Source organism: Xyrauchen texanus, chromosome 37, assembly GCF_025860055.1.
Source record: "Xyrauchen texanus isolate HMW12.3.18 chromosome 37, RBS_HiC_50CHRs, whole genome shotgun sequence".
Lineage (NCBI taxonomy): Eukaryota > Metazoa > Chordata > Actinopteri > Cypriniformes > Catostomidae > Xyrauchen > Xyrauchen texanus.
This window is the reverse complement of record NC_068312.1, coordinates 15,240,628-15,312,716: the sequence shown is the minus strand read 5'-3', so window position 1 is coordinate 15,312,716 and position 72,089 is coordinate 15,240,628. Positions and strand designations below refer to the sequence as shown.

The following is a 72,089-nucleotide window of genomic DNA, read 5'->3' as shown; positions in this document are numbered from 1 at the left end:
GGAATATAAGGGCTGATTATGACTCGATCTCTATTACTCAAACCCTGCTATTTATATGATATGTATATTTATAATGCATCTTTTGAAAAATGATAAATTGTAATTATTGTACTACAGACCCACCTACATATATATACTTATTCCAACATGATTAACTTAGTGGTAGCTCACCCTCTACAGCGTTGAACTCTGAGTCGGAAGAACACGGTTCAAGACCAGTCATGAACATTGACACAACACATTCATAGAAGCGACACGGAATGACGTTGGTTGATTAAATGTTGGCTTTTCATTTCACTTCAGCATTTTAAAACACTTTTGATTAGGTTTAGGCGTTGATTAGGTAAAGATGTCTTTTTTTTAATGTCTCATTTATATTTAAAAACACTAATGGTTAGGTTTAGCCACTGATTTGGTAAGGATGTCGTTTTTAACCTCTCATTTATATTTTAAAACACTAATGTAACGATTCACTCAGGCCATTGGTTGTGCATTGTTGTTTAGTTGGGCTGGTAGAAATGTTCAAACAAACAGAAACATTTTCTGATAGTGCCAGAGAACCACAGTATTTCTACTATGAAGATAGAGACAGAGGAAAGTATTTAACCCCCAAAACATTACACACATCTCCTTTAATGCAGTTGCATATTAGATGGGCTTAATGAACCACACCTTAAGGAACATCATCTTGTTTTGTCCTTGAGATTACTGTATAAAGCAGCAGTGTCATAAGTAATTGCTTTTCAGAAGACTTCTAGGTCTCATGTATATTTGCTGATTATTGAGACACTACGCTTATAGGAGTTTAGTATGGTTTCTATGCTGGTCAAAAACAAAACAAAAAGAAAAAGAAAAAAAAAATCAATCACATGATTTATGACGCCTCCAGAGGAAGCACTCACATGGACTCTTGAGAGATGGTTAGTCTGCAGACTCTGCTTATTGGCAGGCCAAGGCCTAAGCCTAATCTGATGCTATCTGCCAAAACTTTGCTTAAAGGCGTACAATATAAGAGCATCAGCAACTGTCAGATCAATTTACTGGTTCAATGAGTAGGTTCTAACAAACACTTACAGGCAGAAAATATGGCAGTGCTGGGCCAATGCAGCCTTCAAGCATAAATAATACAAGTGGAGAGCAGAGAACGCTATTGACAAGATTTAAATCAAACCACTGAAGCCCAAATAATAAGCTGTTTTATCTCAAACTGAAACTGTCCATTGAGTGTAGACACCTCTTAAATCTGCACTGTAGCTGTCAGTGTTGAATTCCACTTAGATTTAGTTCACTGTAAACAAATGTTTTATGAATTCTTATGATTTATTTGGTTGTGTGAGCTGAAATGTAATAGATGATTTACCAAAAAAATAAACATATAAGTACATCAAAATGAAACGACAAACATTAATGTCAATAACATTAAAACACATCAAAACTCCACAAAGCAAAAAAACATATTGGAGAGAGCACTCATTAAAAACAGATGGGGACCTGTGTAGCCCAGCGAGTATTGACGCTGACTACCACCCCTGGAGTCGCAAGTTCGAATCAAGGGCATGCTGAGTGACTCCAGCCAGGTCTCCTAAGAAAACAAATTGGTCAGGTTGTTAGGGAGGGAAGAGTCACATGTGGTAACCTCCTCGTGGTCACTACAATGTGGTGCTAGCTCTCGGTGGGGGCGTGGTGAGTTGTGCGTGGATGCCATGGAGAATAGCGTTAAGATTTTACATACACTATGTCTCCACAGTAATGCGCTCAACAAGCCACGTGATAAGGTGAGTGGATTGACGGACTCCGACATGGAAGCAACTGAGATTTGTCCTCCGCCACCGGATCGAGACTAGTCACTATGCCACGATGAGGACTTACAAATTGGGGAGGAAAGGGGAGAAAGATGGAGCACACAACGCTAGTACATTTGAGTGTGTATGGAATATTACATTTTTGACAGAAAATATTGAGACAGCTAGCACTATAACATAATTCTCCACCTTAACACAGGAAGTCAGGTTAACACATATTACGTTATTTAAAAAAAAAAAGACAAGTGGGTCTTTTTATTCATTTAGTGTTAAGAAAATAAATACTCTCTAAAAAAATAAACTCTTTACCTACCTTACAGTACACTGAAGGTGGACAGATGAATAGAGCAGATTAATTCCTTCCTTATGGTCTGAATACCTATTCAATTTGGGAAATTTTAATTTGTTTAATTTAATTTAAATAGTTTAATTTTTCACCATCATCAAACCTTTGACTCTTTTAGTTGGCTACAGTTCATCTCCTGCACCAGCGTAATATGTGTGAGCATCAGTCAAGAGGAAAGATATGATGGGCTAATCCTTTTTCAAGAAAATCGAAAACTAGTCAATGAAAGCATAGGTTTATAGCATGCTCACAATTTACATTTGAATGCCTTACTGAAAGTGTTACTTTCAAAAGACAATTGAGTAAACGCACACCTTAAATTTAGAGGTGTAAATTAATGCATAAATATATGAAGGAATCATATATAGGCTAAAACACAACTCAAAACACTTGAAACGTTGGTCACAACTTGAAACGTTGGTCAATAAATGAGCTCTCATTTTGCAGTTATGCAGTTATTATTTTTCTTATTGAAAGTATAAAATATTTTGATTTTGTTTATAACATTTTGCGTTGTATTTACAGACCTGTGAAAAAAGGAGGTGCTGCAGCACCCCCACTTCCCAAGTCTCTGCTTGAAATCTCTTCCTTGCTCTTTCATGAATGCATGAGAGAAGGCTCAACGAGAACATTTGCTGTTTACGTGAGAACTTGTTCAGTTTTGCTTATACTTATGGCTTATTTTCGGGTATAAATTTTCTGGTGGTTTCTCACCCAATTCTTCAGTACCCATAAAAAGCACCCAAAAGTGTCATAAAAGTAGGCCATGCAACTCATGCATCACATTTCAAGTGTTCTGAAGGCATACTGAAAGTTAGGGTGAGAAACAACTTGAAATGCAAGTAATTTTAAGTAATTGAATATTCCGCCTTAGATCTCCTGTACACGTCCGTGAGTGCATGAAAGAAGCTCGTTGAACAACGCAAAAAGCTTCTTTCACACAGTTGAGATTTTCACTGTAAAATTATACACAAGTAGCATGACACTTTTGGTTGGTTTTGAAGCTTTTAAGTAAGTCACTATCAACGGCCACTTGGGAAATCAGGAATTGTGACATTCTTTAAAATATATCCTTTCATTAGAAGAATGAAAGGCATTCAGATTTGGAATGGCATTAGGGTTGAGTAAATTATGTGAATGTGAAATAAATGTAAACTACTGTATTCCTTTAAAAACAACACAACAGCAAAGGAGTCAACAGTAACATCCAGGGACATGGAATGGATAAGCATATCTGAAATCCACCATTCCAAACAAACAGAACCTGTTTCAGCAGGGGGAACAAACAACCCCACACCCTGAGGCAGGGAGAAAGCCAGCCACAGGACAGTTGAATGCAGCAGCATGCATCTGCACACCAGAAGGAACCAAAAACAATGCATGAAACTTAACTGGGATTGAATCCAATGTCCATTTATTGATGTGTGTTTTAAGATAAAGAAAATTAGTGAAATGGAACAACACAGAGATTGTGAACTGACAGTTGAAATACCTTTATGGTGTGTATTTTTTGTTGTTTTTTCTTAGCTTGACAGCCCCTGGTCCACTAGGAATGTCAAATTTTGGCACTAGCTATCTAATGATTCTTGCAAAAAATTCAACTTTTATGTTCTATTTCGACAAAGAATAGTCAGCATGTGTACTGTAACAATTATTAACCTTTGACAACCAAAATAAAATTGGTTGATTAGGGTTGAAGTTAAAAGGGGAAAGAAATGTTGTTAATTAGTCAGTATGCGATTGACCTCTCTGAAGAACATAATTATACATGGTGCTTTGTCCTGTACTATCCATTGTATTGAAAAGACGACCTGCAATGTCATTCTCATTTTGTGATACAAATAAGAAATAAAGTCACATGTTTGAAACAACTTGAGGGTGAGTAAATGACAGAATTACAGTATATTAAGCTAGCATTGGACAAAGTATTTTAGCATTACACACATTTAATGATTTTAGTCTCTGTATCCAGTCTGTCTGGTCTGTCTTTGCCAGTCAATATCCGTCATGCCTCTAATTTAATTCTTAATCATTCTCTCAAGCTTGTTCCCTCCTTCTGCATAATTCTATGCTTCCTTCCTTGTGTTTGCTTATTCTATTATTCTTCTGTCTGTCTCTTTTCATTCCTGTCTCAAATCCCTCGATGTCCATTTAACACCTCCTTCCTGCTGCTTCAATTCTTCTGTGTTTATTTTATTCCTGTGTTGGTGCTGACACTCTACCTTTGTTGGCCTAGCTCCCTTTCACACACCCACACACCCCAAACACACGCACACACACACACACACACACACACACACACACACACACACACACACACACACACACACACATACACACAGACAGACACTGGCAGGTGGTGCCATGCCTTTTTATTTCCACAAGCAGGTGATTAGATTTACTGTAGTCATCTGGGACTTGTTCACTGTATTGCTGACTGTAATTCAATCAAACTCACTTGGAGCTACCTAGATCGTGAAATTTCAGTTCTTGCCAGTGCAGCCCGAGGGTGAAATCAGCAGCATTTCACAACAACAAGTGGAAGATTTTGCAGTTTATACATTTCAGATAAAGCTGTTTGATACAACCGGACAGATGTTACATTTCTCAAGAGAGACGGACGAGAAATGGAAAGTTGACAGACATGCATTTGTATGTACTGTATTTGAAGTAAATCTCAGGCACCAGAGTTAATTTACAAAATGTGTGATGTATTCTGTTTGATGTTATTACTCTATGTAGCTATGCTTCGCAAGTCAGGGTTATCTCGAGGATGCATTTAGAACAACTGACCATGAGGACCTGTTCTTTGTAAATTGAAAGCTTAAAGGGATAGCTACAATAAAATTATTATAGAATTTTCATTTTGGCTGCACTATGCCTTTAAATTAGCATGAAACGGCATTTGCAACCCATTTTACTTCCGTAATCTGACGTACTTCCAGGTGAAACAGGATATTCAATGAGTAGAAAGTAGCAGAAGATTTCATTTAATACATCAGGAACTGACATCGTAATTGTCATGTTTACTGTTGTAACCTCTGTTCCCTGATGGAGGGAACGAGATGTTGTGTCGAATGTAGTGACACAAGGGGTCTTTCTTGAGAGCCTCGCGTATCTCTGGATTTGAGAAAATGGCAATGAAAAATTGGCAGACAGACTATTAATGTCCCGCCCCTGGACATACGGTTATAAAGGGAAGCGGACATGTGTCTGTCAGTCAGGTTTTTGCACTGAGGAGCCGAGAGTAAGGTTCGTTCATTTACAGTGGTAGGTCTAGTGTCGTGGCAAGGGGGACACAAAGTCTCGCTCCCTCCATCATGGAACGGAGGTTACAACAGTAACCATGACATTCCCCTTCTGTCACTCACTTGACATTGTGTCGAATGTAGTGACACAAGGGGTCCCATTTAAATACGCCATGCACTACACCGTGTTACTTGAACTGCTGACACAGGTGTAAGCAAGCTACTGTGTGCTAGAAGCAACTGTATTGGCTGCACGTAACCCTCCCCAATGCCCCAACAAAGTGTCATATACAGTTCATAGGTTCCCAGCACACCTGAGGGGGGAACAAGCGACATGACTATCATTGGAGCAAGCCGGCTAGCCACGGCCTTTTCTCTCTCTATGTTTCTCGTCATAGAGCAAAAATATTAACGCTATAAAATGCATCACAAAGGCATTCTTTTCTGTTCCTATTCTTTCAGGGGGAAAAGACTCTGCGGAGACCACATCCTGCCCAGGCTGGGGGGAGGTAACATGTGGCCAATACGTCACATGGGTTGTCAAGCCACACGTGGAAGTGGCGCAGTGGTAGGTCCTACCTAGTAAGGGAGGGGCTCTACAAACACAGCGACCGGGGGCAGAGAGACTGCCCAAGGGAGATGCGGGTCCGCCAACAGGGGGACCGTACTGAGGAAAATACATCACAGTTGCCTGAAAAGGGAATTAGGCCTGTGGAGCCCTACCCCAGTACAGAGACTTGAGACTCGTAGTGGGTCTGGTCGCAAATTCCTCTGCTGAATTTGCAGGCCAGAGGGCTAGGGAGGAGTCATCCAGGGAGCCGAGTTAGTGGGATCTCCTGGGGTAAAAGGCATGTTCGGCTAAGTGGAGGGGAAAGGCGCTGAATGCAAGCGGTACACCCGGTCAGTTGTTACACATTAACAAGTTCTACCGGCTCTGACCTGATAAAACATGGGACGAGACCGACTCAACCCTGAGATTATGGAATCTGCTCTGAAGATGTCTGCTAGGGAGGTGCCATTGTCCAGTGCCCACTAGGATGCCACACTTCTTGTTGAGTGTGCTCGAACCTGCAAGGGGGTGGGCACAGACTGGGTCTGGTAGGCCAGGGAGATGGCGTCAACGACCCAGGGGCTAACCTCTGTTTGGAGACAGCGTTCCCTTTCCACCGTCCACCAAAGTAGACAAAGAGCTGCTCAGAACATCTAAAGCTCTGCATGCGGTCCAAATAGATACGCTAAGCACGTACCGGACACAGCAACAAAAAGGCTGGGTCTGCTTCCTCCCGGACCTGGTCCCTGAATGGGGTCATAGGAACCTTGGGCACGTAGCCCGGTCGCGGTCTTAGGATGACGTGGGTATCTGCCGGACCGGCAAGTGCTGCTGACAGAGAATGCTTGCAGGTCCCCAACCCTTTTGATGGAAGCAAGCGCTAGCAGGAGGGCCGTCTTCAAGGAGAGGGCCTTCAGCTCTACTGACTCAAGTGGCTCGAAGGGGGTTCTCTGAAGGCCCGAGAGGACCACTGAGAGATCCCAGGAGGGGAACAGGCTTGGCCTGGTAGGATTCAGTCTCCGGGCACCTCTAAGGAACCTGATAATCAGGTCATGCTTACCCAAGCACTTACCGTCGACTGCATCATGGTGGGCCGAGGTGACTTGTTCCCTGTCCTCCCTGACCTTGCACAGCACCAGTGCAAGAAGGCTCACTGGGGGAAATGCGTACTTGCGCAGCCCCGGGGGCCAGCTGTTTGCCAGCGCGTCTGTCCCCAGAGGGGCCTCCGTTAAGGAGTACCAAAGCGGGCAGTGGGAATTGTCTTGGGAGGCAAAGAGATCTACCTGTGCCGAACCGGTCCCAAATCAGCTGGACCGCCTGGGGGTGGAGCCTCCACTCTCCGCTGAGCAAAACCTGTCGTGACAGCGCGTCCGCTGCCCTCCAAAGGAGGAGATGGCGGGCGAGTTGTGACATATGACGAGAGCGCACTCCGCCTTGGCGATTTATGTACGCTATCATCGCGGTGCTGTCTGAATGGATCAAGACATGCTTTCCCCGAATCAGCGGGAGAAACCTCCACAGGGCAAGGAATACAGCCAGCAATTCTAGGCAGTTGATATGCCAACGCAGCGTGGGCCCTCTCCAGGAGCCAGCGGCTGCGTGCCCGTTGCACACAGTGCCCCAACCAAGTTGAGAGGCGTCTGTGGTGACCACGACACGTCTGGACACCTGCTGTTGGGGGACTCCTTTCCAGAGAAAACAGAGGTTCACGGGTTGAAAGCGTGCCCAAAGCTTGGGTGCTGAGGAGAGACTCAAAGCACTTACCTTGCTCCATGCACCCAGCAGGGGGAGGGTTAGAGACTGAGGAGCAGGTCCTGTTAAGACGTCCTTGGAACTCCTCAGTGCCGGCCCGACTGGTTTTTTGGTGCCAGGGTGCCGTGAGAAAGGCGTGCACCGGCTAGATGACCCAGGAAGTGAGGATATCGCTCTTTTATTGACAATGTGGATACCGCAGCCCGAAGGTATTGCGGCAAAAGAAAATAAGCAAACATGGCAGCACACATCGGTTGAAGATCGCGTTTGATGTATTGACTTTGCATATAAGAGCTGTAATCTTTTTATCATGGTACTTTGGGAACGAGTTGGATGTATGTATTAAAAAATAAAAATATTCTGTGATTTAAAAGACAGTATGAGTAACTGTTTGAGCTAAAATAAATCACAGATGCTTGACCAGTGCAGCCTGTGTCGGCACGAAGGCCGATTTGAATCTGGCAGCTTGTAACGTAACTGGCTGTTGAAGAAATACATATGCGTGATGCTAATTTGCGGGGCCCAGTTATTAATCATCACATATGTGACACTCTGGGCTATAAGTAAAGGGATAAACTTCTGAGACACCGAGCCATGTGACAAAACAAAATGGCACCGATCTCTGTGGAGTTTGTCTTTGGGAGAAACGTCAACAAAACTACATCTGGTAAGAAACCTAATTAAGTTTTTACATTGAAACCTGTGTGAGTCAAAAGAATAGAGTCTGTAGTTTAATCCGATATGCCATTTGAATATTTCTGGGGTTTATCCCGAAACAGCAAGCTGTTAAACACAATTACCATGGATGTGGACTATAGGACTATTTTTCCTTAAAAATACTATATTCACTGTGCATTATCACAGTAAGAATCAATCGATTCATCCAAAATCTGAAAAATGTTGCTTTCAGAGATTTATATATATTTTATTTTGAACTGTTCTGAGAGCAGGGCAGACAGACAGCACACTGGAGGTAAAGTAGTTCACTAAATAGGGAACAAGAGAGCAAGGGAGCATCCTATAGCTTTACTATGCTGCCAAGTGCATTCACACTTAACATCCAGTGAAAAGTTCAGTTTCAGGCTGAAGATGAAGTTTGCCCCACTCAACATAATTAGCAGACATAGGACAATGGTAATCAGTACAAATATTCAGAATTTATAATGCTAAATTTTATTTTAACAGGGTTAATGTATCAGAATTAATTATGCTTATAATTTATCACTGGCTATCATTTGTTTGTTTGACAGTGCAAAACATTGAGAACATTGAGATTTTGTTGCCAAAGAAGAAAAAAAACAAACATTGTTACATAAAAGTGAAATCAAGTAAAATAATTTTTATTTATATAGTTTTTATTTGTGCTTTTCCCAATACACATCAGCTGTAATGTCTATAATGTCTCAAAAACATGTATAACCAACACTTCTGGAAACATAAACAATTTGATAAAAGATAAACTTAGTAACACTGTCCCCGTATGAGGACATATATTTTTAGGAAAACTATGTATAACTATTTATATAAAAAGAGATGCATACATGCATGCTTCATAGCAAGATGAAAATAACATTTCTTATTTTTTTTAATGGTTTAGGTGGTTATTGAGATTAATTTGTGGAAAAGTTCAGAGCAATGAAAACAAAATGCAGATACCTTTTTTTTTTTAAATGCATATATATATATATATATATATATATATATATATATATATATATATATATATATATTTAAAATTTCACAATTTAGTGCTGCTTTCCCAATATGAGGAAATCATTTTATTTTAATTTATTTGATTTCATTTATTTTTTTGCATATTTATTAGGGGCTACTAGTTACAAATAAAAAAAGGAAATGGAAAATGCACACAGCAGACGTGCTTGGGTCTCAGGAGGTCAATTTTGATTTCTTGTTGACTTAAAGTAAAGAGATGGATTAGTGCGTTCTTCATAGAAAGACAAAAAGACAATTTCTCATTTAGACCTTAATGGTATATTGAGATTAATTTGTGGAAAATTTTAGAGTAATGAAACAAAAATGCATATATAAAAGTGCAATTTGTGCTGAAACTGCCTTACTTTCATCAGCAACTATAGCTCAGTTTAGCTCATCGAGTTCCCCCTCTGCATAATGTCTCTAGTGGGAGTCGCTTTCACAGATAAACATTCACTGTTCCCTCTCTTACCGCAAGCTTATTTCATTCAGCCAGATAAGTTTGCTACTTAAATGCAAACCACAATGGCATGCTTGCAGGGACATAGGTCTGCCAATAATGAATAAAATCTTTTGTAGAGTACTCCGGAGGCCTGTAATAGTGTGCGTGTTTGAGAGAGTGAGTTAGAATTACAGTTAGAGTTATGCTGAATAACACATTATGCAGAACAGGGTAAAATCAAAATAGCATAAAAATGCAATATGCAACTGAATGTGAGATACTGTGCACATTACACCAATCAGCTATATAATTAAAACCCCCTGGCACCACCGGGGACTTACACAATATTAAGCAGGTGGATTTATTGTTGTGGCTGATCGATGTATATAAAGTGATAATCAGCATATAGCATGCCAGTCTAGCAGAAGGATAATTTAGTTTCATAATGTATTCTGTAAATGTGTAAATGATCAGTGGAGTGATTTTTTCTTTAAATTGGATATGCATTGATGATATTGCATATTCATATTCTTCCTTCCTTGTGTTGGTAGATAAGACAAAAAATGGTACTAAAGACGATGTTCTCTGTGGTAGTGATTTATAATTCTGTGTCAGAATCCCACATTTTCAACCACCACCTAAAGCTGAGCTACTGTGATGCCTGTTTCGGTGTGGTCTTGAGATCAGTAGACCGAGGAATGTGAAGTAGCTAGCCTTTTCTGCTGTTACATCATATGCAGTGCTATGCAAGTTTCTTATTTCCTCTGTAAGCGTTTTTCTTTTCTGCCAGAAATCATTCCAATTCTTCTGCTGACATTCAGGGACAAGTTGCTGATTTTGTGTCTATTGCTTGTATGTGCTAAACTGTATGTGCTTTTATTATTATTGTAACTGACGGCTATGATGTCATTAGTGAATAAGATGATGTGGGTGTATTGCAGTGCAGTGAGTGCTGGCTTGGGCAGAGGCTGCAGTCTTGAGGGGTGCCAGTGTTCAGACAGTGTGAATGAGTTTCTGTTTTCCATTTCCACTACTGTTGGGAAATCTGGTTTCCAGTTGCAGTGGAACTATCACTTAGCCAGGTTTGAGAGGTTTAATACCAACATGGTTAACTTTTCTTTTTTTTTTTTTTTAAAGAGGGATGTAATATTTGTGATTTAAAGGTAGAGTTAATCATTTACCTACTCTTGTGTTGTTCTAAACCATATGTGTTTCTTCTGTGGAACACAAATATGTTAGAAAAGGCAGATTGTTGGGGACTGATAGCCTCAGTCATCATTCACTTTCATTGCATCTTTTTTCCATACAAATTGGATGGTGACTCAGACTAAATATTCTGCCAAACATCTCCTGTGTTCTACAGACAAAAAAAAAGTAATATTTCTTTGGAACAAAATTTTTTGGTGAACTGTCCCATTAAAAATCTAATTTGTTTTTATAAAATGAAGGCATGCATCTGAACACATACATGACCTTTATAACATCTGCTGTCGCAGCAGATTCCATAATAATTACATTGCAGTGAATAACTTCTTGGAAGAAAAGGGCTTTAGATGCCTTCATCTAATTACTAACCAGCTGCATCTGAAAGTTTTTGACCTGCGGTAAAGCTTCTTTTAACACAATCCACGTAAACAGCAGGTTACTTTTAAAGGCCTCTCCATTTAAAAATCACATATTGTTCACTCTGCAGATGTGCATTGGTATGTTTTCTTTTTTCTTGATTAGTTTAAAAAAAAAAAAAAAACTCACAGAATTAAAGATCAACAGTGCCTCTTAGTGGCCATTTAGAATTTTTCAGCATGTGTTAAACATTTCATGAATATGTATGCCACTCTCTGTGTGATCTAGCAGAAATGTCCCTGTTGCATAGTTTGCAAAAAATATAATTATCAACATTTTTCCCCATCAACATTTTTTTTTTTTTTTTTGTGTACTGACTGGGAAAAAGATACTGATAGCCTTGTTGGAGTACAAGGGAGCTAAAAGGACTACCGAAGTAAAATGCACTTTTGATTTAATTTTCTCCCAAAACACTAAATAGCAACAAAAACTACCACAACACTTTCCTAAAGGTCTGTTGTATATTTTGCACTGCAAAATGTTCTTGCTCCATAAGGTCATTGCGTGCAATATTTTGAATTTGATCTAACATATAATAACTTTTAAAATGCTGGAAATTAATGTAGCTAATGAGAATCACTGAAATTGTCACATTTATTTTTAGAAAAAATATTTATTTGTCATTTCAGTTTTCTTCAAGGAGATTAAATCAAAGGTTGTTTATTACCAGTCCAAGAAGTGAAAAAGACCATTTTTGCTGGGGCTAAAGCTCCCAATAAAAAGACCCATTTTAAAGTAGGTGGACTAGATTAGTGTTTATTTTAAATGTGCATTATATACATTTTTTACACAAAAATACTTTCTGATAACTCATAAACTGCACTACACTGAAAATAAATATTTTTTTTGGAAAAGTAATATAGCAGAAACGTACTTTCTACATTCAATATGTTAAAGAGTAAAGAGTGTTTTGAGCACCAAGTGTTGTATTCTCTGTGTACATGGGTCTGCATTTTGTTTGTATTGACAGTAATGCAAGGTGATGCTGTCTCATAAACTGCATATATTTCACTTTCCCGTGTAAAGCTTCCATATATCATGTGGTACATGATTTAATGTTTATAGAAAATGTGAAATGTTCTAGCAAAGTTTATTCAAGTTCCATTTTACCATTTACATCAGATTTGTAAGTAAAAGTTACAGTTTTAACTGAAATGTTCAACTTAAATTTACTCACTCACTTTAATCAGTACAATGTCATAAAGTTTTAAAGTTACTTAATTTAATAGCGTTACATTTTCCTTCGAAAATCTGTGTGCAAAAACTTGCAAAATAAATCTTACTAGTCTTTTTTTTCTTCAGTGTAACCCGTGTGGGCCTATTACCCCCAAATGTGGGGTGAAATCCCCCCTCTCCACCCTTTAAAGAATTGTAATCAAAACTTCTGTTATTGTTTCTTTTCCCATAAATTATATTGCTCCATCAATATTGAGTACAAAGATACGTTGTTTGTTTTGATTTGTTTTGTTTTGTTTTCAGTCTCGATACACTTTAGGACAAGAAAAAACCTCAGCTGCTGCTGACTCCAAAAAAGGAGATGGCGGCCGAGTTGCTACATGAAATGAGAGCGAACGCCGCCTTGGCGATATATATATACGCAACTGTCGCTGTGTTGTCTGAGCGGATCAACACGTGCTTGCCACGGATCAGTGGCAAAAATCTGAGCAGGGCATGCAATACAGCCAGCAACTCTAGGCAGTTGATGTGCCAACCCAGCCACGGCACTATCCAGGAGCCAGCAGCTGCGTGCCCATTGCACGTGGTGCCCCGGCCTGACTGGGATGTGTCTGAACGGGGGACTCCTGCCCAAGGTCTGTCCAAGGGCTGAATAAGTGACAGCATGAAGGGGTGAGGGTCACACGGATGCATCAACCTGAGTGGCGGGACCATCACTGAAGATGCCATATGCCCCAGGATCCTCTGAAATTGTTTCAGTGGAACCGCTGTGCCCGGTCTGAATGTACTCAGTCAGTTCAGCCCTGAATGTGCGCTCGCTTGTGAGGCACGCTGTCATTGAGACCGAGTCTAACTCCATGCCGAGAAAAGAGATGCTCTGAACCGGGGAGAGCTTGCTCTTTTCCCAGTTGACCCGAAGCCCTAAACGGCTGAGATGCCTGAGCACCAAGTCCCTGTGTGCACAGAGCAACTGTCGAGAGTGTGCTAGCATTAGTCAATCGAGGTAGTTGAGAATGCGAATACCCACTTCCCTTAGTGGAGCTAGAGCTACTGCTGTGACTTTCATGACCTTGTACTGATACACCTGGCTGTCGAAAGCTAGAAAGCGTAGAAAGGGTCTGTGATGGGGTAATATTGAGATGTGAAAGTATGCATCCTTCAGGTCTACCACGCAAACCAATCTTGATGCCGGACGCATGTCTGAATATGTTTCTGCATCAGCATCCTGAATGGGAGTCTGTGTAAGGCCTAGTTCAGAACTTGCAGGTCCAAGATTGGCCGCAACCCACTGCCTTTCTTAGGTACTATGAAGTAAGTGCTTTAGAATCCATTCTCCATCTTGGCTGGAGGGACAGGCTCTAGCAAGTCCTTGAATAGAAGGGTTGCAATCTCCGCACACAGGGTGGAGGCATTTTCACCCTGCACTGAGGTGAATCGGAGCAGGCGCCTGGCGAACTGAATCACGTAGCTGAGTCGAATGCTCCTGGCCAGTCACCACGACGGGTTGGAAAGCCTAAGCCATGCGTCCAAGCTCCAGGCGAGGGTCACTAATGAGACGATCACGTGTGACGTACCTGGAGATGAAGCCTCGTGGCAGGGGGAGCAGGAGATGTCATGTCATGGTGCATTGCTTCGTCCAGAGGTGGATGTGCTGAGGAGATGCTCGAAGCACTTACCTTGCTCCGCGTACCCGGCCTGGGGCAGGTAGGCGACTGAGGAGGAGTTTCTGTAGTGTCAACCTTTAAACTGGTCACCACCTGCTGGCCTAAGGTGTGAGTGTGGTGCAGTTGGGCACATGAAGGTGGGAGGTCCGTATTCATGGGGGCCCGACAGCCAGTTCTCAGTGTCTGATCACTGTGAGAATGCCAGTTGTGGGCACCAGCAAAGTGACCCAGGGAGTGAGGAAACTCCTCTTTTTTTGACAATGTGGGTACTGCAGCCTGTTGGGGGTGTGGCAAACAAAGAAAAGGAAACAAAGGATTCTCCACCTGGCTCTCCACCAGGGGATGGAGTGGTCTGAAAACCAGCTCTGTGGCAGACGTCTCTCTCCCTCAGTTGCCCGTCTCAGGAGCGCTTGGGAGCCTTCCAGGTCTGGGAGGTGGTTCGTGAGACGGGGGCGTCCGTCTCCTGAGGGGAGCTCTAGGCTGGGGCTGAGAACTTGGCACGGGCTGGGGCGGAACTGCCTGGGGTTTTACCACAGCAGTGGGACGCCCTTGGTGAGTAGACGGGACGCAGGATCTTGAGCCTTGGCGGGGCAAGAGGTGTTGAATGGCCTCCATCTGTTTCTTCACCGCCGAGAACTGCTGGGCAAAGTCCTCAATGGTGTCACCGAATAGGCCTATCTGGGAGATGGGGGCATTGAGGAACCGCATCTCGACCAGATTCTGCCAGAGGTGGAGTTTCTGGACTACGAGAGTGGTCATTGCCTGTCCGTGTGCATGCACTGTGACCTTTGTTGCCCAGAAGGTGAGGTTGGTCAACGAGCAGTTGCGCAGATCCTGCAGCACATCAGGATCAGGACTACCCAGGTGCAGATCTTTTAACGCCTTGGCCTGGTGGACTTGCAGGAGGGCCATGGCGTGCAGGGCGGAGGCGGCCTGTCCAGTGACGCTGTATGCCTTGGTCGCTAGAGACGACATCAACCTACAGGCCATGGAGGGGAGTGCCGGTCGATCCAGCCAGGTGGCGGCATTTTGCGGGCACAGGTGCACCACAACCACCTTATCCAACTGGAGGAGCTCTGTGTACCTGTGGACCACCCCGCCGTCAAGGATAGTGAGAGCAGATGAGAGAGGACGTTGGTTTCAGGCAGAGAAAGGTACCCTCCACGACTTTGTTAGCTCGTCATGCACCTCTGGTAACAAAGGGGGGGGTTGATGGCTGTGAGCGCCGCCCAGAACACTGGCACCAATCATCTTGGCCGGCCCAGGGAAGCATAGCGGATTGTATCAACACACAACACATTTAACAAACGTAATGTATTGTCATTGCTCAGACAACTGTTGCATAAATAAACGACAAGCATATTTGATTTCAGAGAGGAGTTGTGTTCCTCCTTACTGAGAGGTTGGTTTTGCTTTAGTTATTCATTGTTATGTGAAAGAATTAGGAATAACAGCACTTAGCAAGATCTGAGGTCAACCATCTGATATGTAAAAGGCTATTTGATAGAAGGCAACATTATTGCATAGAACTACAGCTCTTGCCCCTACATCTACATTATAACCCCATGGTCCTCTTACCCAAAGTGTGGAGGCAAATTCCCCTCACTTTTTCTTTTTTATAATTTTGAATCAAAATGACTGTTCTATATCTTTTCACACAAATGATGTTGCTTCATCAATAATTGATAAAAAACATTTGTTTAATAAAATTGTATTAATTTGTTCAAGCTTGATACAATTTACAACCAGAAAAAGCACATATTCCTTAAGGGGTCATTTAACACTCCGTAAAAATTGTTTAAGTTAATTGCCTTTCTTATATATATACACCACAGTAGAACTATGAATACAAGTGCTGTGGAAAAACATTTGATGATCTGAACACTGCTGAACAGTAATCTGCACATATAACAGATTTCTGGAACTATCAGTTATCGGCATTAATCCACACCGATAGTTTTCCCCTTTGTGTCATGTGTGGCTGGGAATAATCACTTCACTGCTTCCTTGTGGTATTTGTTTAGACACGTGACACTGAATAAAAACAATGTTGTATTTCACTGTTATTATGAAGCTTGAGTCTGGAGTAGTAGGAATCTGTGCAAGTGTAACACCATGTTAACTGTCAATTGAAGCACCCCCTTCATTTTACTTTTGACTTAACATTTGAGAATATTGACTGACTAAAACTTTTAATTTATTTATTTTATGCACATTGGTTGAAATTGAAATGCTCTTTTTTTAACAGCCAGGATAGGACAGGAAAGAACAAAACAATTTCATGGTTCAGTCAGTACTGTTTATTTTGTAATAAAGTTCAGCAATATTTTACTTTGAGCATAATCTTTTCCTTCAGTATCAATTTTAAAAACTATAAGTCGATTAATCAGTTATCGGCAGGTACTGCCTAACTTAGTTAACAGTATCTGTAAAATTTTTCGACCTCTAATCAACAGTGCTGTTGTTGTATTTCAACAGTTTATGCAACTGACTAAAATGAGACATGAGCTATTGTCTTCAAGATGATTTTGTCTTTGATGCTAAGAGGAAGTCAAAGGTATTGGAGGAAATATTATTGTCTTTTGAAATTTGCAAAATACTTGATTTTAGTTCAGGAACTAAAAATCGTATGATAACTTTATGTTGTGTTCAAATACTGTAAAACACAAAAATTATATTACAGTATAATTAAGGGCCAAGCCCGAATATTATTATTATTATTTTATTATTCTTCCTCCCCAATGGGAGTCTATGGAAGCCCATAGAACCATACATAAATGATTAAATTTGGCACAATGATAGGGATGGGCGTGAATATTTGGGGTCTCTTGCGTAGTGAGAATTACACCTCGACATTTGGGGGGTCTCCCAAATGCTTGTGCTTGATGCACGTGCCGAGGCGAAGTTACAGTGAACAGAAGCGGATCTGCTTATACATGCACCAGCTAAGACTCAATTACGGTATCTGAAAAACAGCTTTGTGGGGGTCTCTAGGACACAATCTATAGCACCACCACCAGTTAAAAAATTTGGGTTTTCAAAATTAGGGCTGCAACTAACAATTATTTTGATAATCGATTAATCTTGTGGGTATGTGGGTTTGTCTCAGTCTACTTTTTCACATCTGCAAGTAGTCCAAAATGCAGAAGCTAGACTTCTAATGGGTGCTAAGATAAGATATCATGTTACCCCTGTTCTCGCTTCCCTACAACAGTTAGTTAGAGAGTTAAATATAAGGTTCTGCTGTATGTAAATAAGGCCTTGCATGGTCTAGCCCCTCAGTACATTGCTGATCTACTTCAACCACATTCTGCACTTAGGTCTCTTCGATCATCAAATCAGTTACTCCTCTCTGTTCCTCATTCCCGTTTAAAAATCAAAGGTGATTGAGCATTTGTAGTTGCGGCCCCCAAGTTGTGGAATCCACTTCCATTTGTTGTTAGATGTTCTTCCTCATTGGCCATATTAAAATCTAGATTGAAGACACATTTTTGAGTCTTCAAAAATGTGATGTTGTTTGTTAAGTATAGGGGTTTTTATTTGTATGTTTTACAATGGTTTATTAGTTTGTTCTTATAACACTTTGAATATTCTATTTAATTCTGGTATACATTTTTGTATTATTATTATTGCAAGCACTTTGTGGTAGAGAGAAAATATAAGTATTTATAAAGTCATAATCAGCCATTTAAGTCATGATTTGAGTGAATAAAACACACAGTTGTTGTTAATTTATCTTGGAAATTGCAGGGAATTGTATCTGGAGACACGTTTAATAAGTTTTGCAAAAATCTTCAAAGAGTCCCATAAGACCAGGTTTCTTTTCAACCATTTGTCCTAGAAACCAAGTTATTTTTGAATATGATTACACTCCTCCTGATGATTCAAATGGACCACTTGCATTACAACTCTGCTCATTATAGTGACCGCCAACTTGGATTATGTTATTTGAAGTTTAAACATTTCTCATCGTTCAAACTTCAGCTCATTTCCCCGAACAAATGCTCAAAATAATCTCTAGACTGTATCGCACAGAACTGACTAAACATAATTTTGATTTGTTCTATATTTCAACTAATATGCCAAGGCAAAATTAATTAGATAGATATGAAACAGGATGTGAGGCTATCTCAGCATCGCTTTGTCCTATCAAAATGAACCTTGGTATGCTTCATCAGGACCATGATCTGAGAGTACATGCAAAGTTTGTTGATTGCGCCACCGATGGGTTAAGAAATGTTAACAATTGGTATTTTTTGCCTGTATCTTTTGAACTGTATGTCCTAAAATCATAAGGTTTGTGTCAGTATCGTTTCATGGGTCATGAGGATTCCAGTGATATCACATTTTTGAGCACTGGCCATTTTGCATCTCCGCTATATTACATTTTATTACAAAGTGATAAATTTTTCAAAAACATTGTCGGATTTAAAAGAAAATTGGTATGCATCATCGACATCATGAGCAGTTTGGAGACAGCGCCACCTGTAGTTCTAAAGATAACCCACACTTGTTTATGACTCTAACCTCAGCAAGTCTCTTTATCACTCATGTCAACCGAGTGGTACAGTGTGTTTATAAGCACTGTATTATAATTCCAGAGGTTGTGGGTTTGATTCCCACTTAGGCCAGTATTGCAGTGGGTTTTATATTGCACTCGAGGTCTTTGTATTGTGCTTAATAAATAGTTGCAGTGCTTATCCCAGATCTTTTCTGCTTGCAGGTATTTTTGTTTCTCTTTGTCTTATTATTGTTCATCTGATATACACAGTTGTTATAAATATATACAGTATATCTTTTGAATGCACTGTCAAATGTTTAAGAGTGTGTTAAGACAAGGGCTGTAGTTCCAAAGGTCACGGGTTTGAATCCCCACCTAGGCAGGTCATCCGGGTTGATTTCTCTTGTACTGGAGCTCTTTGTATTGTGCTTACGGAATGGTTGCAGGGATAATTTTATTTTAATTAGGGCTGAAACGATTATCTGAAATGATTATTGTTATCAACAGTGTCGACAAAAAAGTTTAGAATTTTTTTTAGACTTATTGAATCATAATATTTGTCACTGCATTTCTTATTGTGAAGAAAATTGGCAATAATTGGCAATACATAGCTTTATTAATAAGAGGGAGTTTGTTTTTTTTTTTAGTTAAAGATGGATTGAAGTGAACAGAAAGGTGAGAGAGGAAGTCTTCGCCCCATTATAAACTGCAACAAAATAAGTTTATGATTTGTTTTTGTTTTGGCTTATTTTCCTATATAAATATCTAAAACTTCTTTAAAACAACATACATTTTCTTTAGCAGCTTTACTGCAGAAGAAGAAATAGTTTTTTGAGAATGTTGCATATAATATTAAAAATAAAAATATTTTAAAATAGATATTGAATATAAGTATATTTTGTCGTTACTGCACTCGCAGAGTTATAACCAAGTGAAAAAAATACACTTATATACAAAATACACTTACTGTATATTTAAGATACATTCTCTTAAAGCAAGTCTAAATATCTAAAATGTTGCTTATCAAGTAAATGTATCTTGTTTTTAAGATTTTTAAACAATTTTAAATAGAAAACAAGACAAAACGCTTGATAACAATAGATTTTGTTTTGCAGTGAATTTCTTTACTGAATTAATCTTAATAAAAAAGTTTTTTTTTTCCTCTTTAATTCAGTGAATGTCATTTAGAGGTATTTTTTAAATATGATTTTGTCCTCTTTATTGTTTAGTAAGCATGTTAAATACAACCTTTTAAGTTGTTGCACAAGCTGAATAATCAGTTAAGAGCTAATGATTAATCGTTCCAATAATCGCAGAATAGTCGATTAATCTTTCTAATAATCGTTAGATTAATAAATTATCAAAATAATTGTTAATAGCAGCCCTAATTTTGATTTTCATAATTGTTGAAAAGTTACATCAATATGAAGAAATGTACATCATAGCAACTATCTGGGTCCTATGGGTCTTGTATGGTGCTTGGCCCCGTAATTGCTGCTTGCATCTATATTATTATTATTTTTATTTTATTATTATTGCACTATACATTTAAAGGTTTATTTTCAGTATGTAAATAACTGGGGGGACAAAAAATAATGTTATTAAGTGTCAGTGCATATGAGTTTGTCTAAAGTATTTTTGTTTAGACTTATATTTATTTAACTAAAGATGGCTGGCTTACAGAATTTTCTTTATTGATTTATGCTCACTTTTTCACACAACATAAAAGCATGTTATGGTGTCAAATGGAGTTTCATAATAATTAGTGCCTGAAATAGGCCATAAAGACATATATTATGTGAATATAGGACTAATAACATAATGAATTTGAGAAGCACTAGTAAAACTAACACTGAACTGAAGTGTTGTTGTTATTGTTGTTATATTCAATGGAGCTTCTTTTTTTCAGAATAACAATATGAATAATATGAGCTAAACTGAAAAATGTACTTGAATTTCAGAATTTGGTATGATTTTTTTAAATCTTAAAACTAATTTTGAATCTTAAATAAAATGTAAAATATAATATATTTTGTTATTAAAATATGATAGGGCCCTACATTTTATTTTCTATGTTCTTATCTAGAAGAACCCTACAGTAGTAATTTGCATCTTAAATACTTCTATTCATTTTATGTCTTAAAGTTTCTTTGTTTTCCATTTTTTTAAATCCTAAACTTTGTTCATATACAGGTTTCAATTAGATTTTTAATCCCAGAATGTTAATGATGACTTTGAACCCCACTGTACGTTAACAGTGAGTGCTTCCTCCATTGACTCCCTGCCCTCTGACTGATCCCAATCCCTTCATAGCAGAAATCAATACCTCATATGTCCTGATGGGAGAGAGAGAATCAATACTCATCCAGATCATGTCCTAATGCTTGCCTCTATCCAAAACTAAAGTCAGAGTGTTTTTTTTTTTTTTTTTGTGTCAGCCTGATTTTTTTTCTTAACCCTATTCAGGATATTTATCTGTGTCTGCAGAGGTGAGCACTTATACTGTCATCATTTATCTAACATAACTCATCCTTATGCATAAGCCTGACAACAGTGACATTTTCATGAAATCAACATCTGAGAGGGGATTTTGGGTAGTGGAGGTAAATTCTGTTATTACCTGAAATGATTTGAATTAATGCATGCATTTTTAAACGCGGTCATTGGTTTTTGTATTTTTAAACTTGTCATTGATTTTGACAAGCGCTATGTGCAAGCGGTCCACCCGGTCAGTTTGTCAGTGTGTACCGAGTTCTACCAGCTCGGACCTGAGAAAACACAGGTAATATCCTGTTTTGAAACCCATTACTTCCTGGTTTCAAAACAGGATCTGAATCTAGGTCTCCCACACCGCTAACGCAACATGCTTCCAATTGCACCACAAGGGAAGGTAAACATGCTGGAGCCGAAAAATCTGTATAGTGCAAGACGAGTCATAAATTTTGCTGTTCTGTTTTCCCAGAAGACAAAGACTGTGGCCACAAAACTAAAAGCCATAAAACTAGTTATAATTTATAGTTATGATCTTTAAAGGAATATTGAGGCTGATTACCACAAGAAGGGGGTGGGGGGTGATATGTTCCTTTTATAACAATAGAAAACAAGGACACAGATATTACAGAGAGAGCATCCTCTATTCAATTTGTCTTTCTGGAGGTCACATATATAATACATGGCAGTGGACTCGAGGGCCGGAATGGCCCCATTTAAAGCCGCCTCTGGGAAGTCTGAGGTATTAGATCCCTCTTAAAGGGGGTCGCACACTGGATGTGTCTGGTGGATGACATGGCATATTCTAAAATTCGAAACAATTGTTTTCTATGAATGTACACACCGCCACTCGGCATCTGTCGGAAGTGCCCACCACCAACTCCGGAGGCTGTATAAATTTCTGATTTCTGTGTCCTTGTTTTCTATTGTTATAAAAGGAACATATCACCCCCCACCCCCTTCTTGTGGTAATCAGCATTACGCCACAAATGCTGTCGATCTCAAATATTTTCCATTAAATTCGACACAAATCATTATCAATGGACATATATTTTTTATACTTTAGCCTTGTTCATTCTTTAAGAAGGGAATGAACTTGCTAACTTTTGTGTGTTCTGTCTGCCACGTGAACCGCACCAACTATGTTTGATACCTGTGCCATATCCTTGCCGCATGGCGCTTCTCGTCCATTGTGCGACTGCATTAAACATCACTGCTCTTATGTAGGACAGATGTGATTTCTTCTTATGAGTGCTTATGCCGAGAAGCTTGAGGTTCATGTTAACACTGTTGTTTTTTGTTTGATCACCATCTGGTAGACTATTGAATCATTTACTCATTCAATATAATTACTATTTTATTTTTTTATTTTCCATAACACTAGTTATCAAAAAACAAAGTTATCAAAGCTATAGAATACCACAATTTCTGCAGAATTATAAATTATTTAGCACAGAAATCCTAGTAGAAATAGGATGCTGCATTTCTAGCAAACAAAATCTTGAGACGCAGGACAAACAGAGTAGAAGGGAGGAATAAAACAAAGGAGTGGGAAAGGAGAGGGAGGGTTTGTGCACTTGTGGGTATTATACAAAACACCCACATCATGGCAGTCTGTAGAGACTCAACCCACAATACAGAAGACTTGAAGTTTGAGAGAGGAGAAACTGAAGAGATAATGCATATACTTCCGGTTCTCCACTGCCAAATGAGCAGACTCTGGGAACTTATAGTACATACACAGAAAAGAAACACAGAGGACCCATGAAACATGGTGAGTAACCATTTATTTTTCATTCTTTGTGAATTTAGAAGATTTCAATTGTTGTTGTTGTGTTGTTAAACTGATAGAACATGGGAAAACTATCAGTGACTTCTGCTGATTTTGTTCATCAAATTAAATAAGAGTTATGTGGAACTAAAATGCATCTGACAATATGATCATACAGTATGAGTGTTTTTTAGCATGCACATTGTAGCACAAATAAAGGTTCTTTGCAAGGAGCATGCACCTGAACATCTAACTATCTAAGCTCATCAGCAAAACCTCAACAGAAACAAACTAGTGAAATTATGTGACCACAGGAACAGCAATGAAATATTGGGAGAAGAGTAGCTGATACAAAATACTTTTGTTGACATTCTGTGGTGTGACACGCTTTACTCCAGGGGTGGACTGGGAAGACAAATCGTTTTCTGCATACCACTGCCCCCTTCGTTATATTGCGCCGCATTTTTGTGTCTGGTCTGCATAAGGTGGCAGCCCATTTCAGCTTATTGCGGCCGTCGGGTTGAGTCCCGGTTCTCCCGATGGCCAGTCCGCCCCTGCTTAACTCCATCTAAAACCATTTAAACAGCATTTTATAATTATTATGCATGCAGCTCTTTATGAACTTATATTAACTGAGGATGCTTTGACACTTGGCTCGATTGCTTGGCCCGAACCAGAGTTGTTTGCCTTCTTCATCCCTGTCTGTTCACATCCTATATTTTTGGGTCCGAACCACATTTCGATTACATCATCAAAGTGAGTAGCTTCACTGTGTTATTAAAATAATTAATTTCTTTGTATTTACCACCAAAAGTTGACATGCACAAAACGATGCCACGGATGCATTGAATGTGCAATGATGTGAAGAATATTAGCGTTGGTCTGCCGCGGTCCAGCGGATACATTGCAAGAGATGTGAAGAATGTGAGCAGCTCTCTGAGGGGGATTTATTTGGACACAATCTTGTATGAGAAATTCATTAAACCATAATAATTGTGATCGGGAGCCTGCATTATATGTCATCAATAGAGGTTCACTTCCTTGATTTGGTATGACTGTGTTCATATTAGCAGCGAACCGCACTAGAGTGCACATGAACCGAACCCCAGACCACATTTTTCGCGGATGTGCACCCAAGTTCGGTAAACAGCGTTTACATTATCCAATCGAACTGAACTTTGAAGTCAATCGAACTCGAGTGTGCACCAAAAGTGCAAACCACCCTGAAAGTCTGTATAGTAATTTTTTATTTGTAGTAAAAGCAATAAAAATGGCTAAAAATGGCTATTGTTTACAAATCTATTTAGTTGTCTGACACTATATAAAAAAACATAATTCATATGAAACAATTGTGGACTCCGGATCCACAATGGTGCTATTTTTGTTAAAAAAAGCCTGACTTTTGCAACACATGGACATCGGAGCAACCGGTGTTCGTGTCTACCATCGCCAGACACTACTGAAATATAAGACTCATGCAAAAACCAAGCTGCATGATGACCTGCAGGAGGCGCTACGCGTACTCGGCTTGCTGCGGAGACCAGGTCTCCAGCCCTCGGCGTCGCCTGATGCCGGTGGCGGGGAGAGGACGTCGTAGCGGTGTGCTAGAAAGCGGAGCGTGGAAAGAGGGCGGGGTCCATGCTAGGCTAAAAACAAACCCTAGCCGGCCGGCTCTCCCGTCTATCCTGCTCTCAAATGTTTGCTCCTGGACAATAAACTGGACTATATCTGACTCCAGCAGGCTACGCAGCATGAGTTTAGAGACTGCTGCGTCTTTGTTTTCACGGAGGCGTGGCTCAGCGACAGAGTTCGGATGCCGCCATTCAGCTAGACGGGCTCGCCTCGTTTCGTGCCGACAGAAATACAGCTCTCTGCGGTAAGACTCGCGGTGGTGGCTTGTGTGTTTACATCAACACGGAATGGTGCAAGAACTCTATGCTAGTCTCTAGTTACTGTTCATCGCTGTTGGAGCTTGTGACTGTTAGATGCAGACCTTTTTATCTACCACGGGAATTCACCACTGTTTGCATAACCGGGTTTACATTCCCCAGCGCTAACGCTAAGGAAGCGCTCTGTGAACTGTATGGGGCTATGAGCGAACTGCAGAACGCTCACCCGATGGACTGTTTATTGTTGCCGGAGATTTCAACCATGCAAATCTCAAGACAGTGCTCCCTAAATTTCATCAGTATGTGGACTTTGCAACGAGAGGGGCGAACGCACTTGATCTTGTTTACACAAACATCCCAGGTGCGTGCGGGCGGAGCCCGCCCACACCTCGGCTACTCAGACCACATCTCTGTTATGTTAATTCCAGCATACAGACCGCTCGTCAGGCGCACAAAACCGCTTCAGAAGCAGGTGAAAACCTGGCCAGCAGGAGCCATCTCTGCTCTTCAGGACTGTTTTGAGTGTACTGACTGGCACATGTTCAGGGAGGCTGCAACATATGGCGATTCTACCAACTTGGAGGAATACACAGCATCAGTGACCAGCTACATCAGCAAGTGCATTGATGATGTCACTTTCTCCAAGACCATCACCACACGCTCCAACCAGAAGCCGTGGATGACTGCGGAGGTGCGCACGCTGCTGAGGTCCCGAGACTCCGCCTTCAGAGCAGGCGATAAGGCAGCCCTAAGAACAGCTAGGGCCAAACTGTCACGGGCAATCAGAGAGGCAAAGCTCGCACACGCCCAGAGAATCCACAGTCACTTCCAGGACAGTGGTGACAAGCGGCGCATGTGGCAGGGCATCCAGGCCATCACCAACTACAGGACAACATCAGTTGCCTGTGACAAAGATGCCTCCCTTCCAGATGCGCTGAACGACTTCTACGCTCGGTTTGAAGTGCAGAACGACGTGATGGCGAGGAAGTCCACCCCTCCTCCCAACGACCAGGTGCTCTGTCTTACCACGGCAGATGTGAGGAAAACTCTACGTAGAGTCAACCCACGGAAGGCTGCTGGACCAGACAACATTCCTGGCAGAGTGCTCAGAGGATGTGCAGACCAGCTAGCAGATGTTCTTACCGACATCTTCAACATCTCTCTGAGCAGCGCCGTCGTTCCAACGTGCTTCAAGGCCACCACCATCATCCCCATGTCAAAGAAGTCTTCAGTGTCCTGCCTCAACGACTACCGTCCCGTCGCACTTACACCCATCATCATGAAGTGCTTCGAGAGGCTCGTCATGAGGCAGATTAAGACTCAGCTGCCCCCCTCACTAGACCCACTGCAGTTTGCGTATCGTTCAAACCGTTCAACGGACGATGCCATCACCACAACCCTCCATCTGGCCCTCACCCACCTAGACAATAAGGACTCATACGTTCAAATGCTGTTCATAGATTTCAGCTCAGCATTCAACACAATCATTCCCCAGCACCTGATTGGAAAGCTGATCCTGCTGGGCCTGGACACCTCCCTCTGCAACTGGATCCTGGACTTCCTGACTGGGAGACCTCAGTCAGTCCGGATCGGGAACAGCATCTCCACCACCACCACACTGAGCACTGGGGCCCCCCAGGGCTGTGTGCTCAGTCCACTGCTGTTCACTCTGCTGACTCACGACTGTGCAGCAATGCACAGCTCGAATCACATCATCAAGTTCGCCGATGACACGACCGTGGTGGGTCTCATCAGCAAGAAGGACGAGTCAGCATACAGAGAGGAGGTGCAGTGGCTGACGAACTGGTGTAGAGCCAACAACCTGTCCCTGAATGTCGACAAAACAAAAGAGATGGTTGTTGACTTTAGGAGAGCACAAGGTGAACACACTCTGCTGAACATCGACGGCTCCTCTGTGGAGATCGTCAAAAGCACCAAATTCCTTGGTGTTCACTTGGCGGAGAACCTCACCTGGTCCCTCAACACCAGCTCTATCACCAAGAAAGCCCAGCAGTGTCTCTACTTTCTTCGAAGGCTGAGGAAAGCACATCTCCCAACCCCCATCCTCACTACATTCTATAGAGGGACTATTGAGAGCATCCTGAGCAGCTGCATCACTGCCTGGTTTGGGACTTGCACCGTTTCGGACCGCAAAGCCCTGCAGAGGATAGTGAGGACAGCTGAGAAGATCATTGGGGTCTCTCTTCCCTCCATCAAAGACATTTACAAAAAACACTGTATCCGCAAAGCAACCAGCATTGTGGACGACCCCACACACCCCTCACACAAACTCTTTACCCTCCTCCCGTCTGGCAAGAGGTACCGAAGCATTCGGGCCCTCACGGCCAGACTGTGTAACAGCTTCTTCCCCAAGCCATCAGACTCCTCAATACTCAGAGACTGGTTTGACACACACACACACACACACACACGTGTCCTGAGTTGCACTTTAATTACTGCCACTTTATAACTGTCTGCTACCTCAATAACTGCTATGTGCTAGAACACTATCTCATAGTATGTTATGTTTACATTTTTAGAAACTGTCATCTTTTTGCACTACTGAGTACTGGTCGGCGCTGCACTGTCTATTGTCCTGTTCATTGTCAGAAATTTGTTGTACTGTCCCGTACTTTTTGCACATGTTTGCACGTGCACTTTACAAGTGAAACTCGAAAAATTTGAATATCGTGCAAAAGTTCATTAATTTCAGTAATTCAACTTAAAAGGTGAAACTAATATATTATATAGACTCATTACAAGCAAAGTAAGATATTTCAAGCCTTTATTTGATATAATTTTGATGATTATGGCTTACAGCTTATGAAAACCCCAAATTCAGAATCTCAGAAAATTAGAATATTGTGAAAAGGTTCAGTATTGTAGGCTCAAAGTGTCACACTCTAATCAGCTAAACACCTGCAAAGGGTTCCTGAGCCTTTAAATGGTCTCTCAGTCTGGTTCAGTTGAATTCACAATCATGGGGAAGACTGCTGACCTGACAGTTGTGCAGAAAACCATCATTGACACCCTCCACAAGGAGGGAAAGCCTCAAAAGGTAATTGCAAAAGAAGTTGGATGTTCTCAAAGTGCTGTATCAAAGCACATTAATAGAAAGTTAAGTGGAAGGGAAAAGTGTGGAAGAAAAAGGTGCACAAGCAGCAGGGATGACCGTAGCCTGGAGAGGATTGTCAGGAAAAGGCCATTCAAATGTGTGGGGAGCTTCACAAGGAGTGGACTGAGGCTGGAGTTACTGCATCAAGAGCCACCACACACAGACGGGTCCTGGACATGGGCTTCAAATGTCAAACGTCTTACCTGGGCTAAAGAAAAAAGAACTGGTCTGTTGCTCAGTGGTCCAAAGTCCTCTTTTCTGATGAGAGCAAATTTTGCATCTCATTTGGAAACCAAGGTCCCAGAGTCTGGAGGAAGAATGGAGAGGCACACAATCCAAGATGCTTGAAGTCCAGTGTGAAGTTTCCACAGTCAGTGTTGGTTTGGGGAGCCATGTCATCAGCTGGTGTTGGTCCACTGTGCTTTATTAAGTCCAGAGTCAACGCAGCCGTCTACCGGGACATTTTAGAGCACTTCATGCTTCCTTCAGCAGACAAGCTTTATGGAGATGCTGACTTCATTTTCCAGCAGGACTTGGCACCTGCCCACACTGCCAAAAGTACCAAAACCTGGTTCAATGACCATGGTATTACTGTGCTTGATTGGCCAGCAAACTCGCCTGACCTGAACCCCATAGAGAATCTATCAGGCATTGCCAAGAGAAAGATGAGAGACATGAGACCAAACAATGCAGAAGAGCTGAAGGCCGCTATTGAAGCATCTTGGTCTTCCATAACACCTCAGCAGTGCCACAGGCTGATAGCATCCATGCCACGCCGCATTGAGGCAGTAATTAATGCAAAAGGGGCCCAAACCAAGTACTGAGTACATATGCATGATTATACTTTTCAGAGGGCCAACATTTCTGTATTTAAAATCCTTTTTTTATTGATTTCATGTAATATTCTAATTTTCTGAGATTCTGAATTTGGGGTTTTCATAAGCTGTAAGCCATAATCATCAAAATTATATCAAATAAAGGCTTGAAATATCTTACTTTGCTTGTAATGAGTCTATATAATATATTAGTTTCACCTTTTATGTTGAATTACTGAAATTAATGAACTTTTGCACGATATTCTAATTTTTCGAGTTTCACCTGTATATAGGTTTTTTATATAGGTATTTTATTTCGTTGTGTTGACTCATGTGGTCCTGTGTTGGTCCTTTGTTGTTTTTATGTAGCACCATGGTCCTGGAGGAACGTTGTCTCGTTTTGCTGTGTACTGTACTAACTGTATATGGTTGAAACGACAATAAAAACCACTTGACTTGACTTGACTTATATGAATATATCTTTGCTTTGATGAACATGCTTTTAGTTTTTTAAATATGTTTTCTGGGGCTTAAAATAAAAAATGTATAAGTGCTGTTACTATTAAAAAAGCAGGGAAACTACTTTGTTTTGAAATATTATTAATATTTGAAAAGCTTTAGCCCACCTTTTTTTTAAAAAATTTTTATAATTTTTTTTATGAAACCAAAATGGATACAAAGATTAGGCTATATTTGTGTGAAATGTGCACATGTTGTTTTTAATAGTTATTTAAAAGATGTCTAATTTATCTCCAAAACCTTATTTGTCAATGACCAAAAAAAACACTGGTGAAAATTGCGTAACATATTTTAACTGTAGCACAGTGTTAATGAGAAGGGAGGAACAGTTGGTGCATGGCTTTACCCTGCATGGATACATTTATCATACTGTCTTAACAGAGAACCAGTTATTTTACGGTTTGTTGATAACTGGGATTTCTGGTATAAGTCCAAGTAGTTTAACTCTCCTATCCACATGCCAACAAAATTCATTAGAATGCAACTGCCAAAGCTAGATGTGTTGTAAACATCTGTTTCCATCTCTATACAAAAAGATTATTAAAAAAATATATAATATATTAAGCATTTTAAAATGACTATAAATGTGCTTCTTTTAAATACACAATACATTTTATATTAAAGAAATAATTTCTAATAAAAAATTCTGTCATTATTCACTTTTTTCTTCGGTGGAACACAAAAGGAGATATTTTAATTTAAAGCATGTTGCGATTGCTGGTCTCCATACTAAAAGCCAGAGGTGGGGGACTCGAATTACATGACTTGACTCAAGTCTGACTCAAGTGGCAAATGTAAGAACTTGTGACTTGCTTGACTAAATGAAGAAAATTACTTGACTTGCCTTTGACTTGAGAACCAGCAACTCGAGACTTGACTTGACATCTTTTTATTGTTATTATTTTCAATAACGTATTATAAACAGTAATGAAATGTGTTTAAAAAATATTGCGACATGGATTAATTCATATGCAAAAAAAGTGAGCCCACCAGCACCAATGATCTGCACATGCTCAGTTAACGCTGCGCACACAATGCGCCAAAATGACAGATGATTGTCAAGTTCAAAAAATAATATCCTTTGGATATAAATATTTAGAATTGGACCATGTGAAAAAAAAAGTATGAAAAAATGAAGCGCAAAAATATCCGATACAACCACCACAACCTCGGATTTCATCAGACTGGATCTGCATTATGTGCACTGCACAATCTTTCAAAGACACCCCATTTATTGGCATAACTTCTTCTAGTAGAGGGAGCCCTAGCACTTAGAATGGTCTCGATAACTTCAGGTGAAAGCCCAGTGTCCCTCAGTTGGTACCCTTCAGGGGCCAAACATAAAGGTTCCAAAACTCGGGCTAGGGATGAAATATTGTCCCCTGCGCCTGAGACAGAAGGTCCCTCCTGTCTGGAATCACCTAAGGCAAGCCGTCGCGAAAGTGAACCTCAGGAACTTCCTGTGTTGTGGCAAAATTTCTATATGAAAATATGCGTCCATGAGATCGATCGTGACCAACCAATCGTGATGTTGGATTCGAGACACGACCGTCTCGACGGTTAGCATCTAAACTCGAACGCCTGACTGAGCGATTCAAGCCTCGAATGTCTAAAATCAGACGCAACCCCCCATCATTCTTGGGAACCAGGAAGTATCTGCTGTTGTAACCTGACTCTCTCTCTGGAAGGGGAACATGTTCTATGGCCCCTTTGACCAAGAGATTTTGCCGTTATTTCCACAGTAGGCATGCTTGTTTCGGTTTCATGGTAGTGGGAACCACGCCGCTGAAACGCGGAGGATGGCGAACAAATTGAGTTCTGTAGCCTTTTCCTACTGTTCTCAGGACCCACTGTTCTCAGGACCCACATAGAAACACCCGGCAGTAGTTTCCATGCTGCCAGGTTCTCTGAGATGAGATTTCGACACTTCCTGTTGAGGGGATGTCAAGTGTTCCACGTCCTGGACTACGGCAGGAAGCAACGGAACACCCAACATTTCGCTGGAAACCGTTAACTCCCGAAACACCAGAGGTGGTGGGAATGGAGAGGTTTCGTGGGAGTATCAGGAAGGTGCAGGTGAATGTCTCAAGCGAACTGTCCCAAGGGTGCAAGTACCCCCACAATGCTGGGTGCAAGACCATCAGGACTTTCTCTTCCCGGAGATAACGGTCCTGAGGTCTTGCTTTGGGGGCTGCTGAGGGCGACGAGCCGGTCCACAGTTTCTACGAGGGGGAGCGCAATTCGCCAAGCTCTGTTTTTGAGCCTCCCTTCTAGAAGGACCGGGGCAGGGCTGGATTTCTGGTGGCCCCGCCCTCTTAGTGCTGCAAGGAAGGAATTGCCCGAAGGCTTCCTCATGACTTTTTGACTCCTGTAACCTGCTGATGACCGTGTTCACAGAGTCACCAAACAAGCCATAAGGTGAAATTGGGGCAACAAGAAGGAACACTTTGTCCTTGTCCCTGATGCCTGACAGGTTCAGCCATAAGTGCCTCTCTGTGCTGATCAAAGCAGCCATAGACCGGCCAATGGCATGAGCCGTCTGTTTGGTCGCCCCTAGAGACAGATCAGTAGCTCGACGAAGTTCTGAAAACGCCTCCTCGTCGACCGTACTGCCTGCACTCAGGTCCTTCCAACAGGTCAGCCTGGTATGCCTGCAACACTGCCATAGTGTACAGTGCAGCACCAGCCTGACCTGCTGCCTGATAAGCTTTCCCCACAAGCGTAGAGGTGGTCCTGCATGTCTTTGTGGGAAGAGTGGGTCTCTTTAGAGATGATGCCGAGCCAGGCGAGAGATAAGCCGCAAGTCTCTTCTACCCGCGGCATCATGGAATACCCATGTGCCTCAGCACCCATGATAGTCGAATATGTCGACGTCAAAGGCATGAAGACATGGGAAGTTTAAGGTGTCCTCCATGAACGAGAAAGCTCGTCATGGAGGTCATCAAAGAAAGGAAGGGACTGATGTAGAGTTCCCTTCCTTTGGCCACCAGACAGAAATGTCTTCCAACTTGGAGCGTTTTGCTGTAGTCTGTCCACTGCCCAAGTAAACACCTCGAGCAATTCCTCAGCCACTTTATTATCGTGCGAGCAACGCTCAGATGTAGGTAGCTCAAAGTCCGCAGACTCAAGAGATTCGGCATCCCCCTCATGAACCGAAGAGGCGCCGGTGCGTGTTTCAAGATCACGAGAAGGACCGGCTGGATCTGGGGAGAGAGCGAGCGATAGGGAAGAACCCGTCTCTCGCTCCTCAGTCAGATCTGTACGAGAGCCCCACGATGGAAGAGTGGGCGCTGACTCTCGGAAGTAAGCGAGACGAGTGCGAAGCATTTTGAATGAAAGCAGATCACAATGCTCAAAACAAAGTGTCCATTTCAGCCATAGAGCGTAAACATGGGAACACACACCGCTTGCTTTGTTTATCAGTCTTTTTTTTTTAAAGAGAAAGGTTTCTGCGCACTGCCTAACAAATTCTAACTCCTAACAGAGGACAATAGAAAGATTTTGACAGGGTTGAGAAGCACAACACACACACAGAATGGTCTGAAGACAAAAGACCTGACAATGCACCTGTGGCGCATCTATTTATAGCCCCTGTCCCTGCTCATCCTGATTATGTCACCGGCGGAGGCTATAAATTCTAGTCAATTTCATTAATGGGTTGCACACATATTCACAGCTGGTCACTCCTAAAGACGTTCCCAAAGCGCGTTCTAAATCAGCGCAGCAACAAATTGTAGCTTTTGATAGGGATTTTGATTTTTAAGTGCCCACGATTTATGATGAAAAGACTAAAATTAAGTTATTATTCACCTCATACAGAGCCCAAATCAAACACGACAACACGTCAGTAACATCAAACCTCATTGGTTCTTGTGTCATGATGACTTGCCATGAGAAGCGCAAGAACCAACGAGGTTTGATGCTACTGGCATGTCACCATATTTCAAATGGGCTGTATATGATTCGATTCGATTTTATTAGATTTGACTTGAGATTGAATACCAACTTAAATTTCAGTCTGTTCATCATACAAAGTGATCTTGAACCTTCAGAAGACTTGTAATATGATCTGTGACTATCGCATGGACTACTCTTAACACATTCGGGTGCTTTGTTAAGCTTCAAAGTGAGTCACTATCATCTGCTATTGTCTAGAAATTAACTGCCGCGACAATCTTTAAAATATCTCATGTTCCACAGAAGAAAGTCACGTGTCAGGAAAAGTTTCCATTTTTGTGTGAACACGCCAAGTTTCTAAATTGCTTGGCCACTGCAAACAGCCTGCCAGTAGGATAATGAACCACATTTCTAGGTGAAATAATTTCTGAAAATAATTTCGATAATTATAAACTCAACTCATCATTAAACACATAACATCTCAATCCCATTGAGCACGTCTGGGACCTGTTGGATCAGAGGGTGAGAGCTAGGGTCATAGGAACTTCCAAGTGCCTTTGTGGAAGTGTCTTACAGCAAGAACTGGCAAATCTGGTGCAGTCCATGAGTAGGAGATGCACTGCAGTACTTAATGCAGCTGGTGGCCACACCAGATACTGACTGTTACCCCCCTTTGTTCAGGGACACATTATTCCATTTCTGTTAGTCACATGTCTGTGAAACTTGTTCAGTTTACATCTTAGTTGTTGAATCTTTTTATGTTCATACAAATATTTACACATGTTAATTTTGCTGAAAATAATAGCAGTTGAAAGTGAGATGATGTTTCTTTTTTTATATATAAAAAAAGAGTTTATTAATATTTGTATATTTATTTCATTTATTTCATGTACAATACATTTCATAATTCAGTCAGTACTGTTTAATGTTCTTTCAAGAAGAAAATTAAAGGTGTTTTATTATCTATAAACAATGAAATATTACAACATTGACATTGACACTTGTTTTGATTCCTGCACCATAGCACAACGATCCTGGCATATTCCCTTATTTATATTACAACATTGACATTGACACTTGTTTTGATTTCTGCACCGTAACACAAATCACCTAGCATATTCCCTTTGAAAAAAATACCATCTCCTATAAGATGTTGACATGCAGCTAATAGTACCTGTTTTTACCAGATGCATTGCCGTAATGTTAAAATCACTGCTTATCTGTATTTATTTTTTTCAAACACCACTTGGCTTACACAGCCCCTATTTTCAGCATGCACCTACTAATCAGCTCAAAACTGTTGCCAACAGCAGAACAACAGATCTGTCCTTGCAATGATTAAAGGTGAAACTTAATGTAGATGGACAACTAAAAGCACACTATTTGTAGAGTCCCCAAAAACTGTGCTCTGTATAGTGCTTTAAAAAAAAAATCTTCTTCGTTTTTAATTTTGAGCATCCCAACAGGCCCGAGACAACAACATTGGCTTAACCAATACCTCTTTGGGGCGGGACCAGTTGTTTGAGAAACTTTTTTGAAAACAGTCATTACTTTAGCAATTATGTTTGGTACAGCAAGTGGCACACACATTACACAATACAGCTTTTATACAAAATATTTGTTTGTATAATATTGAGTAAAAATTGACATTTTACTCTTCAGATATTGAGGTGTGTAGTGACAAAAACATGAGCACCGTGATCCTTTTGCTGAATAAGAAATAGCCGATTATTAAAGGGGTCATGACATGAGAAACCAAATTTGCCTTGATCTTTTGGTATATAAGAGGTCTTTGTATCATTAAAACGTCCTGCAAGTTTAATATTTTAAGACGTCCTCCCCATTCTAAACGAATCATTTATTTAATCAAGCTCAAAATACAGCTCGTTCTGGATTCATGGTTAGAAGTGACGTGTCGGTTAGAAGTGACGTACCAGCGTTTGCATATGACCGCCTCCAGCACAAGATAACTACGCTTTAAGCGCAAGACAACTACGCTCATTTCAGTATCGCCGTGCGCCTCACAAGTGTTCAGTCGATGGACAGCGAGCTCTGACAGAGACTACTTGTGCACAGGAAAATTACGATGCCACACAGATGTGCTGTTCCTGGCTGTGGTCAAACAAAACCTCTGAATAAGCTGCCGAAAGATCCAGGCGTCAGGGAAAAATGGATGCAGTTTATTTTTGCGGACGTCCCAGTCACGGCAGTGTTAACTTAAGCGTTTGTTCTGTACATTTTAAGGATGACTGTTTTGAGAACAAATCTCAATATGATGCTGGCTTTGCCAGAAAACTGTTGCTCAAAGATAAGTCCGTGCCGACTATTCTGGGAACAACGACGACGCAAACTGTAAGTAATCTATTTTAAACTTTAAACTACTTTTTAAAATGCAATTTCATTCATTATGAATAATCACAGTGTTTTTACTTAGTTTACTTGCATATTGTTCTGGCTGGGGGCGTCAATAATTGATACATAGGCACTGACGTTAGCCAATCATAACAGTGGGCGTTAACACTGAAGTCTTAAATGGAAAACGCCCCCAAAACAGACTGTTTGAATCAGAGGATGAGAAACAGGGTGGGAAAAGGTCATAAATCACTAGATTTTAAATGTTTTTCTTAAAAAAAAATATATTAATACTATAATTGCACCTAAGGGAACATAATAATACAATAAAATAACCCATGTCATGACCCCTTTAAATAGCTGGATTCAGCCTCGTTTTTTACAGTGTGGTGTGTCTTGTGAATGAGCACTCACAGAAATTGACCTAATTAGGCTGCAGTGAGTCCAGATCTGCCATGAATGTGCGGTCACCATCACGCTATATTTCAGCCATGAAATGGAATTGACATTGCATTACACTATGTCAACTTTGACTTTGGTAAAACCTTTCCATGGATTTCAAACTGAGACAACAGCTTGTATTCATTATTAAAAATGCAACATCATGACATCATATAAATTATAAGAAAGTGAAATTTGTAGGCTACACAAGCTAAAATGTGATTAAAAGGATAAAAAATTAAATACGAAAACAATTTTCAATCTCAAGTACTATTGCATGAAATTATATATAAACAATCTAAAGCAAACTGCTCATACTGGATTTGTCGGCCTTCCTCGTTGTCCATGTTGTTTAATAAAGTAAAAGTAAAAGCTTCAGTAAATAAATGCACAATGCATGACACATTAAAGGAAAGGAAACATGAAATGAATGGTAAATTGAAAGGGGTAAATATTGCAAATATATATATATATATATATATATATATATATATATATATATATATATATATATATATATATTAGGGCTGTCAATAGATTAAACTTTGTAATCAAATTAATTACATGGTGTCCGATTAATTAATCGTGATTAATAGCATATACAAATATTTGCTGAGAAAGCCCCTCATATAACAATAATTCAATATATAATGATGAAATAATTATACATAGTTATCTTTAAATATAAAAAAATCAGTTAGAGATTTATTATGAGAGCTTGTTTAAGGACCCGTCAATTTACACCTGCGTCAGACATTTTTTTATTTTTTAAACCAGCCAGGGGTATACATAGTACACAATACTACAGATATATTTTACAATAATGTCAAGACTTTATATTCATATCATAGTGCAATGCTTTACAATGCTTTGGAGTTGTTGGAGTTACAAAGAGTATTTAAATAATATTTTAAGTCTTTACAAAAATGTGCAAATAGGGGCTTTATAGACATAAATTTAAACTTATGTATAAAAACACTTGGCAAGAAAAATAAACAGATTAATCAAAAAATATTAATTTAAGTAATCAAAACTGTGAAAACCAAATAAAACATCTTTATAAAGCAAAGAAAAACTAGTTCAAATAGAGGTACAAACAAACAAACAAAATCTTCTCCAAAGTATTAGAGCGTGGACACGTTCCCAAAAAAGGTGAGGGGCAGATTCATCTACAGCATTACAGAAGGAGCAAAGTGGATCTATTTCAGGGAGCATGTTTCTTAAATAAAGATTGACTGGGTAAAAACGGTGTAACAGTTTAAAGGACACCTCCTTAACCTTGTTGGTAATTAAATATTTGTGAGGTAAAGACTGTACGACCTGCATCAGACATGCTTGTGTAGTGTCTCGGTTGTGTTGCGTCAAAAAAATTTAATGTTTAGGTCACTGTGTCAAGTTAAATATAGTTTAATACTCAATCTTTAAACACATCTTGAGATCCCTTGGTTCACATTTGCGCTCCTTCAAGTGTTTTGAACGCAAGAACGTTATGCATGTTTGTGTTGTGTGTCCACTGACGGGTTGTTAATGTTTTGTTCACTGTAATAAACTGTGTGTTGCTCACACAGCTGGAATTTCACTTACTGCCCTCTGGAGTAAACAGGTGGTACTACAAGCTTGCATTTCTCAGGAATTTCTCAGGAAAGCATTGCGAGTAAATGCGTTAATTTTTTTCACGCGTTATTAACGCGTTAAATCGACAGCCCTAATATATACATATATATATATATATATACAATGCCCCCTTCTCTGTTTTCTTAATATGTTTTTTTAGTTTTTAGTAGCATTATGCTTATACAGTGCATCCGGAAAATATTCACAGCGCTTCACTTTTTCCACATTTTGTTATGTTACAGCCTTATTCCAAAATGTATTAAATTCATTATTTTCCTCAAAATTCTACAACAATACCCCATAATGACAACGTGAAAGAACTTTTTTTGAGATGTATTAAAAAATAAAAAACAGAAAAAATCACATGTACACAGTACACATGCATTCACAGCCTTTGCCATGACACTAAAAATTTAGCTGAATTTCCATGAATTTCAAGGAATTGTCTGAAGACCTCAGAGACAGGATTGTATTGAGGCACAGATCTGGGGAAGGGTACAGAAATATTTCTGCAGCATTGAAGATCCCAATGAGCACAGTGGCCTCCATCATCCATAAATGGAAGAAGTTTGGAACCATCAGGACTCTTCCTAGAGCTGGCCGCCCGGCCAAACTGAGTGATCAGGGGAGAAGGGCCTTAGTCAGGGAGGTGACCAAGAACCCGATGGTCACTCTGACAGAGCTCCAGCATTTCTCTGAGGAGAGAGGAGAACCTTCCAGAAGAACAACCATCTCTGCAGCACTCCACCAATCAGGCCTGTATGGTAGAGTGGCCAGACGGATGCCACTCCTCAGTAAAAGGCACATGACAGCCCACCTGGAGTTTGCCAAAAGGCACCTGTAATTGGTGCCAAAGTGCTTCAACAAAGTATTGAGCAAAGGCTGTGAATACATGCCACATTTATTTTCGTTTTTTATTTTTTTATTAAATTTCCAAAATTTCAAACTAACTTCTTTCATGCTGTCATTATGGGGTATTGTTTGTAGAATTTTGAGGAAAATAATGAATTTAATCAATTTTGGAATAAGGCTGTAACATAACAAAATGTTAAAAAAGTGAAGCGCTGTGAATACTTTCCAGATGCACTGTATTTGCAAAGATTATTGGGTTGGTGTGGACTAAAAACAACTGTCTCGTTGCTTTTTAAACCGGTTACTGATTACACACAAATAGCTAACTAATGAGAGAAAATTAATGGGGGCACCAAATTCAATGTGTTCCATCCAACGAGATTGGTATATTGTGACAGGCTTAGTTCCAGATGGTCATTGAGTTCAGTTTTTTCTCGATTAGGAATAATAAGATCACATCTGCTGTTTGACAGGGAAAAGAGAGACCACTAACAAGACTTTTCCCCCACAGGAACAGAAGATGCATGCAATATACCAACAATTAAGACTCCCTGACTAGATGATGGATGGATTTATCAGACATCATTATACTGCATTATACATGCACTGATTCCAGCCTCATGACATTAGTTTATTACACACATAGACTGAAATGTCTATGAAATACATGTCAGATTTCCAATTTAGAGAGAGCCAGGAGTTAAATGCAAAGGCAGTAACACAAATCCTACAAATATACACAGATAATGTGTTTCTACTGAAGCTGAATACTCTGTGGAAACAAAAATAAAGTGTAATTTCAGAGACCACAAATAATCTAGATACAAAAAAATATGGGGGAAAAACCATTTCATCTTGTGACACCTAAAGTAGTGGGTAAGGCATCGTGAAAAAGGAAAGTTTTCATTAACTGATTGCATTGTAGAAATAACCTATCCTCAGTCAGCCATAATTTATTTCATGAGCAAAAGTGGATGATAATATTGGGGTTATTCAGATAAAATAAGTAATACTCAGCCGTTCCTGTGATCTCAAGATGTTGGCCCCAATGAGGCAACCTGCTCCTTATAAAATAAAACTGATTTCATTGGCTTCTGGTTTGAATAGTCTTTATCCCATTAAGGTGTGTATGATTTAAAAAGAACAAAAAAAATAATAATTAAAAGTATTATACATTTCTTAACACTAACACAGTGATCATTTCAATTTACTGAGTGCTACTTAAAATTAACTTTATTCTGCAAGTAACAGATTAATATCAAAACTGTGCTAATGAACCAGAATGTATTCATGTGAAACTGAGTATCAGTTCAGTTATATACCACTTGTACTTCTACATACTGCTGGGAAAAGCAGTGATATAATAATCTAATGGCACATAGTCGATTGTCTGATTGCGAAATATTGTTCCCACTGGTCCCTCAGAGCTGGACGCACTGTAGTATATTCACAGGCAAAACTCTATAGACAAGTCTGATTAGTTCTTGAAAGCATAATTACAATGCATATTTAAAATCCTGGTTCTTCCGATGGCCAGTCCGCCCCTGCTCAGAAACACGTATAATCATCACTGATTATGCGAACACATTTGCTTCCTGGTTTCAACACGGATCCAAAAGCAACACTGCTGACAAAATACGCTTCTGGTCATGACACAGCAGAAGGTAAACACATGGGTGTCAATGCAAAAATGTCTAATAGGAGATGGTGCTTGTCAGTGAGTGTGCATTATGTGGATGATCCTAGTATACTGGAAGTCTCTGAAACAACAAGCCGACTTCCTGTTTGATCATGTTGCACTGTCACCATTGATGTTGCTAGTTAAAATAGTTTGACATACACATAAAAGTCTACAAATGCTTTAAAAGTACACACACAATTTGTTCTTTTTCAGAAGATTTTACAGCCCAAAATATGTAAAGTGTGTCATACATTGCATAATAGAGACACTTATTTTAATGTAGAAAAAAGCATATTCTTAATAGTGAAGTTGCATGTCTGTGGGTACCATCTGGCACTCCCAGGTGTGTTGAAGTGCAGCAGTGTATGCTTTGTTTAGACTGCAGTAAATCTTCTACAGTACAACGGCCTAAACTGTGTCTCTATGCATGCATGCTCTAATGGATTAGCCATGCGTTGGATAACGTCTGCTGGCCACACTTTTCTTTGGACGTCTTTGTCCTGCATGGATTGACAAACAAGTGAAACGTACGAGGGAAACAAATCCACACACACATACACACACACACACAAAAGAATCCCTGCTGTCTATGATAAAGGTCTTTCATGGCCAATTATGATAGCTCGACTTTCAACCCCGATAAGCGCCTATTAGCTGTGAGCCCCTCCCGCACACATGCACAACAGCTCATTCGTGGCTCCCACTGAGCTCAGATCATTGACTGTATGATTAGGTCGTATCGTTCTCATCTGTCTCTGGGAACAATGAGACAACAGCCAAGAGCATAAAGAGCCAAAGCCATCTCCCTAAAGTCTGAATGAACTACTCCCTAGCCAACTGTAAATTATGTGTCCCGCTGCTGGGCAATTACAACGGTGTCTACATCTGAAGTGGAACCAGGGTTATAAAAGGCCAAAATCTGAAAATTAGGCTTGAAAGATCTTCTCTGTGATGGCACAATGTCAGTTGTTATATTGGCATTAAAAGTAATTCATAAACAATAAACTTCCAGCAAGTTGATGTATTATTCCAGAGGTGGACTGGAAGAGAAATCGGCCTAGGATTTTACATAGAAACTGGCCCAATAATTGTTGGGGGGGGGGCTGTCGCTGTCCTTTTCTTCATATCATTGGCCCTGAAATGATCTCTTGAACTGGTAACAGGCAAAAGAGGGTAGTAAATCCAATAAGAATTGCATTTCTTATTTTCAAATTTTACTTCATCAAAAGCAGCCATATCACCCTGTAGCTCAAGACCGGCTGAGGGAAGCGGTATTATGGAGGCCAGCAGGGGATGCTCACTGTGGGTCTTAATGCCCCAGTATAGTGATGGGGACACTATACTGTATAAAAGCACCTTCCTTCATATGAGACATTAAACTGAGGTCCTGACTCTACGTGGTCATTAAAAATCCCAGGGCACTTCTTGTAAAGAGTAGGTGTGTAACCCTGGTGTCCTGGCCAAATTTCCCCATTAGGCCCTTCTCAATCAAGGCCTCCAAATAATCCCCATCCATTAATTGGCTCTATAACTCTACTCTCTCCTTTCCACCAATAGCTGGTGTGTGGTGAGCATACTGGCACAGTATGGCTGCTGTTGCATCATCCAGTTGGATGCTGCACACTGGTGGTTTTTGAGTAGAGTCCACTGTTCACTGTGTAACGCACTTTGAGTGTAGTGTCAGAAAAAGTGCTATATAAATGTGAAATCCATTCATTCAAAAGAACTGTTAATGGAACTACTAAGACAAATCGGAATGGGAACTGGAATTATTACATTCCTTACAATTCCGATCAATAATGTTTAGTTCCTTCAGATGTCACATCAGTTATCAATAGAAATCAATGCAGATCAATATCATCAATACAGATCAGTGGTTCTTAGCTGGTGGGACACAGGTCTGCACTGATAGGGTTCTGCACAGGAAGGAAAAAACATTGTTTAATTTAAAATATAAAATGCAACAAAATATACTTGATAGTGTTATCACGGAACCAAAATTTTAGTAGTCGGTACAGATTCCAGTACAATTTCACGATTCTCAATACAAATTTCGATACCACAGATAAATGTGCTAAAATTATAATGTGCTTATAATAAGTTCACAAGGAGGAGAAGGGAGGAAGCGGGAGATGGTGAAATCCAACTGAAAAGGTACGTTTATTTTTCAGGACTTTAATAAACACACTTTCTGGGTGTGTGTGCGAGTGCACCGCTCTCTCCCTCTCTGGCAACTGGCTTGCTCTTAAATTCCTCTCCAACTCTCTCTGCAATGACAAACAGCTGTTAGAGATAATCAATAACAGGTGATGAACCTTTCCGTTCTCATCTCCCAATCTCACTCTCCATTCACAAACCGGATCTCAGACCACCTCCACATACCCTAATCGCCCGACTTAGCCATCATCTAGATAGGCAGTGGTGTAGGCAGAGTGCAGTCGGAGAACTTTGTCCATAAGGCACTGAAACGTATCCAGGGCCCAGAACAAATTGAATGGAATGGTCACAAATTGGTGTAAGCCAAAAGGTGTGAAAAAAGCAGTTTTCTAGTGGGACATTGGCATCAAGGGAATCTGCCAATAACCCTTTGTCAAATCCAGTGTTGAGAAAAAAGCGTGCCGCACCCAACCGATCAAGCAGTTTATCAATATGAGGCATTGGATATGCGCCAAATTTAGACACCATGTTGATCTTCCTATAATCCACACAGAACTGGACTGAACCCTCGCTCGTCAGAACGTGCTGGCAGGGTGGCCCAGTCAATATGGGATTGTTCCATTACCTCCATATCGAGCATGGCCTTAAATTCTTCTGAACCACTTTTATTTTGTGCTCTGGTAATTGGTTGTGACGACTGCATACCAGTCTGTAGTCAGAAAATTCTCTTTGCAACCGGGCCACGTCTGTGACTTGCGACGGTGAGAGCTGGTCTCCACAAGCAAACAAACCATGATTAAACCATTCAACCAAGCCATCCGTTTGTGAGTGGTACACACTTGTCCAAATCGATTTAATACCCAATCATTCGTACAGCTCGCATATTGAACGTGGCATAAACGTAGTGCCCTGATCAGTGAGTATTTATTTTGGAATCCCCACTTGGGAGATGATTCTGATGAGTGCCTCCACAACACTGCGTGCTGAGATGTTGTGCAGAGGCACTGCTTCCAGATATCGCTGTGACAAGGAGGAGGGCGTGGCTGGGTGGTGAGGACGCATGCCCTGCGCTGAATTGTCCTAATCAGCCGGGAGGGGGAAAAAAATTAACCTGAGGTGCCAGTTAGCGAGAAAGAGAGACACATTCGGCCGCTGTGTGTGTATGTGTGTGTGTGCGTGTGCATTTCAATGCAAATTCCATATTCTCAATGTGCTCTAAGTCCACATTGTGGCGTAGTGACTCGCTTCAATCTAGGTGGCAGAGGACGAATCTTAGTTTCCTCCGCATCTGATATATAGATACTTGTCTACCTGTTTCCTCCAGCATCTTCACAAGGTACTTTGCTGTTGTTCTGGGATTGATTTTCACTTTTCGCACCAAAATACATTCATCTCTAGGAGACAGGATGTCTCCTTCCTGAGCAGTATGTTGGCTGCGTGGTCCCATGGTGTTTATACTTGTGTACTATTGCTTGTACAGATGAACGTGGAATCTTCAGGCATTTGGAAATTGCTCCCAAGGATGTCAAACAAAGAAGCACTGAGTTTAAAGGTAGGCCTTCCCAAACAATAAACAGTGGATTTATAAAGATCTTAAATAATTTTTAACTAAGAAGCGAATGGCTTTTTTAAGGAATGAGACACGCAAGGTAAAATAGTTAAATAAAGAAGTTAAACATAAGATAAAGGAGGCACAAATACAGTATAAAGGGAAATTTGTGAAGGAATTTAAAACCGGTAATGTCACAGATGCATGGAGGGGATTAAATAAAATGATGGGCAGACAACAGAAATGGGTACAACTGTTTGATAATGACCCCCATAGCTTTGTAAATAATTTGTATGTTTTTATTCACGATTTGACAAAACAGCAGGTGTTGTGAATAATGATACTCTGACAGAATCTGAACCTATGAGAACAGAGGTAGGGGAGGTTATCAAAATGCTCCATATAATTAAACCAAATAAGGCTACAGGCCCAGATGGCCTGGCCTTAATGGCATTGTTCTAAAAGAGTGTGCAGAGCAACCTGGGCATGTATGTACTAGGCTGTTTAGGGTCTTTTTTGATGATGGCTTTGTACCAGTAGCATGGAAAAACACTACTGTTATTCAAGTACCTAAAGCACTCCATGCCAGAGCTCTTAAAGACCTTCACCCAATTGCCCTTACATCTGTTCTTTGTGAGTGCACAGAGCGTATATTATGTAAAGAAATGTTAGCACAAATTAATGGCGCTGGAGATCCAATTTGCTTATATGCCAAATCGGTGCATGGTGGATGCCTCCCTGACCCTATTACATAAGGCCCAGCACCATTTAGATAAAACTAATGCTCATGTTAGAATTATTTTTATGGAATTCACATCCGCATTTAATACTGTACAACTGAAACAGAAAGACTGCAAGATTTTGGTGTAAGTAGTAGGTTCATTTTGTGGAATGAGTCATTTTTAAGAAATAGACCCCAATGCGTCTGTGTTAATGGAATCTCATCTGATTGTATAGTCTTAAACTCAGGGTTACCACAGCGATGTGTATTATCACCTTTTTTCTGTTTATATTAATGAACTTCAATGTAACAGGGACGATCTCAGTTTAATCAAATACGCTGATGACTTGGTTTTAATATCTTGCCAAACGGATACGAATAGTTAAACTTATTTTGAGTATGTTAAAAGTATTGTATAGTGGTTTGATAACTGTCATCTTCAGTTGAACATTGAGAAGGAATTATGCTGTGGGAATCAAAATAAGACCGGTACGGCTGGCATATAATATGAACACATTATTATCAAAGGTGTAAAGGTAGAGGAAGTTTCAAATGTTAAATATTTAGGTATAATCATTGATGACAAATTCTCACTTCAGGAAAATGTGGATCATATACATAAGAAAACAAGCCAGCGTTTAGGCCTACTAAGGAAATTAAGAAATGTTAGTATCGATTGGTACTAACCATTGTTTACAGATCGATGATTGAAAGTATTTTATCATATAACATTGTTTCGTGGTATGGTAATTTAACAATGAGACAGAAAAAGTAATTAGCAAAGCAAATAAGATCACTGGCCAGAAACAGAGTACACTGCAAGAGCTGTTTTCACGCTTTATGGAAAAAAGACAGTTGCGTAATATTCAGACCAGACCCATCCCATTCATTCCTGCTTTGAGGCCCTCCCTTCAGGATGCAGGCTGTGTATACCGCTGGCTAAAAAGAACATATATAAAAGATAATTTGAGATAGGTCAACAGAGAATGACCAGACTGGTTCGAACTAACAAAGTCTACAGTAACTCAGATAACCACTCTGTACAATTGTGGTGAGAAGAATAGCATCTCAGAATGCTATTCAGAGATGCAGGTAGGCACTGTTTTGGCAGCATGAGTGGACATCTGGTGAATGTATAATCTATGAAAAGCTTAATTTAATAAATAATTAAATATAGAGTGCATTGTAACAGAGCCAAGTCTACGTCATTTCCCTGGTGTGTTTCGGGCTTGTTTATAATGAAAAGGACAGGTTATGGACCAAATGGTTATTTTTTTTTTCTGGTTATTATTGGGATTTTTGTTGACTAATAAAAGGCATCTGGGATAAAAAAGAAAATATTATTTTTATTTTTTTTACTTCCATGTTTGTACGCATTACAGAAAGGAAATACTAAGAATTTTCTTTTTTAAACTATGGGCTGATTAATCAGTTATCAGCCTTTTCCACTAGCCATAAGTATCTGCAAAATTCACTATCAATCGACCTCTATTGCTATCTCACGCAAGAGCTTTCCTACAGTAATTGTTCGAAACAGTCCTCTGGCACATGGCCACATCAGCCGTCTCTCAGTTAAGACTCCAAAATCCATCCAACTACAATGTCCTGCATCAAAACATTCCTATTCACTAACTGACCAGTGGATGTCTATGATATTATGCACAAGCATATCTCATTAATATAGTGCTTTCATATCAGTTCCAAAGCAAGGTACCATATTAAACACAAGTTCCTCTCCTAGATCTCCTAGACCACTTAAATCCACATTCATAATTTAAGAAAATGTATTCAATGTGCTGTATGCGCCCTCTGTCCCACGGGATCACAGCAATAGACTGGACGACCTTAGATTCTTCGCACACTTGCAAATGTGCCAGTCCATTGTCCACGCCGACTGCCTGTTTTTACATATTGATTACATTGATCTCTCCACTAAGCACTTACAATGAGCATCTGAAGGATCAATACCGTGCCTTCTGCTTTTGCCTTGCTAAATCAAAGTTCACCCCCAAAACATCGTCTTGTTGGGGTGCAATGATAGCAATTCTTTGGAAGGACATGTGGTGAAAAAAAAAACATGGCAATACTTGCACTATAGCCTTTTTCTTTCATGAATAACATTTAAAGGTAGCGTTAACCCAAAAATTTTAAATATATCATAATTTACCCATCCCAGATGTGTATGACTTTCTTTCTTCTGCAGAACACAAATTAATGTTTTTAGAAGAATATTTCATCTCTGTAGGTCCATACAATGCAAGTGAAAAGTGACTGTAAATTTGAGGGTCCAAATAGGATGTAAAGGCAGCATAAAAGTAATCCATAAGACTCAACAGTGGTTAAATTCCTGTCTTCAGAAGAAATATAATAGGTGAAGGTAAGAAACAGATCAATATTGAAATCCTTTTTTACTGTAAATCTACACTTTCACTTCCACATTCTGGTGTGGAAATGACTTTCACTTTCACATTCAGCCACCAACTCCATGGTCAAAAATGGAGATTTATAGTAAAAAAATGACTTAAAAATATATCTGTTTCTCATCTTCACCTATTATTTTGCTTTTAAAGACATGGATTTAAATGTCAGTCTATGAATTACCTTTATATTGCCTTTTTGACCTTTTGAGTTCTGGTCACTATTCATTTGCTATGCAAGAACCAGCTGAGCCTAGATATTCTTCTAAAAATCTTAATTTGTGTTCTGCAGAAAAAAGTGTGATACACATCTGGGATGGCATGTGGGTGAGTAAATTATTTATAAGATAATTTATGAACTATCCCTTTAAGGTCTTCAGAATTTTAAATATCTTGTTGTATTTTTAAGGGATTTACTCAACATTATGTTGCTCCAAATCTGCATGAATTTTCATGGAAATTCCACATTCTGTTCCAAAATAGAAATAAAAAATATATAATTAGTTGGAACAAAATGAAGTGAAGGTCAGTAAATTACTTTTCAAAAGAATTTTCATTTTTGGGTGAACTATCCATGTAAATCTTAAAATGGCACTTGCACCAAACACCACAGCTCCTCCAACCTTGGTGTTTTGGACAAAGGGGCACATCCGCCAGAGTTGGGATAGAGTTTCATGGCCAGATTGATTATCTAAAAGTCTGCTCTCTTTGTTTTAGTCCCTGTGGTGCTGAATTTGCACTTCAGATGAATGTACGCAGATGCACAATTCTGGGTGAAAAGCAATAGCTGTGTAATGGTTTTTATGGCATTGAGTTTATTTTTATGTTTAGATATTTTTATCATTTTCAGAGGCAGCCCTCTTAAAAAAATAAAGAACATCTAAGAACTTTGAATTTAGTAAAATAATTGAGGTCCAATTTCTGCTGGCTAGTTTATCCTTGAAAAGTAAAAAAAATAACATCCACAAACAGACTTTGCAAAACAACTATGCTGAGTGCTTTTTATTAGAAATCTAAATTTAACACATTCTTAAAATTGACTTGGTTTTCTTACAGTAGTCAGCAGCAATAACTGCTTACAAGCTTAAGAGCCGCTTGTGTCTGTGTGGGTCCAAAAGGACAGAATCAAGGACCATTTAAACCATGTGATCAATTGCTTTCATGAACGCTATTAAAACATTGAATTGCTATGGAATTTTAATGTTGATTTTCAAACATCAACACCTGGACAAAGACACACATTCTGCACATTATGTCAACATGCACTTCTTTTGAGAGCTAGTTAGCAAGTCATTTATTTATGGCGTTAATGTAGCACTCAACCTAAACAAATGCACAAGCTCACTGAACATCAGACAAAGCAGGCACACTTCACTGGACAAAGAAACGGACAGAGGGAGGGAACATCAAGCTCCTCTTTCATTTTCTGGTGGGGTGTTTGCTTAGAGTGGGTGCAGGGCAGTTTGGAGAGGAGGGCGGCAAAGGGAGTCAACTGGGAGAAGTGTGTGCGTGCCTGCATGTGTGTGTGTGCATGTGTTTTCAAAAGTACAAAAGACTGTGGAAGACAACCAATAAATAAAAGAGCGAGAATATTCACAAAAGTGGCTCACACTTGTGCAGATATTAGTTTATTCCATGTATACTGCTATTTTTTTTCTTCATGTCATTGTCTTGTTTTCCAGTTAAAATATCTAAACATGCTTAAAACAATAGGGCTGGGTAAAAATATAGTTGTTTGATGAATCGCGATCCTCCCTTGAACGTTATCCCAAGATCAATCTTTCAATGTGCAGTTTCAATGAGCTTTGAAGCTTACTTCAGTTTTAGTTGTGTGTATTATTATATATGTTTAATAAATAGCAATTGTACAGTTTCAGCCTTGTTGTTAGAATTTCTTTCATGTGTTAGAAAAATTGACATTACAACTGAAATATATCCAAATAAATCAGAATCTAATCGATACCCAGCTCAATAAAACAAGACAAATTAGCTGAAGAAGCAAAATGACTTTTCCCAAAACAAGAAAAAATAAATAGATATATAAATTGTAAGTTAATTTATGTTGAAAACAAGAACAAGTATTTGCCAATGGGGTAAGAAAAACAAACTTAATTCGAAGGGGAAATATATTTATTTTACATACCCATTGGCGAAACATTAATTTTTTCTCGTTTTAAGCATAAACCTTTTTTTAACTAAATAATTTATAGATTTTCCTGAAAACGGAGTGTAATATGTTACACATTTATGCTTCTAAAGTCAATTTACATTGATTTTTACTGGGAAACAAGACAACAAAAACGATTAATAAAATTGTTTTTGCTGTGTATGACAGGAGAGACAGGAAGCAATAGTGAAAGTGAGTTGGGGTAACAGAGGGGTGCATTCAGCCTATTGTGAGCAGCCGTGAGTAAATCTCTTTAGCAGCACACGTCTTATGTAAAGAGGTGTAATGGTCTCTGCCCCCTCTTGGCCCCAGGGGAATGCGGGGTCCCGTCTCCCAGCAACATTTACATGTCAGTTGTTCAAAAAAAATCTAGGGAGCTGAACAGTGATAAGATCCGCCCCCTTTGCATGGTAGTCTCTCGTCTACACACAGTCTAGAGTATTCACTGGCTGGTTCACTCAAGGACAAACACATACTGACTCACACACTTGTCTTACCACAGAGAGCATGCAAAGAAGATTTGATTCAGGATTTGAAATAAAGTCTGTGTTCGTGGATTTATTTTCTCAAAGAGTAAGTGTCATTCTACCTTCCATTTTATTCTTGTAAGCCTTTGAACTTGAACGTAATGATGAATTGAATTAAGGTGACTTTAGGTTTTTGAAGCCAGACAGACATCGAGACTGAGATTGTTTACCAGCGGCACAAGGTAGGAAGTGAAGTCTGTGCATGTGTCAAATCACAACGTATTGGCAAGTACACTTACTTTTGCTGCATGTGTTATACCTTTCAATGATTAACTGATGCATGTATGCATTATTACAATAATAATATACAGAGCAAACAGACTGCTAAATACATTGCTTTTCATAATGTTGTGTATGTAGTATTTAGTATACAAAATGAAAAATAATACTCTCACTATGGGATGGCAAACACGTTTGTCTTGTTCCAGTTATTTATAGGAGTTGTTTTACTTGCATTTCATTGCACACTTAATGACAACTCTGTATTGTGTTTTGTGACAAACTGTGTGAATTTATAATGATGGCAAACACAGTCATTAATTTAAAGCATTGTTTGCTTTAAGTGCATTGGCATGACATCATTGTTTGGCATGCATCGTGGAGGATGTGTGTGACTCTCTAAAACAAAGACTGAGAGATCGCTTTTCATTGGAGCTTACAAGGCAACTTGAAGTGATTATACCCTTATGCTGAAAAAGATGGGTTAATTTAAAAATATGCACAAGTAGTATGGATAAATATATTTAATGGCTAATTTCTGCATATGCAGAATAAAGCAGAATGAATGATAATTGACTTGTTTGGGCATATATCAAAGTACAAACAGTTGCATCAGTGTTTAAAAGAAGACATTTATGCCCATATGATATCCGTTTAATTGTATTTTAAAACAGCACGGTCCAATGAAAGTTATAAGATATATTGTGAAAAGAACAACAACAAAAAACAGATAAAATATCTGTTGTTGTCTATCTAAAGCAGCTGCTAGACAGCTAAAAAAAATATATATTTTTTTTATTTTTAAGTAGGCCTCAATTAATAATGCAGCATTAATACATAAACAATTAAACAAACAGCTGGCATACTTGCTGTTTTTTCTAGTTAATAAGCCTTAAACATATCAGCCATTATAATTAGGCCAGTTTTACAAAGCAACGTGTGATGATCATGACAGGTCTTTTGTTCGTATGGTCCCTTGCTATCTGCTTTAGCAGCTCAGACAGACAGATGGAAAGCATGATGTGTTGATTATATATGTGCAATATATGCTTTAGGCACATATGAATCATAAATGAAGGTTGATTAGCTGGTGATAGACCTTTGGTACTATAGAACTGTCGTCAGGTGACTGACAGGTCTCTTAGTGGGCTTCCATTATATTATTTCAAAAATATGGGGCCTTGTTCAAGCTAGCTTTAGTGTTAATACAAAAAAGTGAATACATGCTTTTGTGTTTAATATTATCTTATTAATGTTTGTTTGATATATCAAAATATGCAAAAACCTATTGCATAGCCTGACAAAAAGAAAAAGTAATTGGCTGTCCTTCTGACCTACTGACCAAGTAATTTGAATGTTTGACCTAGTAACAATGAGTCTAAGCTTGCAGATGAATTTGCCACTGTTTGTAAAAAAGGAGGGTGTTCTAGGTACTTTTGTCAATATGGCCTCAATATAGTAAATCAGGATAATCAGGGTAACTGCCATTAGGTCCACCTCTATAATCTCCCACCTGGGCAAAGAGCCAACAAGGTCTAGTTCCTGTATTTTGTTAGTAATGTTTGCTGACCGTTAAGTAAAGTAAACAATGAGTCAAATTCTTCATACACTCTGAGGCTCTTGTTCTATATTCCTCTGATGACAATAGGAGACATCTCACTACATTATTTAAAATCTATGTTTTACCAGGTTTCCCAAGTGGAAATAAGAAGGCTCTCCACGCAAGGCTATGAGTCCATCAGACCTTTCTCCATCATTAAAATTCTGTAATTACGCATCTACCACCATCACAACCACCACTTGCTTCCTCCAGATGTCCCAGGAAAGATGGGTAGCGTCAGCAGTTTGATATCAGGCCATAGCCTCCACGGCAAAAATTGCAAAGCCTCTGAACAAAAACTCAAAAAGGGGATTCATTCCAAGAAAACAGGCCGTGGCTTGGATAGCCTTATGAAGTATGGTTTATCTCAGGACCATTACAGCACCAACAACAACTCAAAAGTCAGCTATCATTCAGGCCAAAACGATGACTTCTTTTACATCAAGGTCAACAACAAGCCCCAAGCCGGTCACCATAACATTTATACATCTGAAGACAGTCAAGAGAGAAGAGCTGAGATAGACAGGAGACGAGGGCCACCAGAATTAGTTCCAAAATCTGGACAACTAGAAAAGGTAACAGAATAAGAGTTAGCCTCTAAAAAATGTCAGTGACTTGGGCTAAGCCTTTCTGTCTTTAAAATTCAAGGAAACTAATCAAGTATTGTTGTATAGTATACAGCAGTGTTTTCATAAATTATGATCATATAAAATAATATATACCAAGGAAATTCTTTAAATATATACACAAAACAATATGTTTGTTTTAAAGCAGCCAAACCTAAAAGATGCCCAAACTCCCAGTCATTGTATCACTGAAAATCAAACAGCAGTCATATATAGTTGATCTTAAGTAATTCCCACCAGCCCATGGAATGTGCACGTTAACAATACCACTTCTAATATTCTAATGTGAGGGTTCAAGAATGGTTGTTTGGATTTTCGACTGGAGTTGTAATAAAGATAGTTTCTTACAATTGGTATGCATCAAACACTATTCAAATTAACAGGGAATTAAAGAGAACCTTGAGCTATAAGCCTAAATAGTGCAATACTTAGATCTTCAAGTGATAAAATCACTCGCAAAATAATTAAACTTGTCACTGCTTGCAACAAAAGTATTCTTTACCAACGGAAAATATGTCATTACAGTGCCTAACCTGATATGTGCTCTTCCCAGGCAGGTTTCTCATTTCCATGAGGCAGCAAATGCTGGTAATGTCCTGTGCGTGGTTACACTGCTGCAGTTTACCAGCCTCCTCGGGATGCTTTTGTTTTTAAATGGTTTATCATATAACTTGTGGAATTATCTGCACACCAGAGCAAAAGGGAAAAAGCATTGGCTTACCATTTATAAAGCGCGGAAACTTAGCCAGGTGAAAAAAAATCTGGAATCATCTTTAACAGTCACATGAAGTCCTCCTTGCAACCTGAACTTCTTCAGAGCGTTGAATCTTTGTAACACCTGTGCTATGAAAAAGATATACACAGCACAAAAAATGAAGCAAAGAAGATGCTTTAAAAAAAAAGTATTTTTTATTTTTTTTACTTGGCATTGTTATGAGACGCTGAAAAAAAACTCAGTGAGATGCAGTTTAACATTCAAAAATGTCCGTCCAGAACATTTACAGTAGATAGAAAAACAATTGAAAAACAGCGCAGATGCGCACAAAAACACGTTAACAGCCTCTAACCCACCCTATACTTGAAAAACTGACCAGAAACCCGACAGTTTGCCGGATCCCATCAGGCTCAGTTGGGGTTAAAGACCTTTAATGCACATCTATATTGTCTGAATAGTAGGGCTGTCAAACGATGAACATTTTTAATCGCAATTAATCGCATGTTTTCTTGTGGTTAATCACGATTAATCGCTATATATCACGAGTGGACAAAATATGCTTCATTTGGATGTATGTGGTGTTGTTTTTTTTGTCATTTACACACAACCTACCCTACCAACAGAGTTGAAACAAAACAAAAAATAAATGGCACAATTCTAAATATTTAAAAAAACATACAGTTGAAGTCAGAAGTTTTTACACCTTAGCCAAATACATTTAAACTGTTTTTCACAATTCCTGATATTTAATTGTAGAAAACTTTCCCTGTCTTTGTTCAGTTAGGATCACTACTTTATTTTAAGAATGTGAAATATCAGAATAATGTAGAGAGAATAATTGATTTAAGTTTTTCATCACATTCCCAGTGGGTCAGAAATTTACATAAACGTGTTAGTATTTGTTAACATTGCCTTTTTGGCCTATTCCTCCAGACAGAACTGGTGTAACTGAGTCAGGTTTGTAGGCCTCCTTACACGCACACACTTTTCAGTTCTGCCCACAAATTTTCTATCGGATTATGGTCAGGGCTTTGTGATGGCCACTCCAATACCTTGACTTTGTTGTCCTTAAGCCATTTTGCAATTCGACTTTTGAGGTATGCTTGGGATCATTTGCAACAAGCTTTAAATTCTTGGCTGATGTCTTGAGATGTTGCTTCAATATATCCACACAATTATCCTTCCTCGTGATGCCATCTATTTTGTGAAGTGCACAAGTCAACAAAGAGTTCTGTTTACCCAAATTAAAAAATTAAAAATAACTAATTCTCTCCACAAATGTCATGTCAAAAATATAAAATCGCCAAAGTCAATTATTTGTGGAGCATCCTTTACCCTTAATAATATCAAATAAACGTTTTGTTACTTTTATTCACCAAAGTGGCATTCAACTGTATAGTCAAGACATTGAGAATGTGGAAAATTACTTTTACAATTTGAAAAAAATTCAGAACTTCTTAAACTACTTCAATGACAGCTTTGCAGATCCTTGGTATTCTAGCTGTTAGTTTGTGGGGTGACATTTCACCCCACACTTCCTGTAGCACTTGCCATAGATGCGGCTGCCTTGTCAGGCACTTCTCATGTACCTTACAGTCTAGCTGATCCCACAAAAGCTCAATGGAGTTAAGCTCCAAAACACACTTTTCCAGTTATCTGCTGAGTTTCTTTTTCCACTCTAACCATTCCTTTTTGTTTTTCTGTTTGAAAAGTTGTCTTTTCTTTGCAATTCTTGCCATAAGGCCTGCAGCACACCTGAGTCTTCTCATTACTGTTGTACATGAAACTGGTGTTGAGCGTGTAGAATTCAATGAAGCTGTAAGCTGAGGACATGTGAGGTGTCTATTTCTCAAACTAGAGACTCTGATGTACTTATCCTCTTGTTTAGTTGTACATCTGGCCTTCCACATCTCTTTCTGTCCTTGTTAGAGCCAGTTGCCCTTTTGTCTTTCTAGACTTTTTTTTTGCCATTTTTGCATATTGCATACTGTGGCAACTCAAAAACAAACACAAAGACAATGTTAAGCTTCATTTAACAAACCAAATAGCTTTAAACTGTAAACATTTGATATAATGGCTAGTAATGTTCTAGTACCAAATCAGCAATTTAGCATGATTACTCAAGGATAAGCTGCTGGAAATGGAGCCTGTCTTGATTTGATCCAAAATATTTTTTTTCTAATAGTAATGGTGGTGTTTTTTTACATCAGTAATGTCCTGACTATACTTTGTCATCAGTTGAATGCCACTTTGGATAATTAAAGTACTAATTTCCTTCCGAAACAGCAAAATCTGTACATTATTAAAAAGTTTTGGCCGCCAGTGTATATAGTTGTATTTGTATTATGACAGGACGTATTTTCTTCCTTTTATGGTGTTTTAGCATACAATGTTTAGATGAGCACAGTGGAATTAAATAGCTCTGGTCATGTGACTATTTGCACCACTCATGCGAAGAAGAAAAAAGTCTTCACTGTCATTTACAATTGACAACTCTGTGTAAAATACATCAACAACTTTCCTTTTAGACCCCTTTCACCCCGTTCGGAGTGATTGAATGGGCTAATGACAGTGTAGATTACCTGGAGGGTTCCAGCATCTTCTATTGTTCTACAGTGGCTAGTGCACTATCAAACACACTATTATGCAGAGACACTGTGAAAGAACCTTGGAGACTGTGTGCAGCAGGGTTTCCGTTAGCTGGAAATGTCTGACAAATTCAAAAATGATTTGCGCTACCACGGAGAACTTTGCAAAGTTCAAAAGCAGCCTGCATTATTCCCATCTCGCGTGACAGTTTAAAACACTTCCCTTAGTGCATCAGTTGATCAACAGGTAAGTAGATCCTGAAATTCATGCACAAACTCAGTGGGAGAGTTCAATATCACCGTGTATTGATGCTGTCTACCACCCCTGGAGTCCCGAGTTCAAATCCATGGTGTGCTGAGTGACTCCAGCGAGGTCTCCTAAGCAGCCAAATTGGCCCAGTTACTAGGGATTGTAGAGTCACATGGGGTAACCTCCTCATGGTCGCTATAATGTGTGGTTCTCGCTCTCGGTGGGGCATGTGGTGAGTTGTGCGTGGATGCCACGGAGAATAGCGTGGGCATCCACATGCGCTATGTCTCACGCTCAATAAACCACTTGATAAAATGCACGGACTGACTGTCTCAGACAAGGAGGCAACTGAGATTCGTCCTCCTCCACCTGGATTTAGGCCACCATGCCACCATGAGGACTTAGAGCGCATTGGGAATTGGGCATTCCAAATTGCGTAGAAAAGATGAGAAAATAAATAATAATAATAATAATAATAACATGTAAAAAAAGCACATAAAACGAACGGCTCGCACCCGTCTGTGGTGATGGGTGATTCAGTCACCATTATAATTGGTCATATTATGCTTCATTTTTTGACCACTTGTGTTTGGATTTCACAGGAGAGACTCTGGTATAATGACAAATTAATCATTATGCCTATGTCAGTATATTATTTCATGATATAGCGCAAAAAGTAAAAGAAGAAAAAGAAAGCGATTAAAACACGCACCGTTTCTCTTAATTATACTTGCATTTAATCTAAGCACAAACATGATAGTATGAGCAGAATTCTAATTTAGTGTAATATCTAGTAGAGATATAGAGCTTCAAATGTGCATGCTTAAAGATGAGCTGAGTGCAAGGCAGGTGTTCAAATGGCCGCTGCAATCATGCTATGAGCACTATCAAACTGTGTTTTTTGTGTGCTTACTTTATTCTAAATGTTCCACTGCTTTGCTACATTGATAAAATGCTTGGCATAGGTCTCAGCATAATGTCTCCCACCAACTGCTTTCACGATTTTCAATGCATGGTTTATTAAAAAGGTCATATAAGGCGTGCATTAACAACATTAAAAAAAATTGTGGCGGAATATTGCCTTAACCTATTAGCACGTTACTAATGTGTTAACTTCGACAGCTCTATGTTTTTCGAATACAGGCATTTGGAACACTTAATCAAATAATGATTATCCATTCACATCCCTAAAAACCAACTCAGTTTACAAGCTTGTATGGGTGCAATTAAATTGCTCAGTACCTCAACTAAGAAAGAGCGTTGCATTTGTGATGAGTGTTCTTGAGGATTTTTACCCTCTTCGTGAGTCGAAACACGAGCTGATAATGTCATAGAACCTCCACAAAATGACGTAGTTGCTTCAGCAATTGCATTTTTTATCGCACATTTGCTTGTTTCCTGACACTATTGGTCAGGTTTAGGTGGGTTTTGTGACTTTAACCATCAAAACCTTATCTGTCTTGGAGAAAATGTAATTAGCTTTAAGCGCCACTCAGTCGACATTTAACCTCAGAATGGCTGCAATACATGTAAGAAGCCCTGTAATAGTTAGCAAAAATGTCATCAGTCCATTTTTTTAGATCACACTAAAAGAGAGAAGGAAAGATATTCTTGAAATTGTGTTTTGATCAAATATTAATGCTAATTGTTTTGTTTTAATGTTCTGGCAGTGATCACTATAATTATTTTGAGAGCATTTGATCAATAGAATTAAAAAATGTTCTCCCATAAACTTGAGCTTCATACAACTGTGATCAAATTGTGTTGGTGCACTTCAAATGCCCCAAACACTCATCTTTTTTTCTTTGTCCTGTCTCATTTAGAGTATAGAGAAGGCTGTGATCCGACCTACTGCCTTCAAACCTGTTCTTCCCCGCAGCAGCAGTTCTTCAGTGGAGACTCATAATAATCTGAGCACTATACTTGGCAAGAGAATTAGTCCTATAGACAGACTCAAAGATCTTCAAGATCCCAAGCTGGAGATAAATTCAGGAACCTTCTCTGACTCAGGAAGGAACTCAATGTCCAGTCTACCCACGCACAGCACCAGTGGCAGCAGCCAGATGGACAACCTAAGCACTTCAACTAGCCACATGCTGCGCCATGGAGGCCCAGCCCTAAATGTGAACAGATCCCAAAATCCACAAGGGGGTGTAACTGGGATGAATGGAAACTCTGAATCCAGTTGGATGTACAGTGGGACTAATGTGATCTGTGAAAACAGCTGGGCCAATGCGATTGGTGAAGCTAACAGAAGTAGTGAGTCCACTAATGCAAACACAAGATCCATTGGTGTACTAAGTGAAAGTGTGGCTGCTGCAATAAGTTTGAGCAGAGAAATAACTGCTGTGTCACTGACTGTCTCATCCATTGAGTCAAAGATTGACTTCTCTGGAAACCAAGAATTGCTTTTGGAACATAACTATACAGAGCAAAGCCCAAAAAAACCTTCAACTTCGGGCGGCTGTGTCCGATCCCCGATTTCAACAGATGGATCACTTATTCAGCAGCTGGAGCGGAAACTTCTGGAACGTGAAACTGTGCTGGCGGAGTTACAGACAAGTCTTGAGGAGAAAGAGTCAGACACATGTCAGCTGTTTGAGGAGAAGCAACGCTATTGTGCCGAGGAGATGGAGGGGTTGAAACAACATTGTTCTACAAAGCTCCGTCAAGTAAGCTACTTACAACATATCATAGATTTTAATGAAGTGTATGTAAATATATGAAGTCTGGTGTAAGTGCAATGTAAAAAATATAAATATATTATAGGCATCGTTTGGGGTGCCACACATGCCACACCAGCTGAACCCTCGGGAGAACCTCTTGACATCCCTTAAAGGAGCCTCAAATATCGTATTTATTTACTTACATGAATGTTCTATTTATATACATATTTTTTTAAATTAAGATTAAAGATATTAAAGATCCTCAAAGTCTTTGGGGAACTGTTGATAGTCCTTAAAAGGTCTTTAGATGTTTTTGGAGTCCTTACAGGAACTCAGAGTAAGTTTCTCAGTGAATTGAAAGGGTGACTGGAGGATCTCCAGAGGGTTCCACCATTATGGCATCTGAGGAACCCCAAATGGCCTTGAGTACAGTCATGTGAAAAAGATAGGACACCCCATGAAACCTTTGTCTTTTTCAACATATGGACATTTTTCAACATTTTAACAATACTGAAAGATGGAGGTAATATAAATAAACAAGGGCTGTCAATTTAACGTGTTAATTCAGTGCGATTATTTTTTACAAAAAATAATGCGTTAAAAAAATTTACGCAATTAATCGCATGCCCACGGACAATAATAAGGAAGATTCCTGAGAAATGCAAGCTTGCAGTACCACCTGTTTACTCCAGAGGGAAGTAAGTGAAATTTCAGCTGTATGAGAAATGTGCAGTTTATACAGTGAAGAAAACACTTCACTAGGCAGAGCAACCCAAACATGGGTTACATTCTTGCTTTCATGCGTTCAAAACACTTGAAGTGAGCGCAAATGCGATCTAAGGGATCTCAAGATGTGTTTAAAGATTGAGTATTAAACTATATTTAACTTGACACAGTGACCTAAACATTTTATGTTTATCTAACACACCCGAGACGTCTGACGTAGGTGTAAATTGACGGGCCCTTAAACAAGCCCTCATAATAAATCTCCAACTGATTGACCAATTGACTCATGATCAATAATATGGTAGTAAACAATACATTGTATTCTAAAGCCACTTTTTGTATTGTCTTATCAATGATTAACTCTTCTGCCACAAGAATGTAATGCATTTTAATTATCTGAATATTTTTGTATTTATTTATATATATATATATATATATATATATATATATATATATATATATATATCATTTTTAAATATTTAAAGATAACTATGTATAGTTATATATTGATATAAATATGTATAATCATTATATATTGAGTTAATGTTATATGAGAGGCTTTATCAGCAAATATTTGTATATGTGATTAATCGCGCTTAATTAATTGGGACACCATGTAATTAATTCGATTAAAAATGTTAATCGATTGACAGGCCTAAAATAAACTAATAAAACTGAAGAAATGTCTTTTTAAAATTATTTGTAAAATGTACTTAACAGAAATGCAATTTTTGGTGACGAAAAAGATAGGACACCCCCACAATTATTTACAACTTAAAATGCATAAAATTAAAATAAGGTGCACCACATCAGGTGCAAAAGATTAGACATCATTAGAGAGGATTGTGGAGGAGACTGTTTTATTTAATCCTCAGACATTTAGTTTGGTTTGCTCTTGATTGTTGAAGTGAGTGAAATTACCATGGTGAGATCAAAAGAGCTCTCCGAGGCCTTCAGAAAGAAGGTTGTAGATGCACATGAGTCTGGGAAGGGATTTAAAAAAATCTCCTAACAATTCGAAATCAGTCATTCCAATGTGCGGAAAATAATTTACAAGAGGAGAACATTTAAAACAACTGCCAACATACCCAGGTCAGGCCGTCCAAGCAAGTTCAACCCAAGAGCATACTGCAAGATGCAAGTCTCCAATAATCCTAAAATGTCATCTCGGAACCTACAGGTAGTTCTTGCCACAGTTGATGTCAAAGTACATGCATCTACCATAAGAAAGAGACTGCACAAGTTTGATTTGCATGGGAGGTGTGCAAGGAGGAAACCCTTGCTGTCAAAAAAATAAACATCAGGGCAAGACTAAAGTTTGCCAGAGAACACCTAGACAAAGACCAGTCAAGTCAAGTCATCTTTATTTGTATAGTGCCTTTCACAACACACATAGTTTCAAAGCAGCTTTACAGAAGATCAGGCATACCAGGACTTCTGGAACAATGTGCTTTGGACAGATGAATCCAAAGTTGAATTTTTGGGCAAAGTAACAGAAGACATGTGTGGCGCAAACCAAAGACAGCATTTGAGCACAAGAATGTCATACCAAATGTGATGCGTGGGGGTGGAAATGTCATGGTTTGGGGCTGCTTTGCTGCAGCAGGGCCTGGCCAGCTCAAGTCAAGTCAAGTCAAGTAAATTTTATTTGCATAGCGCCTTTCACAACACACATCATTTCAAAGCAGCTTTACTGAAGATCAGGCATTAATAGAATATAAAACTGTAATGTCTAAAATGTCTATGAGTCATCATTGTGTAATTAGATCAAATAAGATTGTGAAATGTGTTTAAAAATAATTAATGAATTAATAATTTTATTTATAACCCCAGTGAGCAATCCGAAGCGATCCTGTGGCAAGGAACACAAAACTCCATAATATAGTTTTAATAACTCCATAAGATAGCTCACTTTCATAGAATCCACTATGAATTCTTCATTGCATCACAGGGTGCTTGAGGAAAATGTCAGACCATCTGACCGGAAATTGAAGCGGATGTGGATTATGCAACATGACAATGACCCAAAACATTCCAGTAAATCCACCAAGGAATGGCTCAAAATAAAGGAATGGAGATTTCTGGAATGGCCAAGTCAAAGCCCGGATCTTAATCCTATTGAGATGCTGTGGGGTGATTTGAAACGGGCTGTGCATGCAAGAAACCCCTCAAACATCACACAGCTGAAAAAAATTCAGCATGGAGGAGTGGGAAAAACTATGTCCCAGTCAATGCTAGAGACTAGTATACAGTTATAGGAAACGTCTTATTGTGTTTATTTCGGCCAAATGGTGCAATACCAGGTATTAGCGCATAGAGTGTCATTTTCCTCAGTAGGAATTGGCATCTTTGTAAAAAAAATTTTAAATAAATGATATCATGGCTAAAATGTTATTGTTTTTGGTTCAATTACATCACCTTTATCTATATATATATTGTTTGAAAGAAGATCAAATATTGATATGTCCATATTTCTTAAAAAAGGAATGAATATTTCATGGGGTGTCCTAATTTATTCACATGATGTATTTTTAATTATACAGTGTGGATAAAACCAACCAGACGACCCAAATGTGTACCCAAAAACCACTTCAGTGTTCATGCAATAACACTTATAACAACACATATAACACAATAACAAGTACCTTGATAGTCAGACAAACACCCATGCACTATGGACCCTTTCACAGATGTGTTATGACTCGTTTCCACCATGTTTAAAAACATAAATGTAGCTAACTTTTTTATAATTCCTATGTAAAAATATTTAGTGTTATTTTATAACATTGGACTTTGTATTATATTATCCTGGAGTAAGTTTTAAAAATCGATTTACCACAGTTGCGATGAGACTAACACAGCTGCTGAGGGAGTGACATAAAATTTAGCCTATTTTTCTCTTCTTACTGCTGTTATCCAGCGCTCCATATTTTTATCTTCCTTTGAAAAGCAGTGGAAACTTCATTGTTGATATTGTCTTTTGTTGCGGTCTCCTATTCACTGCCATTCAAGTTTACCCAACTATGATTCTACTTCCACTCTGCAAACAAGGATATGTGAAAAGGGTCCATTCTCCAGGCAGAATAATGATAGCTTGTGTTATCTGCAGGTGTCACAGAGGGCTTTGAAAGCCCAACAGTTATTGCAGCTTCAGGTGATACAACTGCAGCAGGATAAAGAACGTCTGCAGGAGGAGGTGGATCAGCTGAATCGTGACAGGGACTGTGCAGAAAGCCGGCTCCGGATCTATGAGAGCCAGAAAAACCATCTAGTACCCACACTAGAGGAAACACAGTGGGAGGTGAATGTAATATACTGTATTGTGCTATGGTGACAAATGTGGATACATTGTTGCATCCACATATCAAATATATAGATTGAAGCTCTAATGTCCCAGTTGAAAAGACCAGCACTGCTGGTCACCAATATATGTTGAGTTTTGAATGTTTGTCCAGCCTTCTTAACTAGTGTAACCAGCAAGTCAACCAGCTTCCCTAGAAAAACCATGCTTGTTTACCATCATTTTTTGCTGTGTAACACCATGGCATGCAGGTATAGTATATAGACAGCAACAAACTAGCATAAAATAGCCAGCATTTACCATCATAAAAAAGCCTGTAACAACATACAAATCCTTGCTGGTCTAAACTGGTCTTTTCAACAGTGATGCTCTCCTCTGTGTGATAATAAAGAACAACATTTAAAGGTTGATGTTATATAAGGAATTAATGATATGTATGTTCAGGTAAAAAAGGGTGAAATATCAAATGATAACAAGAACTATTTAAAAGGGGTAGTTCAACCAAAAATGAAAATTCTCCCTTATTTCCTCACCCTCATTTCCATCCCAGATGTGTATGACTTTCTTTCTTCTGTTGAACACAAACAAATATTTTTAAAAGAATATCTCAGCTCTGGTGGCCAGAACTCTGAAGGTCCAAATTTCACATACAGGCATCATAAGTAATCCATTACACTTCCTAGTGCTTGATGCATGTGCCGAGCGCTAGATTACACTAGGAAGAGTAATTGGATCAGCTTCAGAAGACATTGATTAAACCACTGAAGTTTTGTGGATTCGTTTTATGATGCCTTTGATGTTTGGACCTTCAGAATTCTAGTCACCATTCATTTGCATTGTGAGGACCTAAAGAGCTGAGACATTCATCTAAAAATTAAGAAACAAAGTCATACACATCTGGGATGGCAGGAGGGTTTGTAAATTATGAGAGTATTTTCATTTTTGGGTGAACAATCCCTTTCATAAAAAAACATTTTCACCCCCTTATTTTTGTAGGTGTGCCAGAAGTCAGGTGAGATTTCACTGCTAAAGCAGCAGCTCAGGGACTCCCAAGCCGATGTTGGTAACAAACTAAGTGAGATTGTCAGTCTCAAATCCTCACTCAAAGAGTTCAGAAACAATATGGAAGAGCTGGACAAAAAGAACAAAGAGCACGAGGAAGCTCTTCGCCTTCGAAACACTGAGGTTGAGGTAGGTGTTCGATAAAGAGTTAGAGTTATTGTTATGAGAGTGGAGTTAAAGGAATAGTGCACCCAAAATTAAACTTTTATTGCTCCAAATCTGACTTTTCTACCATGGAACACAGAGATGATAAAACATTTTAAAAAGCCTTCACTTGCTTTATTTGCCATAATGTCAGTGACTTTGGTCCATCAAGCTCGAAAAAGGACAACAACAAAAAACTGATTTCAATTTGAATGTGGTTTATGTTATCCCTTTTGGAACTTGACAGACAGGAGTCACTGTCTGTTGATTTTTTTTATTTAACTATTTCTAATTTATATATATATATATATATATATATATATATATATATATATTAAGCTCAAAGAAATAGCATTTAACTGCAAGCAATTAGCTACTGCTGCATACTGTGCTGGTATGTTTACCAACTTTGATTTGATATCCGTTTTATAAAAAGGTATGCAAGAATGAGTTCCAAAGAAAGGAGAATGAGGCTGAACTCCTCAGGGAGAAGGTAAACGTGCTGCAAACGGACATCAAGGGAATGAAGCAGGATCTTGCAATGGCCAAAGAGGAACAACAGCAACTAATGACCATGAGAGCCAAGGTCGAGGAGCAACAAGCCAGAATGAAGGCCCTTAGGGTTGGTGAAGCCAAAATTAATGGCAAGGAGGGATCTGGGGCTGGTAAAACACTCAATGGAGGGACCGCAGACATAGACATTCTACAGAAGGAGGTACAAAGTCTTAGAGGGGAACTGAAGGAAGAGAAACAAAAGAAACATAAGATGATGAACACCTTTCAGCAGGAGAAACTAATATGGAATAAAGAGAAGGACAAAGTAATCAGATACCAAAAGCAGTTACAATACAATTATCTGCAGATGTACAAAAAGAACAAGGACCTGGAGAAGATTCTGAGGGAGCTAACAGCTGAGATGGACAGCAAGACAGAGATTGACATGTACAGCCAGAGCCCTGACCTGAACTTTGAGAAAACTGTAGCCACAGAGATATAGAAGAGGAATCTTTTCATACAATTAACTAAACAGTTTTAATGGTGAATGTATTAACATCATGTCAAGGTTACAACATTTGTGGCTTGACAAAATGGAAATGACTTCATTGAAATACTATGTCAGACCTTTGATCTCATTGGCAAGATACACGTTAAACAAAGGGCACAATCCACATAGAAACAAATGAAAGGGATGCCACAGGATACTCTAAACATAAGATCATAACTTTTGTACAGACCACCAAAAGATTTTCCTCTTTCAGAGGGATCACTTCATTGGAAATCATTTGTCAGCCATGTGTATTTCTGGGTAATGTCTTATTATTAATCTGTACATACAGTATATAACCAAAGGCTTTACCTCCCACTCATTCAAACAATCTGCTACTTCTTGCCTAATCCTTAAGCTATTGTAAAGACTCACTAGAGAGCAACACATTAATGTTGTGAATGTTTCATTTCCACTATTTGCTATTTTTGCACTCTCCTTACCAATACCCCTTATGACCGATGCTTTGGCATACAGGCTCATAATGAATCTGTATGCAGTGATATACAGTAGCTCATACGGTGACATGTTGTCACATGGTGATTGCAAAGCAGAAGTGCTGTTCACAAATGTCCAGGTACACCACACACAGCATCTCTCACAATGCTTAGTGTAGCCATTACATATTCAATCATTTAAAGTGAATCGAAAGTATTTCATAGTGTCTTAGCAGCTGTTTAACTGAGCAATTGTGCAACCGCTACTTTAAAATCTACTATCATATTTCCTGTTGAATTTTCTTCAGTCTGGTGTTTTCTGGGACCATTTTTGTCCATAAACAGCAGTATAAATACATATTTGCAAACTGAGTTTTATGTGCCTCATTCTACATTTTGCTGCAGTTTTCTGGTGAAATTTACACTTGGCGCTACAACAACCATGCGTTTTATTCACTGTCACACAAATCACGAGTACAATGGCTGATCATGACTTTATAAACACTTTATTTTACCCTATAACTCACACACTGCTATGTTTTGATATTGAAACACTTTTATTCTAATTTGAAAGATTTCATTAACATTTTTGTATTACAGACCCACCTGCATTTACACACTTATTCCAATGTGATTTGCATCCACAGTAGTTCACCTGATAGAGTGTTTGCCTTTGGTTTGGAAGACTGCGGTTTGAGACCAGTCAAACACACACGCTGACACTTGAGACAAAAGTGTCATAGATGCAACTCCACATGATGTGGTTGTTTCAGAAAATGTCACATTTTCATTTAGGATACTATTGGTTAGGTTTATGCATTGGTTTAGGGTTAGGATGTCTATTTTGTTTACCTCTCCTTTGCTTTTAGGCCACTTTTGGTTAGGTTTAGGTAAAAATGTGTAAGGATGGTACATTTCTCTCATTAAAACCTCTAACATTCACCTTTAAAACCTTGTCTGATTACGACACCATTTCACTCACTTTTGGCACCCACCCGCTAGGCATTTCACTGGGAAACTGCAGCAAAACGTGTAATGAATGTAATTGTAACATAATTTTACATTCATGGCAAACTTCAACATGAAATTAATATCAAAAGATAATTTTTGATGTTCACAGATTATCTGCTAGCTCTCAAATTCTGGTTGCATTTTGGTTCTGGTTGACACACGAGAACTAATGCCGTTTTGCATCAATGATGTCAAACCTGACATGATGCATCTAAAGACACAATTTTTTTAATGTAAAGGAATATTCTGGGTACTCCACAAGTTCAAATTTACACAGAAAACTTTAGTGATTTTAAAGTGATTTTATCACACTTAAATCATATTAACAGGCATATGTTTTACATTTTGTGACTTTACTTTTGAAACAGTATTTCAATGTTTACGGATTGGCCCCATTCACTTCTATTATAAGTGTCTCACTGTAACAAAAATTTTGCTTTTTCTAAAGATCAGGAGGTACGACTCGACAAGATTTTTGTTGTAACCAATTTTATGCCACAAATGTATCGATTGAGCTTAAGTTGTATTGAACCTGGAATATTCCTTCAACACAAGATGAGATCCAGTGTAGTGTAAGATAAGCGAATAACTGTTAAACTAGGTCTGTTTCATCACACAAAGCTATTGAATGGCTTCACAAGACTTGGAATATAGTGCAAAAGCCATATGGGCTACATTTATAATAGGTCTGTGGTACTTTTTTGGTATAGAAAACAGAAGCTTAGACATGCTGCCTAACATCTACTTTCAAATACAGGGTTGAAAAGAGAAAATGATAAAATCATTTTTATAATTTTATTAAATTATATGATACATTTTTATTTTTTCAAAGGAAATTTGGACCAGTTCTGGCAATGTCCAAAGGACCCATCCATAGAGTGTCTTCCTGAACAAAATCTAAATGGGCCAGTCATCTCTTTCACACTCCATCCAAGTAGGAATTCTGAATTTGAATTCAATATTTTTTCAATGTGCCAGGCCATTAAGACAAGTTATCTAGCAACAAGAAGCCTGTATAATTCAGTATAAAGAAAGAGGTGAAACACAGATTATGATCAGTTTGACTCAGCTGCTGCAGAGGAACAGGGGATGAAACAAGAATATAAGAGGAGTTGAGTGTCCTTCTTTACAACACCTAAACCTAAAATGTAGGGGTCGCATACATTCCAAACCTCTATGTGTTGCTGTCCTATTCAACGTAATGGTTTATAAGGCTATACTTAAAAACAATTGCCAAGGAATGTAGCTTGATATGGCAAACAGAAAAGACAACAATGAGGTGGACAGCACTGAGGCAGTTCAGTAATTAGGTGCCCAGTGTTTCATCATGTTTAATCAATATTTCCCAAACAACTACCTTTTATATTATCATCCTTAGAGCTTCCAGGAGTCTTGATTTGGTTGGAACAAATATAAATGTAAAAACCAGTGATAACTGATAATCATGTTTTGATGGTGAAGGGTGATTGTGGGACATATGGCAGTCTTTAGATGCATTTGAATGAATGTACGTGCTGTATATTTCTTATTTATTTTGAATAAATATATTAAGATTTTTCTGAATATTGTTTTAATTCATGTTTAAACACTAATTGAGGTGTCTGGAAGAGGAGGTCCAGCATGCATCCCTGGTGCTGTGACTGGTGAAATAACTAGTTAAAAAAATTTATAAATATTCCAGACAAGTCCAAATTCTCCCAAGATCTTCCATCACCAACAGCACTTGAAGTCAGGACATTTCTATCAAGCCCGACATCTGTGAGAAGCGTCATTTGATGTCATTTCCAAGGAGGCGACTAATAACACCCCCAAGATATGACAAGTTTCAAACTGTTTCTGTAGCCCCCCTTCTGTGCCAGCAGTCAACTTTGATGACTACTTGTTTTATAGACCATTTCAAGGAAGTTTGTTGGTAACACCAAGTGGCTTGTTGTTACATGAACATTTCCTATTAGACAAAACAGAGAGATTATTTAGCAGAGATGGGCCACTTCTATTAAAATGAATGGGAGAAATTGGAACGCCCAATGGCAGCCACGGTCAACGGATGTAGAAAGGAAACAACAGCAAGTACTTATGCAAGTGGCACAGAGGACTTCTGAGTAGAGGAGGCTACTAGATGAACTTGCTGAAGATCCTTTAATGATGCAGGTATATTACCCTCGATTACCCAAATTGGACAGGGAAGCTGCTTACCGTGGTGTACCACCATTGAGAAGTGTTAAATCACAAGACTCTGATGCAGTTTCAGGCTAAGCAACAACCCACCTTATGACAGCTTGTGAAATCCACTTCACTGACATAATTAATCAAAATGACTTGCAGATTATTCTATAAGAGGAAATAGTAACATTCAACAATGACACTTAAATATATTGTAGTAGTTTTACTTAAGCAAACATGTTGTGGAAAATATGTCATTCAAACCGTTTGTGACCTCCAGTCTCAAGGTAGTCACAATTTTCAGGTTCAAACCATATCTAGAAGGGAAGAAAAATCATGTTAGATTACAATGCATAACACATTTAAAAATATAAATAAGATAATTTCATTATAGCATCAGAAAAGATTACCTGAATGGATTCTGACAGGATGAATTTTCAAATTTTCATCAATCCATTTATACATTTGAACCTAAAAGGCATGCCATAAGTAGCCTCTTATCCGCTCTTATCTTTCATCGATTATCATTAAAAAAAATCTTATAGATCTTTGTATCTATAAGAAAACTTCTTGCCAAAACCATTTTCAGGATGATGTTGACATTTTTGAGTTTGCTAGCTTGAAAGGTCAGTCATTTATCAAGGCGTAATGAGTTTAAACATAAAAGTTAAAATGAGTTTAAAAAGATTAGGTTGGTTTCACAAAAAAAGTTATTTTGCTCTGTGTTTTAAAATTATGTAAAAACATAATTTAAAATGACTCTTGCGTTAGTGAACTCATTTCAAATGTGGAGTCGCCCTCTTGTGGCAAAACTCTACTATCACATTAGACGCAGTAAATTACTGTCACCTACTGTATACATTGGAGATCAAATTGAAATGTAATATCAGAGATTAGACTATCCCTATTTCTTCCTGCAATCCTGTTAAAATTTATTTATTTATAAACTGTACTCTATTATGAAATGTAACTTAATGTTTATTGCTTAAAAAAGAAATCATGCAAATAAGGACTTTAAACTGGATTTAGGCACGGTTCAGGCATAATTCAGAAACAACATTGTCTAAAGGCTACTAGCCTCCTTATACTTAACATTTGTTGATAAAGGGATAATTCACCCAAAACTTTAAATTCTCTCATCATTTACTCACCCTCACCCCATCCCAAATGTTTTATCCTGCTGAACACAAAGATTTATAGATGACTATTTCTACTCCATAAAATGCAAGTAAATGGTACCAAACTTTTGAAGCGCCAACATACACACAAAGGTAGATTAAAAGTAATCCATAAAGACTCCAGTGGTTAAATCTATATTTTCAGAAGTGATATGATAGGTGTGGGTGAGAAACAGATCTGGAGGTGGAGGGTCCGTCATGTTCTGGAGCGGTGTGTTACAGCATTATCGGACTAATCTTGTTGTAATTGCAGGCAATCTCAACATTGTGCATTACAGGGAAGACATCCTCCTCCCTCATGTGGTACCCTTCCTGCAGACTCATCCTGACATGACCCTCCAGCATGACACATCTTCAGAAGTGATATGATAGGTGTGGGTGAGAAACAGATCAATATTAAAGTCTTTTTTTTTACTATAAATTCTGTCCTCTCTGCCCAGTAGAGGCGATATGCATAAAGATTTAGCGAAACAGCAAAAACAAAAAGACTTTGAAAGTGAAAGTGCAAGTGGAGATTGATAGTAAAAAAGCTGCTTACTTCAATATTCATCTGTTTCTCACCCACACCTATCATATCACATCTGAAGATGTGGCTTTAACCACTGGAGTCTTATGGATTACTTTTATGCTGACTTATGTGGAGCTTCAAAATGTCTGCACCCTTTCACTTGCATTGTATGGACCCACAGAGCAGAAATGTTTATTAAAACATTTTCATATGTGTACAGCAGAAAAAAGAAAATCATACATATTTGGGATAGCATGTTGGAGAGAAAATAAAGAGAGAATTTTCATTTAATTTGAGTGTTGTAGACCCCATTTTGTACCTTATTTGTGAAAAGTACCTTTTGCCATTTAAAACATCCTAACTTTTTCACAGAAGTGTTCCCTGTCAAAAAGCTACACTTTGATGCTGCGCTGATTTAGCGCTTTGGGAACAACTTTAGGTGTGACCAGCTGTGAATATGTGTGCAACACGTCAATTAAATTTATAGCCTCTGCTGGTGACATCATTGGATGCACCTGTAGCAGGGCAATAAATAGATAGCACAGGTGCATCGTCAGATCTTTTGTCTTCAGATCATTCTGTGTGTGTTGTGCTTCTTGACTGTCAGAACTTTCTACTTTCCTCTGTTAGGAGTTCGATATGTTAGGCAGTGCGTAGAAATCTTTCTCTTTTCTTTAAAAAAAGAAGAAAAAGAATGACTGATAAACAAATCAAGTGGTGGGTGTTCCCATGTTTACGCTCTATGGCTGAAACTGACAAACACCAGTTTTGTTTTGTGTGTTTGGGGGAAGAGAATGCTGCTCTTGCGTTGGGGCGGGGCGGCTGCGAGCATTGCAATCTGTTTACAGTCTAAATGCTTCGCACTCGTCTCGCTTACTTCCAAGAGCCAGCACCCACTCTTTCATTGTGGGGCTCTCACATAGATCTGGCTGAGGAGCGAGAGACAGGTCCGTCCCTATTGCTCACTCTCTCTCCCCAGATCCAGCTGATCCTTCTCATAAATCTGAAGCGCACTTCGGCGCCTCTTTGGTTCACGAGGGGGACGCTGAACCTCTGAACTTTCCACGCACAATAATAAAGTGGCTGAGGAATTACTCGAGCTGGTTACTCAGGCTGTGGCCAGGCTACAGTTAGACTGGCCACACGAACAAGAGACCCCCAAATGCTCCAAACTAGAAGACAGATTTCTGTCTGGTGGCCAAAAAAAAAAAAAAGGAAGGGAACACTATATCAGTCCCTTCCTTTCTTTGATGACCTCCATGACAAGCTCTTTCATTCATGGAGGAAACATTATACTTCCCGTGTCTTCGTACACTCGACGTCGACATATTCGACTGTCGTGGGTGCCGAGGCATGGGGGTATTCAGTGATGCCGCCGGTAGAAGAGTCACTTGCGGGTTATCTCTCGCCTGGCCATCACTAAAGAGACCCATTCTCCCCACAAAGCTGTGCGGGTCCACCTCCATGCTTGTGGGGAAGGCATATCAGGCAGCAGGTCAGGCTGGTGCTGCCCTGCACACTATGGCATTGTTACAGGCATACCAGGCTGATCTGTTGAAGGACCTGAGTGTGGGCACCACGGTTGACGAAGAGACTTTATCTGAGCTTCGGCGAGCCACGGATCTGTCTCTCCATGCAACCAAACAGACAGTTTGCGCCATTGGCCGGTCTATGTCTGCTTTAGTCAGCACGGAGAGACACTTATGGCTCAACCTGTCGGGCATCAGAGACAAGGAAAAAGTTTTCCTTCTTGATGCCCCGGTTTTGCCTTCTGGCTTATTTGGTGATGCTATGAATGTAGTTATCACCAGGTTCCAGGAGGCAAAGAGTCACGAGGAAACCTTCGGGCAATTCCTTCCTCGCCGTACTCAAGGGGAGGGGCCGTCGGCCACCCAGCCCCACCCCGGTCCTTCTAGAAGGGAAGTCTTGCTCCCCTCATAGAGACTAGGGGCTGGCTCGTCGCCCTCAGCAGCCCCCAAAGAAAGACCTCAGGGTAGTCATTTCTAAGAAGAAAAATCCCTGACGGTCTTGCACCCAGCCTTGTGGGGGTAGCCCCCCT

General features: G+C 39.3%; 1 protein-coding gene across 1 annotated transcript; it reads left to right on the top strand.

The window, feature by feature from the left end:
* The first annotated feature begins 49,722 nt into the window (after nucleotides 1-49,722).
* On the top strand, nucleotides 49,723-67,665 carry LOC127631316 (leucine zipper putative tumor suppressor 2 homolog). The gene is made up of 6 exons (XM_052109405.1): nucleotides 49,723-49,837; nucleotides 51,700-52,185; nucleotides 57,613-58,461; nucleotides 62,291-62,482; nucleotides 63,479-63,673; nucleotides 64,125-67,665. The coding sequence occupies exons 2-6, from the start codon at nucleotides 51,838-51,840 to the stop codon at nucleotides 64,683-64,685; spliced, it is 2,145 nt and encodes a 714-aa protein (XP_051965365.1). The 5' UTR covers nucleotides 49,723-49,837; nucleotides 51,700-51,837; the 3' UTR covers nucleotides 64,686-67,665.
* Nucleotides 67,666-72,089: the final 4,424 nt, after the last annotated feature.

Excerpts from the sequence above, each read along its gene's own strand:
- LOC127631316 (XM_052109405.1), top strand. The coding sequence starts at position 51,838 with ATGGGTAGCGTCAGCAGTTTGATATCAGGCCATAGCCTCCACGGCAAA. Across the intron at positions 52,186-57,612 it reads AATCTGGACAACTAGAAAAG|AGTATAGAGAAGGCTGTGAT; the intron begins GTAACAGAATAA and ends TGTCTCATTTAG. Across the intron at positions 58,462-62,290 it reads GTTCTACAAAGCTCCGTCAA|GTGTCACAGAGGGCTTTGAA; the intron begins GTAAGCTACTTA and ends TGTTATCTGCAG.